Source organism: Durio zibethinus, chromosome 1 (genome assembly GCF_047325235.1).
Source record: "Durio zibethinus cultivar Kanyao isolate XHJ-2024 chromosome 1, ASM4732523v1, whole genome shotgun sequence".
NCBI lineage: Eukaryota > Viridiplantae > Streptophyta > Magnoliopsida > Malvales > Malvaceae > Durio > Durio zibethinus.
The window spans coordinates 11,109,966-11,182,054 of NC_143162.1; the positions used below are offsets into that span (position 1 = coordinate 11,109,966).

General features: G+C 30.7%; 5 protein-coding genes and 2 pseudogenes across 5 annotated transcripts; 5 read left to right on the plus strand and 2 right to left on the minus strand.

The window, feature by feature from the left end:
- Positions 1-4,678: 4,678 nt before the first annotated feature.
- On the minus strand, positions 4,679-16,286 carry LOC149520350 (uncharacterized; annotated as a pseudogene).
- Positions 16,287-19,071: 2,785 nt separating this feature from the next.
- On the plus strand, positions 19,072-22,644 carry APS2 (ADP-glucose pyrophosphorylase small subunit 2). The gene is made up of 9 exons (XM_089762109.1): positions 19,072-19,863; positions 20,059-20,349; positions 20,515-20,787; positions 20,893-21,060; positions 21,158-21,261; positions 21,383-21,494; positions 21,692-21,790; positions 21,969-22,082; positions 22,227-22,644. Exons 1-9 carry the CDS (start codon positions 19,681-19,683, stop codon positions 22,341-22,343), a joined length of 1,461 nt encoding a protein of 486 aa, XP_089618235.1. The 5' UTR covers positions 19,072-19,680; the 3' UTR covers positions 22,344-22,644.
- A 1,890-nt stretch (positions 22,645-24,534) lies between these two features.
- Positions 24,535-27,606, plus strand: LOC111310677 (RAP domain-containing protein, chloroplastic pseudogene; annotated as a pseudogene).
- Positions 27,607-28,667: 1,061 nt separating this feature from the next.
- Positions 28,668-31,877, plus strand: LOC111312123 (Late embryogenesis abundant protein, group 2). The gene is made up of 3 exons (XM_022912150.2): positions 28,668-28,818; positions 29,423-30,360; positions 31,578-31,877. The coding sequence occupies exons 2-3, from the start codon at positions 29,425-29,427 to the stop codon at positions 31,581-31,583; spliced, it is 942 nt and encodes a 313-aa protein (XP_022767885.1). The 5' UTR covers positions 28,668-28,818; positions 29,423-29,424; the 3' UTR covers positions 31,584-31,877.
- Positions 31,878-42,459: 10,582 nt separating this feature from the next.
- LOC149520351 (protein AUXIN-REGULATED GENE INVOLVED IN ORGAN SIZE-like) lies at positions 42,460-42,954 on the plus strand. Its single transcript, XM_089763333.1, has one exon. It carries the CDS (start codon positions 42,592-42,594, stop codon positions 42,889-42,891), a length of 300 nt encoding a protein of 99 aa, XP_089619459.1. The 5' UTR covers positions 42,460-42,591; the 3' UTR covers positions 42,892-42,954.
- Positions 42,955-50,090: 7,136 nt separating this feature from the next.
- Positions 50,091-55,821, minus strand: LOC111312124 (ankyrin repeat protein SKIP35-like). The gene is made up of 4 exons (XM_089763335.1): positions 55,750-55,821; positions 54,465-55,164; positions 52,725-53,157; positions 50,091-51,279 (listed from the first exon to the last, which is right to left on the minus strand). Exons 2-4 carry the CDS (start codon positions 55,085-55,087, stop codon positions 50,473-50,475), a joined length of 1,863 nt encoding a protein of 620 aa, XP_089619461.1. The 5' UTR covers positions 55,088-55,164; positions 55,750-55,821; the 3' UTR covers positions 50,091-50,472.
- Positions 55,822-59,289: 3,468 nt separating this feature from the next.
- On the plus strand, positions 59,290-66,417 carry LOC111312126 (guanosine nucleotide diphosphate dissociation inhibitor 2). The gene is made up of 13 exons (XM_022912153.2): positions 59,290-59,507; positions 60,277-60,339; positions 60,437-60,520; positions 60,609-60,716; positions 60,824-60,996; positions 61,300-61,411; positions 61,506-61,586; positions 61,677-61,739; positions 61,869-61,970; positions 62,461-62,585; positions 63,777-63,987; positions 64,094-64,168; positions 66,187-66,417. The coding sequence occupies exons 1-13, from the start codon at positions 59,421-59,423 to the stop codon at positions 66,235-66,237; spliced, it is 1,335 nt and encodes a 444-aa protein (XP_022767888.1). The 5' UTR covers positions 59,290-59,420; the 3' UTR covers positions 66,238-66,417.
- The last annotated feature ends 5,672 nt before the right edge of the window (positions 66,418-72,089 follow it).

Here is a 72,089-nt window from a genome sequence, read left to right on the forward strand (position 1 = left end):
TTCTTTGCTAGCATTATTTGAACCCGTTGAAGGGTGATTTCACAGGAATGGCGATTGCTATCATTGGTTTTCATTTCCTTCAGGTTCAACCATTGCCTTCTAAACTAGTATTATTGATCACGATGAGGGGAAGAACTTTGAAAAGTCTCTGTATAAGAAACAATCCATGGGCTTCATATAAAAAAAACCAATTGTATCAGTAATTTTCATGGTAGGAAAAAGAGCTGCTTATGCAGATGACAAAATTTTGTAACAATCTCCAATCTATAAGCAGTGACCATATTATGATCCTAGCAGTTATAGCCCCATACCCAAACTCATTAGACAGGGCTCCATACAGTTTATACTACTTTATCATACATCAAGTAATAAAACTACAATAAAAACGAAAATGACAAACTGAGAAGCAGCAGCACCACCCGCCATCATAATAATCATTTATTTTGACATTGTCCATTTCATCAAGCCAACATTTATTGTTAACCATTGATTAACATGTGAATTTAACTCCTGTTTGTATTATACACTGGATTTTAGTTTAGGTGTCTATGTCATCACAAAGCCTAGTTCTCAAAACTAATTTGATACTTTTTCAAAGCACAGTTAAAAAATAAAAAATAAAAAATAATGGGGGGAAACAGCAAAAGCACGAAGAAGAGTAAAAAAAGCAACAATAATAAAAAAAATATATCTTTAAAGAAAAAAGAAATCTTTTCATAGAAATATTCATTAGTCAATTTTATCTACAAAAGACCCATATTGACAAAATTTAGCTTTACAATCAGATATTCTCTTATCAACTTTAACTACAAAATGCCCATATTTAGAAATTATCAAAATTTAAGATTATAATCAAATAAATACAAATTATTTTACTATTACTCCAAAAAAGAAATTAGGAAAAAAATTTTGATTTTTGTTGGAGAAAATAGAAGCAGTGGTGATAGGGTCAAAGTCTTGAAGCAATTCATCCATTCTATTTCTCATAACTTCAATTTCTTTGGGGCAGCAAGAAAATCTGAGAAAAAAAAAAAAGACAATTTTGAAATTTGATCAAGTAAAGAATAGAGCAAAAAGCAGCGACTGAATTGCTTTTGTAAAAGAAATTGTTTTGTTGAAATTTGTGCTCCTTTTTTAGAGATGAAAATCCTGAAGAGGACAATTTTGAAATTTGCCTTGGACCTTTTTTTTCACTTTTTTCAGAGATGAAATCCTGAAGATTCATTAGCTAGAAGCTTCTGGAAGCTTGTGGAACAAACTTCTTCCCAAATTATACTCTCAAAAGAACAACCCAACTAAAAGTAAAATTTAAAAACAAACCACTATAAATAACAGGTGTTAATCCCCTAATCGTTGAGGGGTACTTTTTATATATACCAATAATCGAATAAACAGTTGTCATAAGACTCTCGACGATACCAAATTTGTTACGAGTGACCTATAACTCACGGATTATAAAGATAATTTTAAAAATAAAGATTAAATCACTCAAAAATAACTATCAAAAATAAACTTTAGCCAGAGATGCAAAGCAGTTAATAATGCAGTTAGCGTTGTAAATAATGTCATATTTTGGTTTGTATTCTTCTTATTAACACTCACAACAAACATGAGAGCATCTTTGTTTGGGGGTTGAGATGATTACTTTATTAACACCACCTTGATAATCAACCCTTATGAGATAAATCACATGTAAGTTTAATATAATTCAAAGTAAAGAACCGTAACCATTCAAGCTAAAGAATTCACAAATTAAATTGTCCGTTTGTATTACATAGAAACTTACTCTAAATGAGCAAACTTAAAATAAGACGGGATATTAATAAATCATAATTCAAACAAAATCATGCATCAAAAATAACATAAAACAAATAAAAAAATATAAAGACAAACAAACAAATAATAAAATACCCTCAAGTGGGCAGCAACCTTGTTTTTGCAAATAAACACTTCAATTGATTGAATTATGTATTCAACTCTATTCTCACCCCATGGGATCTCTTTTCGGTACCAAAGTTATACAAAACACAGTTCATTCAATGCAGACTCATATATAATAAATAAATAAGAGTTAAAATTAAACATTATGAGAAATTAAAGAGAAATTTACACAATATCAAAAATAGTAAATGTCTTCTCTTCAAAGAAGAACACAACTTTTAAATTAAACAAAAGTAACATGCAACTCAAAAAAAAAAAAAAATCAAACAAATTACTCCACATCTCATGCAACATAACAAAATCCCATTAACTTTAAAATACAAAAAGACAATCATGAATAATAGTACCGTTACATCATTTTAAATCAAAATAAAACAACATGCAAACCTAGCAAGAAAATTCTATATTCGAAAGAGTTTAAAAAAAAAAAAAAAAAAGGCAATCAAAGTGTAAATTTCAAAAGAAAAGAAAAATGAGTGATTATTCAGTATGTAGTAGCATTATTATATTCCTAGATAACCCACCCAAGCAAATGAAGTAAGAGGTCCAATCTTGTATAATCAAGAAAACCACGACAAATCATGCATGCTACTTGGACTCACATTGTTACTAAGTAGCAGTAACTCTCGCTCACTCAACATCGCTAGTTTCTTTTTCTCCAATTACCCTATAGCTTTGGTAGTCTCTAATCAGCTTTCCCTAGTTCAATCCTTTCTGGTATGATCCTTCATCTCTCTCTCTGTCTCTTTCCTGTACCAACTTCAAATCTTTAACACCAAAATCATCAACCATCAAAAAGATTTGAAAGAGAAGAAATAAAAAAAATTCAAAAAAAGAGAAATTAAAGTGATAAAGTTTAAACCAGAGTGTCAATGAGCTTGGTGTTTTTGCCTCGTTCTCCAATAATGATGACTTTCGGATTTGTAAAAAGAGTATGTTAAATCACTTGAGAAATAGAAAAAGACAAAAACAAAAAAGCTTCGAGTCTGGAAGGAGAGAAAGAAATTTAGGTGTGAAGTTGTAAAGAAGAAGAACATGGCAAAGGAATAGAAAAGAGAGAATAAAGAAAGTAGAGCCATTGAAACATGTCAGGCTCTTTCGTTTTTTGTTTGATAGCTCTCTTCCATCATTGAGGTTGACATATTCCTTGCAATGAAAAAAAAATGAGGGGCAGGTGTCAAGGTCAAATCCTTTAAGGGATTTTTTTATATAGGGTAGTATTGATATTGTTTTAAGCGAAAAAAAAATAAAGGATGCAAGAAATAGTTGCGATAGGGAAAAAAGAATCGTGGCACATAGGTGAAAGCTTCTTTCTTTATCAAATTCCTACAATCTTCACTCTTTACTCGACTCATTCGCTCATCGTCTATGTTCCATACTTCATGAGTAACGAGCACATCACTCGTCCAACCTAACAACGACCAGCTTTATAAGCCAACCTGCAGGTTGTAAGTTTCCATTGTTTTTATTCTCTTTGTCTAACGATTTGAGACTCTAAAAGGTTCAATCTTGAGTGGCTATTTCTAATTTCTATGAATTATAATAATTGATTTTGCTATGTATTTCTAATTTGTGTACTTTTTGTTTATAGATCTTTTTAGCTCAAGTCTTGCAATTTGAGTGAGTTCAAGTTCTATCTTGAACGACTATCTCTAATTTCTATGAAATATACTAATTGATTTTGACAAATTGTAGTCGTTTTACCATTCCAATTGGCAAATGTTCACAAACCACGTACCAAGTAGCTTTTGTAGAGGAAATGTGTCACAGACTAAGGCTATCTTTATTTTATCGTAAATAGTTTCTTGAAAATAATTTTTGAAAAAATGATTTTATTGTTTGAAAAAGTTGATTTTTTTGTTACTAAGATGATTTTGTGAAAAACATTTTTTGGTGTTTAGATGTTTTTTTGAAAAATCTACATGTCCATCAAATTAGTATTCTTCACGTAACTATTTAAATAAATTTTTTACACTTATTCAAAATAATAATAATAATAATAATAATAACAATAAATGTCATAAATATAGAAATATAAATTAATAAATTAAAAAACACAACACAATAAAATAATGATAATAAGATCTTACAAACTTAGAATATAATAAAACAGTTTATATATTGTTTTTACACAAAAGATAGTCTACAAAAGTTTTAAGGTCAATAATTAATATTGTTTATACACATTATAAACAATCCATAACCATAATTAGCCTACATAAGTAAAAGATTTCTATTATACCAACCATATAAAAATAGTTAACCAACATATAAGGCTCCATCTTTAACTCATCTAAGGTTGGCAATGGGTCAAGTCAAGACGGGTTTTTGCTCACCTCGAACCCTACCCGATTTTATAATCATAAAATCCGAACCTGACATGACCCAAAATTTTTTTTTATTTTTTTCATACCTAAACCCGATTTGACCCGATATTATATAAATCATACACAACCCGACTCTACTCGATCCGAAATTAATAAAATATTATTTTTTAAAATATAAATATATAATTATATAATTAAATAATTAAAAAATAATTTTTATATAATATCGGATTGGGTTTGGTCGGGTCGAGTTTGCTTAAAACCCAAACCCAACCCGACCCTGATTTTTTCTTAATACTACTCGACTCGACCCGATCCGAAATCTAATTTTTTTAAAAAAAAATAATCCTATGAGGTCGGGTCGGGTCGGAACCTGTCGAGGGCAGGTTAGGCTACCAACCCTAAACTTATCAAAAACTTTTAAAGCCAAAGTCTCCAAGTGTGTTACTTTTAACCATAAATGATTTAGCTTGTTTCTCATGCTCCACTAGATAATCAAAGGCTGCAATAAGGGATTCCTCATCAAATCCCTTTATCAACATCACTTGCTAATAAAAATATATATTGCTAACTTGATCCTCAATGAATTTTTAATGGCATTAGCAATCTCACCAAGTTGCTCTGCCATATTGTCAAGTTTTTCATCTTTGACACTTTCTTGAACGCTTTTCCTTTTACAATGAGATCTTGGTCGTAAAGTTTCAATTGATGAATATGTTTTTGCTCTAACCTCATCATTAATTTTAGTTTTTAAGTCTAAAGGCATCAAATCAACGTCATTAACATCTTTTAAATCAATATCAACAAATGATTTAGCAAAACTTTCAGTTGCATATCTTTGCCAATAATCAAAGCCATCTCTTCATAAATATCAAGTTTCTTGTTCAAAAATTATTCATACTTTAGATGAGCCTGTTTTAAATCATAAACACAATAAGAATAACTAATCTATTGCAATAGAAAAATATTAAAAGAGAAAATTAAAATATTATCATCACTGCTTCATCATATGTTTTTTTTATCACATGTTATCATTTTCAAATTGTCATCCCATCAAAATCCACTATCCTTCGAATTTTACATATAATCTACCATATATTTTTTACTATCCCGAGATGATTTTTTGCTTAGGCTCACATTCAACTTTGAATTTCTTAGAAATAGCAGCAGCCACTCAAGTAAGTGCATATGCTTTGAAAGTGTTTGATGGCTTATTTCTTTTTTGAGCCTCCTCCATAAGTATATCCAAAAACATACACTCCATCTATTTTGTCCACCTGAATTGCTTTGATGATTATACATTATATGACAATGAATGATACAACGTGCTAACAATATATCTATTTATGTTTGAAAATCCAAAAATGGTTCAGCATCTAACACATAAAAATATTTCTTTAAAATCCCAAATACTCATTCAACAATAGTTTGCAATAATGAATGGCGAAGATTAAACAGTTCCTTTACATATTCTTGACTATGATCATTAAACTTTTTCCAATGATATCGAACACTATTATATAGAGATATAATTCCATTCTAGATGCCATATCTAGCATCAGTAAGGTAAGATTTGCTTATAAATTTACAAATTTTAATTATTGCTAAATATATTCTAAGTATAAATAAGGTACTATTATTCATTAGTTCTAACTATTACTTTTTGGAATTTTAAATCATTTTAGGCAGGCAAGTGCACTATTTAAAATACAAAAATCATGTGTGTCGTTTTCCCAACCAGTAGATACATAGAAAAATTTTAAATCTAAAGTGATGGCAACCAATACATTTCGCATTATTCCCCATTTTCAACTACAAAATGTTCCTTTAATCCCAATTGGCACTAATGCACGAACATGATTTTAATCTAATGCTCCCATACAATCCTTAAAGTATGAGTAAAACCTTGGGTTATTTTTTCTTTCAAAAGGAGTTGAATCATCAAGTATCTAAAAAAAAACTTATTTAATTTCCAAATAGCTCTCAATATAATCCTAAAGTAACAATGAACTATCTCAATTGATCTATCTTAATCCAACCACTCGTAACCTTACATTGTAGCCAATTAAATGCAAAAGAATTATTACTTACTCCCTAACATTCACCAATCTAGTTAATTGTAACAAATTATTCCTAATGAGAATGTCACACATTAAAAAATGTAATTGATCGTATCTTTATTTAATCATTACATTTCTAGTCACCTCTATATAAAATACTATTAATATAACTCTCTCTTTCATAATCTTGATTAATACAAGGTTCATGGGCTATTTGGTTCCTTGCACCCATAACTGATGTAAGGATGGAATTATTATCCATTTATAGAAAAAAGTATTCATTTTTAAAATATTTTTTGCCAAAAAATGTATGCTAAGTTTTCAAATTGAAAGTAAACAAGAAATTGAATAAAATATACCAAACGCACAAATCTTTATATCATCTTTGTATCAAAAGTGCCAAGTTAAAAAAAAAAAAAAAAAAAAGGTAATATAAGCTAGAAAGTGCCAATAGTGCTAAGTCCATACCAAAAAAAAAGGTAAACCAAATTCTGACATGGGTCATACATTGAACAATGATAGCTGAAGCATTTGATCAATGATATATGAAATAATGATATCTAAAAGAAATGATCGGTGTATCCTAAGTACAAGAATAGTTATTGTTTATGCGAGATAGAAAGTACTATGTGCCCTAAATTAACTATTGCTTGCTTTTTCATATAAAATCTTAGAAAACATTTGAAAAAAAAATCATACTAACCATTAAACAATAATATCTGAATTGGTGTATCTCAAGTACATTACAGTTGCAACTAAAGGAATAACATACTATTAAATCCAATTCTCTGGTAATAAGAGGAATTAGCTCAAACCATTAAGCTTAACATGTTCTATTGACTTTGAAGAATTAGTTCAAATTAGTCTTCACAAACCTAAGCTACAATACATAGTTCTACCATTACAGCTAGACTAGCTTAAAATAAGCAAAATTGAAAATATAACTCTTTAGATGATTCTCAACTAGATGCCACAACAACAACATACACAATATAACAAATTTGTTTATTCTTTTTTTTTCAATGCAATTTCATACACAGCTTAAGTAAAAATCCAACAATTTTGCTTAATTTCAACCCAGTTAAAAAAGAAAGAATAATCAAACATACATTATTGGTTAAGGATGAAACAACTAAGATCTAAAAGAGATTGTTGGAGGCTTTACCTAATTTCGGGGTAAAAGGTTTTTTTTAGGTTTGGGAATTTTTTATGAATGGCTAGAAGATATAAGATAATGATGGAAGAGATGAAGATACCAATTGATCTAGTCGCTCCAGTGAGATAAACGATGGTGTCACTTGTGAAAGAAATGACAATACTAATGAAAAAAAAAATTACAACGGCACTTAGGGTTTCAGATGTGTCTATGAGTTTGGTGGGTGTTTTGTTTTATACCGAACTCTATAAAATGTCTTCCCCTTTTCAAAGAGGAAGATAATTTCCTTAGAAATGGGTTAATTTTCCATTGACTAGAAGAATAATTTTCGTTGGCTCATGTATTTTCAATGAAACAAACACCTGCAAACATATAAAACATTTTTTGTAAGTTGTTTTCAGTAAAACAAATGGACCCTATGTTTTGTCTTAATGAAACAATAGCTTATAAAGTTCCATAAAAGTCAGTCAAGATAACTCAAAATTTAAACAAATAACAAAAAATCATAAGTTAGTTTCAAAAAACACACAACAATATAGCGAGACATAATGGTGCACACAAGTTTTATCCTTAGCACACTCGGAAGAAAAAATACTTTTTTAGTATAATTAAGTTACGATGACTACAAAAGAGTATCGAGGTTCTCACCATCTTCAAGGTTATAAGGGTAATCTTATGTGGGTGGCTTATCATGTATCTTTACCAATTAGGCAACCTAACAATCTATCAATTGCTCACTCCATCTAAAGAGCAAAAAGCTTTTACCATTATGCTACCAAGAACCATTACATTGTTTGAAATGAAAAAACTTTTTCCTACATAAGATTTACCCCTTCTGGCAACTTTACTTGATCATAGACCTATACAAGATTGGCAATTGACATTCTCCCTCATTTAATCTATCGACATCTCCATTGACTTAGTGACTTGGAATTCTTTAATCTTCTTCTTAAATGGTTGGAGATCATGTTCTCTCTCATAACTAATCTCTTCTGTTCTTAAGCCCTCCTATTTCACTAAGTACTCTTTGATGCACTTCGAGACACCATGGTTAGCCTATCTGCTGGAATCTCTTCCACTCGATGTTTTAATAGTGGCTTCATATTGATGGCGGCATTGGTAGTCTTATTATGACTTACATCTATAGGATCTATTTGATAAGGCTTTAAGTTTCTCACATGAAATATCAGATGCATCTTTATCCATTTAAGTAGGTTAATCCTATAAAAAGCATTCCTTAGCTCAAGAAAGATTGTCACTGAACCTTCATATTTACACACCAACCTATGATCCCACTTTTTTAAGAACCTAAGTTGCTTGGGTACTAGCCTAACAAGCACAAGGTCACCGACCTTAAAGTGTTGTACCATTCGACCTTTATTTAACCATCTTTTCATACACTTTGATGCCTTTACTAAGTATACTTAGGTAATCTCTATATTCTATTTCCATTCCTTGGTGAGGTTGAAGGCTTGTGAACTTTTTATTTGATAGAGATCAAAAGAGAGTTTTTGTTAATTAAAGAACTCTTGTTGAAATTAGACCAATTCTTTTAAAAAGGGTCAAGAGAAAGCTTTTGTTAATTGAGGATTTATTATTGAAATTAAATAAAACTAAGCCACATCCAACAATGTAAGCCAATTCTTTTGATTTGCTTGCATAAAATGCCTCAAGTACTCCTCCAATAATCCATTTAATAGCTTGGTCTAACCATCTATTTGCATATGATAACTTGAAAAGATATTGATTTGAGATATTGGTAGCTTGAAAAGTTCTCTAAAAAATGACATAGTGAATCTTGGATCCCTGTCACTAATGATATTTTATGGAATACCTCAATACTTGACAACAATTTTAAATATAAAGTGAACCATGTCATTTCTAATATAATACTTTTGGGTATGGATGAATGTGGTACACTTTAAAAAACAATCAATCACCATCAAAATAGACCAAAAATCACCAACCCTAATGAGGCTCGATATGAAGTTAAGTGAGATACTACCCTAAGTTTTAGTGGGCACGAACAAAGGTTTAAGTATGTCTTTTGGTTTCTTCTTATTCTCTAATTTATCTTGTTGGCAAATGAGGTAAATTTTGGTATACTCCATTACATCTCGTCACATATGAGACCAGTAATAGCCATGTCACAATAAGATGATAGTGCTTTGCCAGCCAAGATAATCGACCTAAAGTGTGTCATTACATTCTCACATTAACATCTATTTTATACCCTTTGTTCTTAACACAAACAATCATGGCCCCTTTTGTCAATAATGCCCCATTTTCACCTAAAAATATTTGGACTTCTCTTCTTCTACCAACTTTATGATGAAACTAGCTTGTGGGTCACTGTTCATATTCTCTTTAACTAACTTCTAAATGTCTAGGGTGACCTTAATAACAGACAATGAAACCTCTTGATAGCTGCCAATTCTACTTATCTGTTTAATGCATCAACCACTTGGTTTGTCCTTCTTGCCTTATGTTTAAAGCAAAAATCAATTTGGCCAAAAATTCTTACCATCTTGCCTCTTTAGTCGTGAGCCTTGGTTGTGTAAAGAAATGGCTAACCGTTGTGTTATCAATCTTGACAATGAACTGAAAACCTAGCAATTAATGCTACCATGCCTTTAAATAATGAATCATTACTAAAAGTTCCTTCTCTTGAGTCATATATCTCCTTTTTGCCTCATTCAACTTTCGACTCACAAATGCAATCGAATGTCATTCTTGCAAAAGACTCCCCTAATAATAAAATATGACACATCAGTTTGTATTCCAAAAGGCTTCTTAAGGTCAGTAAAAGATAAGACATGATCTTTATCATAAATTTAAACCTTCAAATGCTTTATCAGCCAATTGGTTTGTCCTTCCCGCCTTGTATCCAAAGTAAAAATCAAATTGGTCAAAAACTCTTGCCATTTAGCCTACTTGGTCGTAAACGTTGGTTGCATAAGGAAATAACTAACCGTTGTGTTATCAATCTTGATAATGAACTAGGAATCTAGCAATTAATGCCATCATGCCCTTAAATATTAAGTCACTACTAAATGCTCATTCTTTTGAGCCATATATCTCATTTCTACCTTATTCAACTTTCAAATCCCAAATGTAATCAGGTGTCATTCTTGCAAAAGCACAACCACAATAGCAAAATATGATGCATCAGTTTGTATTTTAAAGAGCTTTTTAAGGTCAGTAAAAGCTAAGATAGGATCTTTTATCATAATTTTAAACTTTCAAATGCTTCATGACATTCACTTATCCAACACCATTTATGCTTTTTCTTAGTAACTCAGTGAGATTTGTTATCCTATGAGAATATCCTTTCATAAATCTCTTATAATAATTGGTCAACCTAAAAATTAAGCAAAGTTTAATAATATTCCTTGGCATCACCCATTCCTTGATGGCCTTAACCTTTTTCATGTCTATTTGGATGTGGCCCTATTCCACAACGTGGCCCAAGAAATAGATTAATGTCTATCCAAATGCACACTTCTATCTTTTCACATACAATTGATTTTTTCAAAGCTTTTGGAACACGAGATAAAACTACACCTAATATTCTTCCAATGTAATGCTAAAAATTAAAATGTCATCAAAGTATATGATCATAAATCTATCTAGATAGTCATGAAATACCTAATTCATTAGAGTACAAAATGTGAAAAGCACATTAGTCAGTCCAAAAGGCATAACAAGAAATTCAAATGCACTATCCCATATTACACAAGTGATTTTGGCTTATCTTCATCCATAATTCTGACCTGATGGTAACCGAACCTGAGATCAAGTTTGGAAAAATACTTGGCATGGCTTAATTGATCAAATAAGTCTATAATAAAAAAGATTAGATACTTGTTTCTCATTGTATCCATATTCAAAACCTTATAGTCTACATGTAAATAGCACTAGTGCCCTAAATAATGCTTTGGATGATTTAATAAACCTAACTTGTAATAGCTAATCTAATTGTTTTCTTAGTTCAACAACTCAAGTAGAGCCATTTGATAAGGACCTTAGTCAGAGGTTTCACTCTTGGGAGAAGTTCAATCCTATGGTCCATTAATCTTTATATGGCAAAGCCTTAGGTAATTATTCTGGCATCATATTCTTGAACTCTGTCAATACCTTTTCTACCCCATCAATCATTAATTTGGACCCTACATCATTCTTATGAATCAATATGGCCACGTAAGAAGGCTTTTTTATCTTTATCCATATCTTAAACTGTAACATTGAGATGATTTTTTTTTCACTCATGGGGAAGATAATGGCTAGCACCACACACAAGCATTTTCCCAGTAGTAGTAAGTAACTAGCAATAAGAATGGAGATCTTGAACTAGCATCATAAAGTCCAATCCTAAAACAATATCAAAGTCATCCACAGGAGCTATAAAGTTTATACCTCATTCCCATGGCCCAAGCTTGGTCATCACATTCTTGGACCTTCCACTAATTGCAAAGGTTGGTGAATTCATTGTTTTCATTTGCCCACAATAATTAGTGACCTTAAGACTATACCTTTTAGCTTTTTTTAGTGTGATGAAGGTATCAATTGCACCTGTGTTTACTATGACCTTTGTTGTCTAATGATAATTCTTTTTTTTAATAGAATTATCATAGGGTTTTATGCTAAATTATAACACTTATATACTTGATTTTTTGCTTGATTAAATCCATTGTTTACCTAAATGTGCTAATTGTCCTAAATATAGGTAAAATGAAAAATTGAGGTGATTAAAATTGGAAATAAATTTCAAGGGGTAAATTCAAGGTTAAGTGGTTGAATTAAACAACAAAATGTGGAAGCCAAATTTGATGCAAAAAGCTAGACAAAAAACTTGAAGAAAACAAAGCAACAAGTGGCATCAATTTGGAGCTTGTTTAAGGGCTATTTTGCAAGTTATTAAGAGATGAATTTGAGCTAGTTTTGGGCCACAATTGAAAACATTTATTAAATCTCAAAATAGCTATTTTATGAGCAAAGATTGAAAGCAAAAATAATAGTTGAAGAAGCAAAATAGTGGTTGTTTTCTAGGCATGCAGTTTTTGGTTTCTATGGTTGAAAATTTTGCCTATTTTGGTTGTGCATGAGCCAAGCCAAGATGAAAGCAATCTATGTTGATTTGAAGAAGCCTTAAAGGAGTTGAAAAGCTGCAAAGACAATAAAACAATGCCAGCCACATTCCTAGAGTGTCCAAGCCAAAGGAAATTCTCTCTTGGTGCATGAATGAGCTACATGAAAATGCATGTTCTGTCAAGGTTAGAAAGTCATGGTTTTGGAGGGATTTTTTTTTATGAAACGTTTAAAGCTAGCTTGAAATTGTCTTCCTCTCTCGTTAAATGACAATAAGGAACAAGAATATCCATATTTAAGACCACTGACCTCATAAAAAGAGGGAGCCAACTTGTTAATGCCAATATATTTTTCAATGCTGCTAGATTTCTTCACATCTATGTCTTCTGACTTTTTCCTATTTTTGAAAGATTTTTTGGCTATAGAAATCAAAGAGAGACATGTGCAAATAAAGGCGAAACATGTTTGAGTGGAAAGGGGATGAAAAAGGAGCGAACCTGTCTTGAATTTTTTTATGAGGAGTTTATAGTTTTTCTTTAGTTGTAACATCATTGGTGAGGTAGGCTAGCCTTGCCTTGACTTTTATGGTACTATGTTAGCTAGTTCCTTTGACATTTGGTTGTGGAAAAAAACAACATCAAGGGTAGACTATTTTTTTAGGCTCTTGCATTTCATGGGGGCTAATTGGTCTTGCAATTTTTTTCTTTCAATTTCAGTTTTTTTCTTTGTCGTTCACTCCATTTGCAAGGCAGCATTCTTGCTATCTTTGCTTTGGCTTTTAGGCTCCATTTACTTTATTTTTTACCAAGCTTACATTCAAAGACTACTCTTGTTTCTTTTAAGTTTTCCATCAATGAAAGTTTGTATTTTTTTCGTTTCTGCTTTTGCAACCTTAGTTCGTTTCATTTCTAGCATTATTTTGCTTCTTATTTGAGCTTATTTTTGCAAGAAAAGGATATTCCAAGATAACCTTAGCTTGGAAAATCTTCCATTGGGGTTCAAGAGACTTGATTCTTATGTTTTCTTTTTATTTTTTATTTTTATGTACTGATCTATCTTCTAACCAGTTTTTTTTTTTTTTATCATTTTCTAGCCGCTGTTTTTTTTTTTTTCCAGCCTTATTACATGTGTATAAAGCTCTTTGAAGATTGAGAGGGATGGATTTCGATGTTAGTTTGATGAAAACATCATAGGGCTCCAAGAGCTTAACTGATTGTGTGCTTTTATTTTCTTGTAATTTACTTTTATTGTCATTTAAATTCTGCCCATTTTATTTTCTGTTATTTAAATTTTATCATGCTATTTATTTTTTGTTTAATGTTTATTTCATGTTTTTATTTTATGTTTAAATGATATCTATATAGTTACTTTAAATGATAAATAGTATATGTTGTGCCATTTTAATTCCATTTCCATTTTCAGTTTTCAAGTAGTATTTCATGTTAGTTTCATTCGGTTTTTGCCTATGGTCACCTACACATGTTCTCTTCATTTTTAAGTCTATTTTGATGCTGTATTCATAGTTTTCATGCTGTATGTATAAATTTTCAGTTTTGGCTACATTTTGCTCATTAGGACAGTAGCTTAGGTTAGATTTCATGCTACTTTTATGCATTTTTTTTAGTCATTTTCAGTCAGTTTTAGGAAGTGCTTACTGTACTTTTTTGGCTTGTTTTCATGTCTATTTTAAGGTGGAAAAACAGTTTTTATAGATTCCTTAAGTAGGGTCACATTTGCATACAATTTTAGTTCATAGGTCTAGTGAATTTGCATTTTATATGTCATGGTTTGCACTTAAATTTTTTGTATGTTTTGGTCAGTTTTGGGGATAGTCTTCATGCATCATTTTAGGCCATTTTTATGTCCATTTTAAGGTAGTTCAATTAGTCTTTACAACACCATATAGTTTTAGAGATTTGCATGTACTATACTAGATGTTCGATAAAAAGCCCCAAAAAACATTTGTTTGATTTTTGTTCGATTTTAGCTTTGCTTTTAGGTAATCATTAGTTTCTATTTTTAGGACATTATTTTATGCATTCTCATGTCATTTTCGTGTTTAAATTTTGTTCTTTGCATTTTATGCATTTTAGGCTAAGTTAGGATTTTAATTAAGTTAATTTTCAAATTAAAATGCTAACTATCCTTTTTATATTTTGTTAGGTTTAATTTTTCATTTTAATTGCTACCTTCCAAGTTTTAATTTTTATCCCTTCTCTCCTTAATTGCAATTTCATTTTATGCTTTTAATTTTGTTTTGTTTAATTTAAGGTTTTGTAATTTTCTATTTTTAGAAACTGCCACTTTTAGTAACTTTCAGTTTAAGGCTTTAATTTATATAATTTGTAGTTGAAATTGATGTCATTTACATGGTACGTTTATTAGATTTAATTAAGTTAATTAGTTCAATTTAAAAATTTTCGCAGGACCAAATATATTTAAAGTATCAAAATTGGTACTTACCCTTGGTCTAAAACTCTCAATCCCTAAAAAGACAATATCAAAAATACTTTCAATTATTATTACTTTTGTGATCCATACACTTGTGGTACTCTTGAAAGGTAAGCAACATTTAGCCATTAAACACCATACACATACATAAAGCCTTCTCAAGCTCTTTCTACATCATATTTAATTGATATTGGAGGCCATTGAGGAATGTTTTGGAGCCATCCTTTTCGATTCATCTTCACCTAACAATTTGTTGTGCTTAGGAATACTCTTGGGAAAAAGCTTTCAAAGCATTAGGGTACCTCTGTGTGGCTATTCGACCACCCAATGTAGTCCCTAACATAGAAAACAAGTTAATGATTATTTTGGCTTAAAGTTGGATGCATTATTTGTCTTGAATTAGGAAGTTCCCCTCTATCAAAAAGTCTTATATTAATCTAGCCATTTTTTTCATTCCCAAAATTGGAGTTATTACCACCTAATTAAAGGTTCTTTAACTTGGATAAGTCATCATGGTCGTTAAGGAGTTTGGTGGCAACCATAACAGTAGCTTTATCTTACACCTTTTATCTTTAAAGCTCATCCTAACCTAAGGTTTGAGATACTCAAAGAAATAAAACATCTTATCTTTTTTAGACATGTCCTTAGTATCCAACATCAAGGTATAAAAATTTCTTACAAACTCTTGCAATGCTCTTATTTACACCAACACTCGAAGTTTTCATCAAGCCATGTACTCTACATTCTCAAGAAAAAAATTGGTTTTTCAACACTTACTTTAGATCCACTCAAATTTTGATTAGGCACTCATCATTAACAAATTTGGAATGCCACCATAGCTTAACATCTCAACAAGATACATTGCAAGCATTACAATGCTATTTTCCTCTGATTCTGTGCGCACAGGTCAAAAATATTACTCTATATCAAACAAGAAATTCTCAAGCTCTTTGACATCTTTTACACCCTTATAGCATCTTGGTTCCGGCACATTGGCCCTATTTTCCTTATTACAAGCTAGAACAAAACCTGCCTATAGCCAATTAAATCACATTGACTTGAGCCTTAAGTTTCTTAAACTCTTGTTTGAGGATTCTCATGGTGTCCATTCTTTTTATCCAAGTTATTCAAAGTATTGGACAGTTTCTGCTAGGTTGTCTTAATCACGCCCAATCGATCATGAGTAACCATGTGAGCTTTCAAGGTGACCATTACAGCCTTAAACTCCTCAACCATTTGTTGACCATTTGATCCACCACTCATCGTAACCATGTTTGCTTTCTCTCTAACACTTTTCAACTATGCTTTGATACCACGTATCACGGACTAAGCTTTGTCTTGACAAAGTAATAGCCCATGCAACACTTAAATGAACGCTTTCCACACAAGTTAGTTAAGATATCGAGCCGAGTCGAGTCTAGATAAGCATATAAACTATTAATATCAAGTATGGACTCGGTCCATCCAACCCATGAACACCTTTATTGACAGATTGCTACAAGTCAAAATATTTTTGTTTTATCTTTCCTATTTTGCTAATTTCTTTTAATTTACCAACTTAAAAAAGAAATAAAAGATGAAAGGTAAAAAAAAAAAAAAAAAACTAAATGGAGATGACACATGGATACCTTAATTGGTCTTATATTTTAACAAAATTTATTAACAAAAATTAAAAAAGGACAAAATAAAAAAAGCAAAAAATGAAAAAAAAAGTTTATAAAAGGTGTCATATGGGCACTCCCATTGAGTTTAAAATATTAATTCCCTAAATTGAGGTATCAAATATTAACTTTATTAATATAATACATATATATATATATCTAAATTAAATTAAAAATGAAATATATATTTTTATATATACCTTGAAAAATAAACCCAAATACTCTTTTGCTCCGATTTTTTTTCTCATAAGAAATTCGACCCATTTCAAATCGATCTAGATTTAAAAAATTAGCCCCTACTGGATCGAAATGGATTAAAACCCATTAGATACGGATTATTTTGAAATCTTTATTAATTGACATCTTTTGTATTAAAATTTATCTAATGAAAAAAAATTTTAAAAATGAAATTGAAAACATTTGATAAAAGTGCCACATAAATACTTGAATTGACCTCCTATTATCACAAAATATATTTAATAAAATAATATTAAATAATAAGAATTCTAAAAAATAAAAAAAGAACAAAAACAAAAAAAAAAATTAAAAAAAAAGAGTTCACAAAAGATGCCACATAAACATTCCTATTATGTTTAAAATATTAATTTTTTAAATTAAAATATCAAATAATAACTTTATTAATATAACACATATTATAAATATAAAATTAAATTAATAAAAATATATTTTTTACATATACTCCAAAATAAGTTGGATAAAATACCTAAATATGTTTTCACCCTAATATTGTATTTTATAAAAAAAAATACTCAATCATCCCAACTCAATCCTAATTTTAAAAAATCTCTCCTATCAAATTAGAACGAATCGAAAGCATCGAAGATGGATTGTTTTGGTATCTCTATTAATCGATACATTTTGTTACAAACTTTTTTTAATTAAAATAAAAAAAAAAGTGAAAGAGAAAAAAAAGCCAAATGGAGTACTATGTGGACATCTTCATAAGCCTAATTTTTCAAACAAAATTAATTTGATAAAAAAGTATAAAAAAAATTAAAAAAAATTAAAAATTAAAAGAAAGGAGAAAAAGAAAAAGGGGGCTTATAAGGATACTATGTGGACATCCCAATTAAATTTAAACTATTAATTTTTAAAATTAAGGTATTAAATAATAATTTAATTCATTTAAAACAATTAAAAAATATATATAATATCACGTGTACACATTTTTTTTAAGTGATCTTATTTTAAAATACAAAAAAAAAACCACGAAATGAAAAAAAATAAAAATAAAAAAATAAAAAAGTTAAATTGCTACGCAATAATAGCAATGATGAGTTTTTTTTTTTTAAGATTATATCATTGATTTTAGAAAAAAACAAAAAAACAAAAAACAAAAACTAACAAAAGACCCTAAAAAAATCAAATCTAGATGTAAGATCAACACCTTCACTAATATTTTTTCTTTTAAAATCATGAAATAAGAATATCAAACGGACCTTATATTAAAGAAATATGAAAAATATTTATTAAATATTAAAAAAGAAAAAATGGCAAATAGTGAAAAAAAGAAAAACGAACAAATCAATCATATGACCTCATACATGGCATATTCTCAATATTAAGTGGATATTACAAAAAAGTTAGATATAAAAAATTATTCATTAAATATATATATATATAAAAAAGAAGGAAATAGTAAAAAAAATAAAACCAAACACATGATATATCATTTGTATTAAATAGGTCCACACCGAAAAAAAAAAAAAACTAAATGTTAAAAAACATTTTTTAAATATTTTTTAAAAAGTAAAAAACGGTTGAAAAAAAAAAGAAAGTTAGTATAAGTGAATTGTACACACAAAAAATAAATAATATTTGAAAAACATATATTTTATACAATTTAATAAAATATTTGTTAAATATTAAAAAAAAACAAAAAGTAAAAACAAAATTAAAAAGCTAATTAAAGAAGAAAAAGTGAAAAAAAAAAATGTAACACCTGGTAGACCCTAGGTGTTCCTTACATGAGGAAATTTTAATAGTTAGATTGGAAATATATTCCTTTCAAGACCTTGGTCGGGACGCATTGTAGAGATTGAGGTATCAAAAGGTCCGCTCCAGCAGCATGAGATTGAGGTATCAAAAGCCACGACAATGCTTACCTTGACAACCACTTCATTCCAAAATGCTCGACATTCGCCACATCCCATCAAGCTTCCTTATTATTTTTGCACTAAATTACTATTCTGCCGATGGATTTCTCCACCCCTCCCTCCCATGCCCCATTCTGGATCTAGGTATGTTTTTTTTTTTTTTTTGACAAAAGTGAACGAAAACAAAAGTAGGAAAACCAAACTCTTTTTCACTGACTGACAACTTAAAAATCCTTGGCTTATTTTGCTCTGCTTCAAGCTTTGTACGTGTGACAGAACCTAATCCATATTTTCACGCTGATAGACTAAGCAAAGGCTTTCATCCAATATGAATTTGACCAACAAATTCCAAGCATTGTTGTCCCTTGAGGCAATCCCATCCCCGCCTTAGAAGGATGGGAGGATCTTTTGATCATTCAATGACGCTAGCTTTTCTATATATGTTGGAACCAGCCCTTTCCCTTTATTGATCATGCTGTGTATGTGACAACTATGATTCCTTTAAATTCTGGACAAACAAAATGAAAGAAATGAATCAACCCAGAGAATAAAGAAAAAAGTTGCTAGAAGCTTAGAACCTAAGTCAAAAATATTATATCAAAGATTTTTTTTATTTATGAATATTTAGCTGGCCTCCTGCCTTTAGATGTATGCATGCTGCACCGTCAAGCAATTCTTAAATAGTATAGTATGTGATCAGCAAAAACTAGCCATGCAAGGTAGATCAATCTGCGTTAGCCATGAAGAAGAAGAAAGCAAATTATTCTCTTATTGTTCTGTCTATTTAAATCACAAATGCAGGGAGGACCGAGTGGAGCAAAGGTACATTAATAATAGATTTAACTATAAATTGAAGCTGCCATTTCACAATCTTCTGTGATGATGACATTGCAGCTTTGTTCCTCTACCCCTTTAAATATCCAGGCGAAGCTCCCAATTCTTAGATTGGGTCGTTACGATCAGAAGAATTCATCAAAGCTTCCGTGTAAATTCCAGAGCACTTCCATATCTAACTCACATCCAATTCCAAATCCTATTTTGCTCCACCCTCCAGTAAATCAGGTCTATCTTTCTTACACTTTAAGTTGGAATCTTAATTCATTGAATGTAATGCTGTTAATATGGCTTTCCATGTGTTAGCTGTGGTTGCTTATCTTTCCACAATTCGTATCATCTTTATTCCAAGGTGTGTTGTTTGTCACCAACCATGTTTCTATATCGTAATTATGCCTAAAAATTAAACTCATCCAATAGCAGAGTGTTGCAGCAATATTATTTGGAGACGGATCAGAGTCAAGGCTTTACCCACTGACAAAAAGAAGATCAGAAGGGGCTATACCCATAGCTGCTAACTACAGACTCATTGATGCAGTTGTGAGCAACTGCATTAACAGCAACATAAATAAGATATATGCTCTCACACAATTCAACTCTACTTCTCTCAATTCCCACCTGTCAAGAGCCTATTCTGGAGCAGGTCTTGGGAAAGAGGGGTTTGTCCAAGTGATTGCAGCATATCAGAGCCCTGAAGATCAGGGTTGGTTTCAGGTACCACAGAGCACCATATGCATATTTTATATTGTAAATTTATAATAAATTCAATACTTTGTTTCAGGTACCTGTATGTTCATGTGAAAAAGAAGTAACGGTTCTCAACATAGGCATGATTTTGTGATTTTGTCTTTTGCTACTGCATGTCTTTTTGAACACCAGGGAACTGCGGATGCTATAAGAAGATGCCTATGGGTCCTAGAAGAGTATCCAGTGGCTGAATTTCTGATCCTTCCTGGCCACCATCTCTATAAAATGGACTACCAAAAGGTGATAGAATCCCACCGCAGCAGAAAATCGGATATAACTATTGTTGCTTCAAATGGCATTACCGTGAGAGATCGAGACCCAGGTTTTGGTGTACTGAAAATAAATGCAGAAAATCAAGTCATGCAGTATAGTTTGAAGTCAGACACAGAACCCGTAAACTATACGGTATTAAGCTGTCTTCATCAGCTTTGCTTTTCCTTAATTTTGCCTTTGGCATCATAATTACATATCAGGATTTTCTTAAGGAAAACTTGTGAAAATTCGTTTCAGGCAGAAACTTTGTCTAGATTCAATGATACCAGTTATAGCAATATTCCAAGTATGGGAATCTACCTCATCAACAGAGCTACAATGGTAAATCTTCTGAATAAACATTTCCCTAAGGCAAATGACTTTGGAAGTGAAGTGATACGAGGTGCAATATCTCTAGGAATGAAGGTCAGACTTGACTAATTATAGACAAATGCATTAAGTTCTCCATATACTTTCAAAAAAGTCAATGAATGAGGATATTGTCCTTTTGCTCAAGGGACAGGTTGAGGCATATTTGTTTGAGGGCTATTGGAAGGACATGAGGAGCATTGAAGCATTTTACCAAGCAAACATGGAATGCGTAAAGAAATCAAACATGGGATACAAGTCAGTACTTTACTTACCAGGAAAGCCTGCAAATACAATAATGCGAGTGCATCATTTTACAGAATGTTTCACTTATAACGGGCTCCCACAAACTAACACAAACTTCATCCTTTGATAGCAGCTTCTGTGATAGAGATTCCCCTGTCTACACTATGCCTCGATGTCTGCCTCCTACCCTTGTTAGTGATGCCGTGATAACAGATAGTGTCATTGGAGATGGTTGCATTCTCAATGTAAGTAGAAAAGTTTCTGGAGACCTCTTCAACTTACCTGTCAAACTTGATCGTACTCGTTTTAACCAGCGAAACATACAGAAAAATATGCATGATCAGTAAAGTAATTGAAGACACGTGATGCAGAGATCTTTTTTTTTTTATGAATTCAGTTTTCATTTGTTTTCGAATCATCCTTTTGACTCTTGTAAGCATAGAGGTGCAAGATCAAACGTTCAGTGGTGGGAATGAGGACGAAAATTGGAGATGGGGCAATCATAGAAGACTCGGTGATCATGGGATCTGACGTCTATCAGGTCTGATGAATCTTTAGTTTTTCATCCTGTAATAACTTTTTATTCTTTGGATAGCATGACTGGGGAAGAATACAAGCTTGAGAGATATTTGAAAATCACTTATGACTGAATCAACTGTGGGGTTTATTGTGGCGTTCTGAACGAGTTGTATATACCTTGACTCTGCTGTTGGTAATAGATTGAAGATGGGCATGAGAGCAGCATCGAGGGCATCCCGATGGGAATTGGTGAGAATACTCAAATTAGAAAAGCCATTATAGATAAGAACGCGAGGATCGGGAAAAATGTTAAGGTATTAAGTACTACCACTACGCCTACTCCTACTCCATTAGTTTTGCTTGCCAGTCGTGATTTCTTTTGCAGCATAATATTCAGAGTCCACTTTTATGGAAAATTATTAGTCTTTCCACCTGAAAATAAATAATTTGCTGTGCAGATCATCAACAAAGATAATGTGGAAGAAGGGGACAGGGAGGCCAATGGTTACGTAATCAGTGGGGGAATTATGGTCCTTCTTCGGAGCGCAGAAATTCCGGATGACAGCGTCTTATGAGATTTAAATATTTTATCTTGGTCGCCGTTCAAATGTTCAATTGTTTGTTTTTGCATTTGATTCGGACACAAACGAAAGAAGCAAGCACAGATAGACGGACATCTGTAGATTATCTGTACAGCGTCTCAACTCTCACAAATGACAAAACCATAACCTCCTGTAATAAATAACATTTTGAAACTCGTATTTACGTGAAAAATATAATGCTAATATGGAAGATTATTCATTCCTTTATTATGCTTGCTTTCATTCTAAATAAATCTAATCTTCATAAATATGAATCAAGTCCATCTATAATTTATTCTCAGTGGCAAAAATGTTTATAGTACCTATTGTCATAATATATAAATTCATGAACCTACCGTTAGATATGGATTAAAAGAGTCACCATCAATCTTTTTTATTTATGTGTGATTGGCCACCTGATCGAATATAATTTTCAAAACCAGATTTTAAGTCTGAGAGTACAGTTACGCGTGAAAAAAATTATAATACCCTCACAGCGCCCATCAAAAGATGGTATCAATTTGATTCCAAATTATCTAAGCCTTTAAAAATATTTATGCTTTTGCCAAAATATTAAATATTTAAAATTAATCTTAAAATTGTCCTAATAATTTGATAACAATTTAAGATAATTCTCTTACCTCAAGAGTATCATGAGAATTAATGTCTTACTCTAAAGAGATTTCACTGTCAGATTTATCAATATTTGTTTATTATTTTTTTATTCATAAAAAATCAATAAATCTCTCAATCATTTGGTATGACTTACTTTAAAGCAGATCTCCTAATAGTTTGGTGAGATTTTATTGTAAAAATATTTATAAAAATTTATTTTTTAAAAAAAAATCCATTAAGTTTCTCAATAATTTGGTAACACTTAATTTGAAAAGCAATCCTCCAATCGTTTGGAGGATGAAATGATTGAAGGATAAAATTATTTTTTTATTATTTTTTTTAAATGATTCATGAAATTTCTCAATAGTTTGTTGGATCCCATAATATTTAAATCCATAAAATCCTCCAATAATTTAGTGGGATTCATGGATTTGTTTAAAAAAAAAATTTTTTTATTTTACCATATTTTTTTATGTTTTTCATAAAGGAATTTTTATTTTGCAAAATATTTAATAAATAATAAACTACTTAAAAATAAATAAATAATAAAACCAATAAAAGATGAAAATAAAAATCAAGAAAATAAAATCGAAAAACAAAACAAAAAAGAAAAAAAAACCTGTAATTCCGTCAGGTCAATGCAGGTCAACACACAGACCAACGGGTCTAAACACAAATCTAGGTGTTCTAAAACACTGACGTTTTGGAATACTATATAAGTTAAATCTACTTATTTCTCCTTCAGGAGTCCTCTGCTCACTCTCTCTCTAAATCAAAAAACGCCTAACCTCTCTCTAAAAAGGCTCAAAACTTTAATCGAAAACTAAAAAAAAACTCATTGGTTTCTGAAAATTTTACTAAAATTTTGTCGAAAACTTCAATCTTCGTCGAAAAATTCATATTCATCCTAAAACCCAATGTTTTTCCAAAAAAATCTTAGAAACCTCAAAATTCTTCCAGATCCTTTCAGAAATCATCCAACAACATAAACCACCTTCCTCGAAACTTAAATCTAAACCTAGAAACTTCCAAATGAACTCAAATTTTCAAAATCAAAATCCCTGCAACCTAGAACTTAAACACCAAGTTCTTACACCAAATCCACTGTTCCTTCCAAAATCTACTTTGTGTTTTGTTTCATCGTTTTTGCATCCAATTTATAAGCATCTTTATGATAGATTTTAAGAAACGAACAGAATTAATTCAAGCTAGAATTTTGAAATTTGATTCTGTCCAAACAAAATTTTAGGTTTCTGATTTAATCTCAATTTAATTTAATAATTATCTTAATTAAAAACCTTTGACTATATTAATGAGATTTTGATCTCGGTCGATTTGAAATTTCTATTCCCTTATTTAATTACAAATTAGAAGAAAAAAAAGAAAAAATAAAAGATAATAATAATAATAATAATGGTATAATGATAAAAATATAATATGTTGTAATGTAGTATAATATAATATACTATCCTACTATATATTATGCTGTGGTATATTATATTATAATAAATTATAATAATATAATAATATGGTATGCTAAAAGTTAACAATTGATTTCGAATAAAGATGAATGTATACATCTGTTGAGCCGCAACATGCAAGAAGCTACTGCCAGCCATTACTTCCGTAAGTACCCATCGTCACCAACTACAAGGGAGACGATTAATTGTACCTTTTTGTTTTTAATTCCTTTTTTTTTTTTTTAAAGAAAAAATTTCAAATAGATAAATTATTTAATTTTTTATATTAAAATAAAATAAATTATATTTGATAATTTAAAACAAATAATTATAAATTTTGAAATAATTTTAATAAATAATCATGATAAAATTTAAATTTAAAATTTTTTCATCACAAAAAACAACTTTAACTTATTAAACTAACCACTTATAATTAATTCTTCTTTTGAATCTTAAATGAAGTCCTTAAAATCATATTTTCCCATTTTTTCTAAGCAGCAAAACAATATTTTCCTACTCCTCAAAAAGAATGAAAAAAAGAAAGAACGTGTCATTATATATTTGTTTTTCGTTCTATCAGAATCGGTTTATGGTTTTGTTTTTTTTTTCATCTCTGCACGCTCACTTGTCTCCACCTCTTTCATCAGTCATCCCTTACCCTTGTCTCTTATCTCTTATCTCTTATATCTTATCCCTATGGGCCATTGATTGGGGCATAGGTGACCGACTTATTCGCTCATCATCCCTCTTCCACACTCCGTGACCTGCGGCACATCACCCGTCTAACCTAACCACAGCCAGCTCTACAAGCCAGCCTCCACATTGTAATCTTCCATTGCTTTCATTCTCTTTGCCTGACGATTTTCGACTCTAAAAAGTTCAATCTTGAGTGGCTATTTCTAATTTCTACGAATTATAATAATTGATTTTGTTGCGTGTTTCTAATTTGTTTGCTTTTTCTTTATAATTTTTTAACATAATGGAAAAATATGGTAAGGGATGGAAACTTGCTAATTGAATAGTTAAATTTCATAATTATTTTTTATTTTGTAATTCACCATTAATAAGTTTTCCATTCTGATTCTTTGTATCTTTCTTATCAAGCAAAGACTAAGTCTTGCCATTTGAGTGGGTTCAACTGTTCAAGTTCAACAGTCTCCTCTTGCAATGTAAGTGCACATTCTTTAATTAAATTGTATTCTTGAGAAGTCAAAAGTGACCAAATTCATTCTAAGAGTTTTAACTTTTTTGTAAGTGATGCTTACAGAAGAAAATGAAATTAACCCAAGTGTTTCTGTCGATCAAAGGCAATTCTTGAATAATAATTCGGTTTGGTTAAAGAAAAGAGAAAATGAAATTTGGGATAATTCGGTTTCGGTTTTAACAATGAACACCCCTAGCAGTGAGCTTTCCTGAGTGCTATGTTGCATTTTTCTCTTTTTCTCCCGGATTATGGATTGTTGATTGTTCATTTCTCTTCATGAACATTAGTATTTGGTATTGTAGTTTTTCTCATTCTTGTTTGGTATTTTCACTTGTTGCTCTGTGAAAAAATAGAGAAAGGAGGCCATGGAAGGAAAAGCCCTTCCCTAGCCAAACCTACTTAAAACCCTTAATTTTCGTTCCAAAACAAGTTCATGATCTTCCATTAGTAAAATTAAGAGTTCCAAAACAATTCCAAGAAGAAACCGTGCAAGTTTGGGTAAAGATACTAGTATTAGTGCTAGGAATGCTGCTAATGATGATCTAGTAGAAGAATGGGAATTGGAGTTTTTGGAGAGCTTGATCCATTTGGTTGTCAAGCACCCAAGAAGAGGAAAAAGCAAGAGAAGTCTAGGTTGCTTGAGGATACTGAGGGGATGGACAATGAATTGGTGTTTAAAGGCTAGGAAAATGGCACTCAAATCTATTGAAGCTAAGGGGACTAACTCATAAAGTTGAGGATTTACTAGCTGCCAAAATGAAGAAGAAAAAAAAAAAGAAAAGATTCACAAACAAAGATAAGATTGATAAAGAAAGCAAGGAGATTGAAGAAGATTTTGATTTTGATTTTGGGGAAGATATTAGCTTGGAGGATTTCAATAACAGAATTGATGATAGTATCCATCAACTTCGAAAGATGGTGAGTATGATGGCAGGTGGGATGTTTTTACAGAAGAAGGAAAAGGCAATGGAAGAGTTTGATCAGAAGCTAGCCCAATTCTCTGGGCCATCTTATCATAAAACAAGAAGTTAATTTGAACAAAACTATAACACAAGCATATGCTGGGGAAGAAGAGTTGGAGATTACAGCCAGAGATGATTATGGCTGTTGGGAAAGGACTGAGTCCTTCACCTTTTTCCCCTTAAATATTGCCACAGCACTTGATAGAATTACCAAGAGTATGGAGAATGATTAGTAGTTGCAGGTTGGCATTTGCTCGACAAAAAGAAATGTCAATGCTTATAGGTATTGCAATGACAGTACTTCCGGAATGCTTCGCACAAGGTACTTCAAATATTTCATGGGCACCATCCAAGATTGGAGGGGACTTACATTTTTTTGTCAGAAATGGATAGGGTTGCAGAAGGTTAACGAGTTCAATTCTCAGAATGTTGCTAATATTGCTGGGTCTTTTGCCACAATTCGGCACTCTGCGCCCACTCTCTTTTTAGAGTAAGATCATTGGGTTCTACCTACTTATGTTGCTTATTGAAGAGGAAGAAATATCTTTGTTGTTAATGTGCCTTGGAAGTTAACATGGAGTAAGATGAAGTAGTGTGTGGGGTTTGCTACAGAATTTTGATGATATAATGGGTAGTGTTGAATCTTGAATCTTGATCGAGGAGGACCATGAGAAGGATAGAATAAGCAGAATAGAAGAATGCTTATCAATACCTTACTATTGTTTACGCTTCCTTTGTCATATGTACGCTGTAGAGGTCATATAAGTGTATTTGAAAAAAAAAGAAAACCCTACTCTTTTCATGTATCTTTTTATCTTTTTCTTTAGAAGCGCAATTTCTTTCACTTTTTTTTTAATCGTTGTAATTTTTATGTTTTACTCACCTACCGAGTATATCAAAATTTAATAATCAACGAGGCGATGTATTTTGTTCTTTTTTATGTGAACAAAACTCTTGTTGAAATTTGGTGATAAATATATTAACATTTCTCAGGTATTATACACTAAGATTAAATTAGACGGATAATTTATTCGAACTTATAAAAAGTTTAGATATGAATATTAAATTTATTGAATGGATTTGAGCAAATAAATGAGATTTAATCAAAAAATAAGGTTGGATTTGAATTCAACCATTTAAGACTCGGGTTTAACTCGATCCGATTTTGAAAATTAAAAAATACTTTTTATCATAATAAGATAAAATTTATTTGCTTTACTTGTTATGATGGATAAAATTTATTTGCTTTATTATTTATGATAAAGTTTATTTTATACAAAATAATGATTTAATTTTAAATTATATTTAATAAAATTAAATTGGATTTAAATTCAAATGACTCATAAATTTAATTAAAATTAATTAAATTGGTTAAATTAATAATTTATAAAAAAAATTTTTAATTTTAAATGCTAATAGTTTTAGTAAATTTGAATTTTATTATTACATGTAAAAAAAATTTTAAGTAGAAAATAAGAGTAAAAAAATCGAGCCGAATCAAACTTGAATTTATTTAAAATATTAAACTATTATATCATACTTAATTCAAACTCAATTCGATTTAATTTACGAGTAAATTTAGATTAAATAAAAAATTAAAATAATTTCCCTTATTTTCTTATTAACTAAATTGAGATTCAAAATCGATATTTTTGCTCTCCTTCATGCATACTTTTGATAAGATTTCATTTGACGGTCGGTGGAAGTCATATAAATGAAAGATAAATTATTAATGCTGATTATAAACTAACGGTGATTGCTGGACGCCGTGGTTCTTCCGTTGCTTGTTTGAGAATTGAGATGTGTGGTGAAAATGGTTACAGCATAAAGGATAAGCGATAGCCCATGGGCCCTAGCCGTTTCGGCTCAATGTGGGCCACATCTATTTACGCTGAGTAGCTATCATATTAGTTGTATTATTTTTATTTAAAAAATTTCAAAGGGGTGGGATTTTTTATTTTATTATTTGTCGGAAAACATGATGGGGATTTGTTTATTTATTAATTAATTTATTATAAGAAAACAAAAGGGTAGTCGAACATTCTCATTATAGTGTGCATTTGGTTTGTTTTTTTTTATTGTAAGCAATACTAATCAGAAATTAAAAGAGAGAAAAGAAATAAGGAAGAACATTTTCTTTCTCCTAATCTCTCTGTCCACTCTCTGGTAGGCTCTGTGGTCAATCACAAAACTTAGATCAAGATCAAGATCAAAATCGCTGCTTGCAGGTACATTGTCATCTTCTATTACCCTCTTCAAATTTTCAATATTGGAAAGATGTTGGATTGGATCCTCATTCCTCAACCAAAAAGATGATTGATTTGGATGTAGGATTAGGGATCGGAGTAGTAAAGTAGTACATGTATGTATATAATAGCAACATACTATATCTTTAGTACTAGTAGTATGTGAGAAAAATTATCTGGATCCTTTGGTTGATGTTTTACACACTGATAACTTTCATGTCTCAGATCTCTATCTTCTTGCAAGTTTCAACTGTTACGAAGCTGTTCCCTTTTTCTCTCAATCTTTTTCCTTTTCTTTTGTCTGCTCTGCCTGCTTGTCTGGTGTTTAGACAAAATCCTGTCCGGCTGTCCCTGCTTCTAGCTTTCACTTCTTCATTCACACATGCACATAAAAAACCCTCTCTGGTTTTCGATCTTTCTTCACTTGACAGTTGCAGAAGAATTGAGGTCTATGTTGCTAATTTATGTAGTATTTACGGTTTCCTGTATTTTCTTTCATCAAAAGAAAATATATACATATATTTCCCATATTTTCTAGATTCATATTTTGATTAAATACTTTGAATCTTTGCTTTTAACTTTTAAGGTATGTCATCATCTGATAAGCCAGAAATAGTTGAAAGGGATGTTAAGGACAAGGCAGATGACAAAGAAGACAAAGGTGGATTTATAGAAAAGGTCAAGGATTTCATTCATGACATTGGTGAGAAGATTGAGGAAGCTATCGGCTTTGGTAAGCCCACTGCAGATGTAACTGGGATTCACATTCCTTCCATCAATCTTGAGAAAGCAGACATTGTCGTTGATGTCCTCGTAAAGAATCCAAATCCTGTTCCAATCCCCCTCATTGACATTAACTACCTCATCGAGAGTGATGGAAGGAAACTTGTTTCAGGCTTGATTCCAGATGCTGGAACCATCCATGCACATGGTGAGGAGACTGTCAAGATACCAGTTACTTTGATATATGATGATATCAAAAGTACATATGATGACATTAAGCCTGGGAGCATCATTCCCTATAGGATAAAAGTAGATCTCATTGTTGATGTTCCTGTTTTTGGAAGGTTAACTTTACCACTTGAGAAAACTGGAGAGATCCCTATACCTTACAAGCCTGATATTGATCTGGAGAAGATACACTTCGAGAGATTCTCTTGGGAGGAAACTATTGCAGTTCTTCATTTGAAATTGGAAAATAAGAATGACTTTGACTTGGGACTCAATGCACTGGACTATGAGGTATGGCTATCTGAGGTCAGTATTGGAGCTGCAGAACTCCAAAAGTCCACCAAGATCGACAAAAATGGAATCAGTTACATTGAGATTCCTATGTCTTTCAGGCCAAAGGATTTTGGATCTGCCCTTTGGGACATGATTAGAGGAAAAGGAACAGGTTACTCTATGAAAGGTCATATCAATGTTGACACTCCTTTTGGAGCAATGAAATTACCCATCAGCAAGGAGGGTGGCACAACCCGCCTTAAGAAGAACAAGGAAGATGGTGGGGACGATGATGATGAGGTGTGTTAATTCTTTTATTTGCTTGTTAAGTTTACTGTTCAACATTAATTGGATTGTGTTTACATTGCTGTTTTAGAATACCTGTTACATTTGTTCATTTTCTTTTACACTGTTTGGTAGGAAAAGAAAGGGAGGGAAGGGAAAAAGGTGAGGAAAGAAAAACAGATGGGGTTCATTGTGTTTGGTATGAAAGATGGAAAATCCAGAGTAAAAAAAAAAAGAGATTAGGGGTAAAGTCGTAAATAAATTGTCAATTTAAGTGAAATGAGTGTTTCCTCAACATCTGGAAGGACTAGATTTTGAGGGAAGGGGGAGATGCAAATCCACTTATTTTGCTTCCCTTTTCCTACTTCCTTCCTACCAAAAGATAAAAAGGATAGAAAGAAAGTGAATTTTCGTTTCACCTTCTTTCCTTTCTTCCTCTTACCAAACACAATGTTAGTGTATTGGATAAATATTTTAATGAGGTGTAAATCTTACTCACTTCTTATAGCTTTCATTTTCGGTAGTTTGAAGGTCGCAATATTGATAGAATTATATGTTACCTTATTTTATAAGTTTATCCTTCTTTTGGGTTTTGTATTTTACTCTCATAAAGTTTGATCTGCACTCTTCTTGCCGTAAATACAAGAGGAGGGATCTTATGTCTCCTTACAAACTTTTGCTATTTTCTTTTGAAAGCAAAAAAGCAAGAAACATGTTTTGGATGTAAAAGCAAGTTATGTTTGTGAAGAATTAGAAGTGGAATTGTAAGTTTTTGGAGAAGAAGATACATGATTTACTTGACTGTAAAGTAATCATGTTAGGAATAGTGCTGCATTATAAGTAATTGTTTATTTTTAAATTTATGATTTTGCTTTTATCCTTTGATTTTTAGTTTAGCACCTTTTAGGAAGCGGAAAGCAAATACCACTTGTAAAAACCAAACAGAGACCAAGTAATTTTTCAACATTCTTGATGATTGAGAAAACTCTAATTGGTATGACAATTTCTTAAAAATAGGTAAGAGACAATTGTTGCTGTAGCCGCACATGAAAATAATGAAATGCCTGCCCTTCAAGATATTTACAGAACATATCAATACATCATTGTCGTATTAATGAATATCAGAGTAGATATGTGACTACTGACTCTTTTCTTTTCCTTTCTTTTATTAGTTATCAGGTTTATGCATTTTTTTGGTTATGTAACTCCATATTTAAATATTTTGCTTGCAGGATTAGAGCAAGATTGACAGGGATGGTTATCTTGATCATCTTTTGTTTCATTACAGATAAGAGTTCATCACAATAATATTCTAATAGAGTGTTGAATTTATTTAAGTTTTAGATTGTGATGGTAACATGCAGAATAATTATGGAAGAGATGGTACCTATAAATTATGCGTATATGTATTATGTATGCCTGGGATACGGAGGCTTGGTTTTTATTTTGCGCAGCTACTGTGAATCTGTGTTTGAATTTACTGTTGTGACTGTTATTTTCTTTTGATATGATTCCATGTGTTTTATCTATAATATTTGGCTACAGGAGGGAGGGACGCTTATAACTTATTTCCATGGGTTTCATCCTTGTTTGTGGTCTTTGGAGAACATTATTGAGCCAGTGATGGTAGAGTTAATGTATAAAACTAATTTACGAGAATCTCCGAGTGCTAAAGTAAAGCTTCTCTTCAAAGCTCACCACTTCTTTCTCTCTCTCTCTTCGTCGTCTTTAAAACTAACAACTCTCCTTTATTATATTGCCACTACTCTTCTATTCTATTGCCACTCCTCTCATTTTCCCAAAATACTTGTTTTTGATGTTCTTTATATCTTCCGAATTATATGTTACAGGTATTTCATCCCAGTTTATTATATCTCATTCTATTAATTTTAAAACAATAAAATTTTCCAAAACTATTTTCCTCACTTTCCTATATCTTTCAATACATCTTCAAGGAAAAGAAAATTCCCAAAATAGTTGGATTTTGTTTGAAAGAACTCGAGGGCGTATAGAGAGGAGAAAACTCGAAATTCATTGACCATCGACAGCGTAATTTAGCCACTTGTCATAAAACCAATCCTAATGATGATTTGTTTTAAAGGTCAAACTGTTTTAAACATGGACAAGTCTCTCCAAAGCTTGGGCTTTGTAAGACCAGTCTTGTTTAGGGCTCATTTAGTTGCCCATTTAGCATCAGTCCCGCGCAATTAGCGCAATTCGCACCGCAAGCAAAGTGTTTGGATGAGCGGTTGAAAATTTTCAACTGGACCGTATCTCCAGTTTGGGGCTCAATCGCCATTGGAGGCCAGTGGAGATTTTCAACTTGCAATCGTGGATAAAAATTCTCAAATACCCTTATTGTATACATTTTAATTGAATTCAACTCTTTTCAATTTATTTAATTTAAAAACTTTAAACTGAAAAGGCCATTTGGTGAGATCTCAAATATTTTATATCGGTTCCAATCCTCATTTATTTTTTTAATTTATTTCTTTTCTTCTTATTATTCTTTGCTTTTTTTTTTTATCGATGTTTATAAAAAGTTTTAACATTTTTATCACTCGTGTAATAAAGTAAATTATTTAAAAATAAATCATATAACGTTATCATTTTTATTAGTAATTTTTAATTACTTATTAACTTCAAATTTACCAACTATATAATAAATTTTATTATATAAAAATTTTAATTTGATATATATAGCTTTCAGTAATTTTTAATTATTTATTAGCTTCTCAAATATATATTATAAATTTTATTATACACAAATTTTATTCTAATGTCTTTAATGATTAATTTTTTTTTACTATAATTAATCTCATCATTAGCACTATTTTTTATCCAAATATATATCATGTCATTGATTTTAATTTTATCATATAACATCTAATATTACCACTATAATAAGTAATCTAACATTCATTGTTATTTTTAATTTCATCAAAATCAATCTCATTGACTGTCAATCTCACTATCTATCTAAATGGATCTTTTGAGTACGAGAGTTTCATCTTTCAAGTTGTTCATTTTTCGAGTGTTGTTTCGGGATTGAGTTTGGAGTTTCTTGTTTTTAGCATAGTTGTTGTACTGTCTCTTTTTCTATTACAGGGTGGAGGGATGGCTTTTTATGAGCAAATGGCAGACGATGTAGAAGGGGCATGGAAAAACCTGACATTCACGGAGGAGGAGATGGAGAGTATTTTGACGTTAGATCTGGTGCATGAAACAGAATCTGAGGAGGGGGAGAAACATGGTTGGTAGGTCAGTTACTGATCAAGTGGAATGAGGCAGTTATCTAAGAGCGAGGATAGAAATGGATTTATCCAAACCATTGAGGAGATTTGTTTCCTTGATAAATGTGCAAGGTTGAAGTATGAGCTGCTATCGATTTTTTGTTATGAATGTGGGAGAGTAGGGCATCTCGACTAAAACTGGAGAAGCCATAGCAAAAGACGAAAGGCGGTATAAGGACTGGTTACGCATTTCACCGGTGAAAAAGGGTTACATGGTGTACTCTGGAACACAAAGGAGGATTGTTTCAAAGGCTCAGCAAGAAGGTCCGATGTCTTTACAGTGAAGAACAGAGAGCAATGAAAAGGATTCAGAACCTAACTCAGTGAAAGCGAAGGCGGCGACGAGTAACTCAGAGAATGGAACAGTGACAGTGGCAATGGCGAAGACAGAGATTCGAAAATTGTCCATGGTAGGTGGCGAGAATCAGGGAGCTAACCATGGATCAGACAAGGAAACAAGGGAGGCAAATGTGGTCATGGAAAGGAGATAGAGAGGGCATAGAGCAGCAGAAAAAGGACCGAACCCAGATTCGTGTTTAAATGCTGATGGAAAGGTAATCAGGCTAAATGGGAGAGTGTCCAAATCCAGTTGAAACAAGGAATCACAGAGGTATAAATAAAGCAAAACAGATTTGGGAAGGAGGGTGTATTGAATTAGGAACGGTCATATTGGCTCTTATTGTCTGGAGCTCCATTTGGTTTAAACTGCACTTCCACTTGGGTGCAGTTGCCAAAAAAAGTTTGTATCCAATGCATTTGGATGTCAAAGCAGTATCACGTTTGACTACTTTTTCTTATTGATGATTTTAGTTTTAGTGAGTAAATATTGGCTTCCATTTTTTTTTCCTTTTTTGTCCTTTATTTTATATTACAAAAACAAAAATATCCTTATGGTTTAATTTTTTATTTTTTATTTAAAAATTATAAAATAATTTTATTAATTTATTATAATAAAAAATTTTATTTATTATATAATAAATAAATAAATAAATAAAATTCTAATTAATTTTATAAATGTTAAATAATTTAAAATTTTTATTAATATAATTTTTACTCTAATATTTTTAATAATCATTTTCTCTTTTCACTACAATTCATCTCATCATCACCATTATTTTTGCATCCAAATATATATCTCACGAGTGATTTTAATCTCACTGTTATAGTATTCAATCATATTGCTATAATAACTAATCTTATATTCATCATTATTTTTAACTTCATCCAAGTCAATTTCACCATGAATCCAAATGAGCCTTTATTGAAAATAATATTGTCAACTATTGTAACTATAAGATTAAAATTAGTAATGAAATATATATTTTAATATAAAAATAATAATGATAATGAAAAGAAAATTGTTCATTAAGGGTATTAGATTAATATTTGTGTATAATAAAATTTTTAAATTATTAATTATTTATTATTTATGAAGTTAATAAATTACTAAAATTATTTTTATGTCAAATAAAAGTTTTATTTAATAAAAATATTGACATATTATTTTATATTAAAATAATAATTAAGATTTTAAATATTAAAAATTATAAAATACATTAAAATATTTAATGTTTAAAAAATATATACTTATAAAAATTATAAATAAATATTTAACAAAATAAAATTAAACATATAAAATATAATATATAAAAAATTAAATTAGTTTAAATATAAATACAAAATAAATATAAAAAACAAAAAAAAAATAGAAACTAAAATTAATGGACAATATGGTAAAAGGTCCAGTGCACCGGCTTACTAGACCCTTTTAAGTACCATCCAAAAAGTGTTTTTTTGTCTCGAGACTCTTTAATTTTCGAAATTTTGATTAATTTAAAGTGGAATCAAGTTACATCTTACGAGAATAAATTTTTTAAAATTTATTATTTTTATTCACTAAATTTGAAATTAAAATTTTATTTAAAATGGATCGAACTCTTTTGCTTTTTATATCAATAGACATTAGTCCTATCCAAAAAGTACTGGTCAGTGGAGTTGGATACTTCACTGCACTGTCTGATGTCCAAACGATTTCAACTATCGCACTTGCACCAAAAAAAGGTACCGGATGACGCCATATTGAGGGTTCATTTGGATTCAATCACACTCGCGTTACAGTGCGATAGAGTAATTTTTTTGTGTAATTGCACTTAATTGATTGTTTGAATTACACAACTGTATTGCAGTTGTGCTAATGTGGCACCAGTGAGGTGATAATTTTTCACCAATGAAGTGAAAAATTTTCGCTGGTGGGGAAAGTGACAGTGAGCCACCGTAGCTCACCTTGGATACTTTTGTTTTCATTAATATTTTTTAATTCAATTTTATTCGTATATATAATTTTATGAAAATTAAAAAAATTATGAATGAATTTAAAAGTAATATTTTATTTTTATTCATTATATTTTTTATCTATTTATATCCTTAAGTAATTAATTTTTTAATGTTTTAAATGTTAAATAAAATTAAAATATGTATTAAAATAAAATTTTAATTTACTTTTTAATTAATATTTTTAATTATCATTATCATTTTTATGTTATTATCACTGTTATATTTACATTTAAACATATATATCATTACTAATTTTAATTTTATTATTATAATAATTAATCTCATCATTATTATTATTTTTAATCTCATTAAAATCAATCTTTATCGTCCATTCAAGTATACCACTTCTCAATTCAAATGTAACCTCAGTCATCCAGAACCAAAATCAGGGGAGTAAGCTGAGCTGGAAAAAAAACACGTTGCACAGAACAAGTTAGCCAACAAACAAGGAAAGAACTGGGAAAGAGGAAGGCAGGCGAGACTAACATTGGAATGGACAATATGAAAGTTGACGAATCAGTGCAGAAGTAACAAGAAGAAAAGGACAGACGCAGTAAATGTCGAAGCGGCGATGACTAGTTACCAGTCCTACCGCGAGCAAAGAGACTCATGACATGAAACTATCATGTGCTTGGGAACCGCGTGTAATTAAAACATTAGCATATGCTGAGGAAAAAAGCTCCTCATATAGTTTTTCTCAGCAAGACAAAACCACATACAAATAAATTAGAAAGAATAAAAAGGAATAAAAAAAGTGTGGGATGAAAAAAAGTTGCAGAAGCAGTGCAAAGGAAAACGGTGGTGGGTTAGCCTTGATGTGGAAAGAAGAAATCAATCTCAATCTACCTAGCTTTCAAAGTACTACATAAACATGGAGGCAGTTGACAATATGGGGACAATTGTATAGAGAATTACTGGTTTCAATGGTGACCCTGTTACCAGCAAAACGAGTATATCTTGGAACTTAATTAAACAGTTGGCTCAACAGTCATCTAAACCATGTCTTTGTTTTGGAGATTTCAATGAATTGTGTGGACACATTAGAAACTAAGAGATAGGTTGAGACCGAAAAGCCAAATGGAAGCATTCTGCGACGCTTTAAAGGTGATTGGGTTGGAGGATTTAGGCTTCACGGGACCACGGTATACATGGGAATGTGGACAAAGAAGTGATAATAATATTATTCGGGTAAGACTGGATAGAGTGGTGTCAAAAAAAGAATGGTGTGATTTATTTTCAAACTACAAGGTATACAATTTAACTACTTCTATATCTGACCATTCGCCAATTTTAATTCAGACTGAGTGTAACCAAAATAACTAGAAGAGAAGGAAAGTAAATAGAAAGTTTCTTAAAACTGTGTAGGTAAAAGAAGGTGATTGCGAAGAGGAAATTAAACATGAGTGGTGGAATAATGGTGGCTGTCTACAAGGGAAAATACAAAAGGTTGGTGAGAGGTTAAAAGGGTGGCATAAGTAGAAGTTCATGGCAGGAAGGATGAAAATTGTATAACTTTCGGCGTTAGGACAGCTCAAAAATCAAATACTAGATGATACAACTTATCTCATATGCATAATGTGAAAGAGAAGTTAAACCAAGAGCTAGAGAAATAAAAAGTGTTCTAGATGCAGAGATCGAAAGTAAATTGGCTGCATTAAGAAGACAAAAACAGTGTTTTTCCATGCAAAGGCAACTCAAAGGAGGAATTGTAATTTGATCGAGGGTCTCAAGGATGACCAAGTCACATGATGTGAAAAGGAGAGAAAAATTCAAGAGCAAATGCAGCCCACCAAAGCTCCAGGTCCTGATAATATGCCAAAACTTTTTTATAAACATATTTGGCATGTTATTGGAACTAATGTTATGGATTTTTGTCTTTCTATTTGGAACAGGAAGGGAGATATATCAGCTATTAACCATACTCATATTGACCTTATCCCTAAAATTAGAAAGCCAAAGAGTGTCACACATTTCTGGTCGATTAGTTTGTGCAATGTCCTTTACAAATTAATTGCCAAAGTTCTAGTAAAACATTTCAAACTTGCCTTGCCTTCTTGCATTAGTTTGAGTGCTTTTGTCTCGGTCATATTAACAACATACAATTTCCTTGTAGTCTACGAACTTTTGTATTTTTTATAATCTAAAAGAAAGAGGAAAGAGGGTTATTTTGCATGTAAACTAGATACGAACAAAGCATATAATCAGGTAGAATGGAACTTTGTGAGAGCCATGATGGAGACATTAGTTTTTCATATAAATTTGCGATTTGTGTTTTCATATCATATAAAATATTAAAATTCATATATTTATGTTGTGTTTTATATGAAAATTATACGTCACAAATCATTCAACACGAAAACATAAAATATATTTTTTATTAAATTCATATATAATTATTATTAAAATTTTAAATTATATCATTTTTGTAATTTTTTCATATTATATTTATATCATGTTACCAAATCTTGTATTAGATTACCGGACTAGTTTCACCCCATTGGATTGCTCTCTTAACGAGATGTGTTACTTCTGTTTTTTATTCAATTATGTATCACTAATAAGTTCTAGCTACAAAGGGAACTTCACCAAGACAACCCTTTTTATCTCCTTAATTTTTGACATACAGTGTAGGCCTATCAGCCTTTTTGCCAAGCATCAAAGGAACAATTTGTTGCATGAAGCTCAAGCTAGTCGATATGGATCCAGGACCACACATCTTTTTTTCGCATATGATAGCTTGCTTTTTGCTAAGGCAAACAAAAATGAAAACAAAACGAAATGATGCGAAACTTGTTAAGGCACTAAGAATATGGCTCGGGTCAGAGAATTAATTTTGATAAATCTAATTTGTTTTCCAGTAGTAATACGAACGAAAGACAAAAAAAAGCAGATAAAGGAGCAGTTTGAGGTCCAACAACAACAAATCCTGAGAAATATTTAAGACTTCCAACTATGATTGGGAAAGGATGAAGAATGGCTTTAGAGAATTAACAAAAAGATTGAAAATGAAATTAAAAGGTTGGATTAACAGATGCCTGTCTTAGGAGGAAAGAGATCTTCATCAAAGCAGTCCTGCAAGTAGTACCATCTTATGCAATGAGCTGTTTCTTGCTTCCATCGTGATCAAAGTATATAAATGCGCTGATCTGCAAATATTGGTGGCGACACGAAGAAAAAGAAAAAGGGGTACACTGGTTTAAATGGCAAAAAAACGTGTCTATCAAAGTTTGATGGAGGCATGGGTTTTCGAGAAATGGAAAATTTTAACAAAGCTGTGCTGGTTAAGCAAGGTTGGAAGTTGATAAAAGAGACCAACACGCTAGCATATAATGTGCTCAAGGCAAAGTATTTTCCAGCAACCTCTTTTTTGGAGGCTCAAATTGGGACAAACTCGTCTCTAACAAGGAGAAGCATATGAGGTGTGAAAGATATTGGATCATATATGGCATGCAACGGCGAGTTGGTAACGGGCATAGCATCAAATTTTGGAAAGATAAATGGTTGCCTTTCTCAAACACCCTCCTGCAGCATCCGACTCCAGGCACCATGAATCCTACTAGCTTGGTTATGGAGCTTTTGGATGAAGACACAAGACAATGGATTCGAGAACTTGTTTACTCTTTGTTCAGGGAAGAGGAGACCAAAGTAATATGTTCAATTCCAGTCAGTCGTAACGAAAATCCAGATATTTTAGTTTGGCACTATGATGAAGGAGGTACGTATACGGTGAAGAGTGGATATAATCTGCTATGCAATATTAAAAACAATATAGACTTAGCTGACAATAGTAATACTGCAACGTGGAAAAAGCTTTGGTCTACTGACGCTCTAAACAAGATAAAAAACCTAATTTGGAGACTCTACCATGAGGTTGTGCCAGTAATGATAAATCTTTAGAAGAGGAAAATGAACCTTGATAAGATCTGCTTCAGATGTGAGGAAGAAAAGGAAACAGAGCTACATGCGATATCTAGGTGCCCTTGTGCTATAATTATGTGGCACCAAATGGTTGTTCTTAGTGATACTTACAATGATGTTGACATAACAGTGCCTGAATGGATCAAACAGAATATACTGAGGTTGAGCTAGAACAACATGCAAACTTTCTCAATAATAGTGTGGGCAATATGGACAGCCAGAAATGGAGAGTTGTACGGGGAAGTAAGGAGAAGTCTGCAAGAATCAAGCAGCTATACGAAGGGGTATCAAACAGAGTATGCTCAAGCTCAACAAATAAGTGGAAGGCAGATGAGGCGACTTGATAATAAGTGGGCACCATCTTCGACGGGTTACTATAAAGTAAACTTTGATGGCTCCTTAAACATACATGGAAACAAGGGGCGTGGGAGTTTTTGTAAGAGATTATGAGGGGGAGGTGATAGGGGCAACTGCTTTTAAAGTCGAATGCTGGCAATGGCAACGATTAGAGCAATGGGTCTTGCTCATGACCTGGGACTAAACAAAGTTATAATGGAGGGAGATGATCTTATCATGATTAAAAGATTACAGTATAGACAACCAAGCTTATCCCCTACATGAGTGATTATTGGTGATTATTGATGACGCTAGAAGGCATAAGGAGCTGTTTCAAGATTGTAGGTGTGCGCACATAACAACAGGAGGGGACGCGGCAACACGTAGACTAGTTAAGGAATCTAATCTATCTGTATCTTGAGGATAGAACATAGTCCGTATCATTAACGCTGAGTGTATTCAAGTATTTTTTTTTTTTTTTTGCTTGAAGATGGATCATCAGGGGATCGGTGGAGATAAGAAAGTGAGAGTTGGGAGAGGAAGCGTTTTGTATTCCGCGTTTTTGAAAATTTTCGGTGGACGACGTGGTTTTAATACGGGAAAATTAATGATGTGTGACGTGAATTATTTGTATAAAATGAATTGTATGGATTTTTAAACGGTGGATCTAATGGAATAATTTATAAAATTATGGTTAAAAGAATTGTAAAGTGGTGGTGCGGACAGAGCAGACAAAAGAGTAGAGGAGAGAGACGTAATTGACGAGGTTGAGTTCCAGGTCCAGGGGTGAAGAACCTTGGGAGACACGCTTCCCTCCTTTTTCAAAACCGGCAACTTGCGTGTCAGCAATTAAATTAAACCCCACTGGTGGCATCTTATTCACTGAACCCGTTCATACCAACATTTTCTCTCTCTAATATTCAAACTTAAACTTTCTTCTTACCATATACATCAACAAAGAAAGAATATAATTCTAACTTGTAAAGCAAGGGAGAGAGAAAGATCCATCAGAATTCACTCCATTTCCATATTCACCCATTCTTCTCAAACGTAACAAAAAACAAAGCTCATTTTTCTTGCTTTGTATCTCTCTCTTATGTGTAGATCCTTCAGATGGTTACCCATACTGCTGCTAGAGATTGAGAAGAGGCTGGAATGCTAAAAGTGCATGACCTTGTTCCCTCTTTTGGAAATGTATCCTCTGACCATTCTCACCCTCACCTTCAGCATCAAAGGTATTTCCCTCTCCCCACCTCCTATCGACCTTCTCCCTTAATTGCCTTGTACATGTATTATTCCTTTCTGTTTAATATGCTATGTATATGAAATCAACTCTCCTAGTAGCTAGATCTTATTTATGGGTACTTTATTCTTCTCTAGATCGCATTCAATTCTCAGCTTTTTTGACAAAATCAACAAACCCTCACCTATCAAGGCTTGTGGTTTATTTGCTTAACATATTTAAGTGAATTTCCACCTGTAGAGATGATTGCTTTTATGATACTTTTTTTTGTAATCTCTAAGGGGTATTACTGATGTAGAGTGGTTCAATTACCATAATGTTCTTCATATCCGTAGCTTTTGATGTTGTGGCTGATGGCTTGTCTAATTTGTCCTGGTTGTGAATTGATTGAAATTTTGGGATGCAGCTTTATCCTTGGGGATGACGTGTAATGGCACATAATTTGAAGACAGGTGAAAGATAGATACGTAATTTTGCATTTGTAGTTGCTTCAAATTTGCAGATGATGAGTTGCTAAAAAGTTAATTACTCGAGGCTGTCGATCCAACCGAAACTTCTGTCGTTCCAGTCGAATCCAATATTTTAAGAAGTTGCAGAATCTGAAAAGTGCTTGAATCACATTGTGCAATAAAGCTTCCTCCCTTGGTTTGGTTTGGCAAATTTTGGTTCTCACAATTTTAAAACTTACCGCATTTAATAATCTGGGTTTAGCTTCAACTACAGCAATTACGGAGCATTTTTCTTTGGTGTGAAAGAACTAGGCGTCCACTGCTTAGGCTTGGCTATACATATCAGAGTCTCCGTCACTGAGCTTCAATTCTTGCATTGAAGACTACTTTGTGCTAATAATTGCCCAAATTTGGTCACATTTTGCCATTCTCGGTTGACTTGCTATATCATTGAATCTCAAGCAGAGTATCCTGGGTTTCGCTCAATGGAATTTATCTGTATTACCATCTGCACTCTGCTTATATATATATAAATCATTAATTCGGCTGTGATTTGAAACTCGTTAGCTGAAAAAAGATTTGATCTGATCAGAGGAGTCAACCAGGCAAGTAAGGGAATTTTGAATGAGATTTCCTGGAGGTGTTATTGATCGATACACAAATATATAGCAATATGAATACGAGTGCAGGGAAAGTTCCAATTTCGGTGGTTGAGAGAAAGAAGGTTGAATATCATCGTTCCTTCTCACAAGAAGGTGCCAGAAGATTATTACCAGCGAGCTACTTCAGCTTGGAATCGCTGCTTCTGCTTGTGTGTCTAACGGCATCCTTGCTTATCCTTCCCTTGATACTTCCGCCGTTGCCTCCCCCACCTTTCTTGCTATTACTGCTTCCAATAGGCATTTTAGCCGTGCTAATGATATTGGCTTTCATGCCATCTAATGTAAGGGATATAACCTATACATATATGTAAATGTTGTTTTATCATACAATTTTTTTTTTTCAAGGATGAAAGAATTTTATCATTTTGCCGACACTCTGGAAGTTACAATATGCTTGGTGCACGTTGATAGTAAGAATTTTCTTGATTGTAGGCTGAGATTTAGTTGATTTTATTCATAACAACTCTCTAGTTCTGTAAGACACCATTAGGTTAAGTTTGGATTCGACAAACTGCAATTACATAATGTTTGTTGCATATATATCTAACTATATTTATATATAAATGGCTTAGGACATTGCTGCATATTTCACTTATTTCAAGTAAATCATAAATTTCATTGTCACATTCGCTTAGGGTGAGTTTGAACCAGAGATTTCAATGAGATATTATATTTATATATATTTTTTAATTTTAACTAAAAACCTCATTATAAAATTTATTTTTTTAATTTATATTTTTAGTAATATCGACACTTTTACAAATCTAATGACATTCATGTAACATATATTTTTTATATATTTTTCTTTTTATCTCAAATGTCATTATTTATTTATTATAATTATTTTTATCTTATAAAATTTTAATATTTAAAATTTCTTTTTAAAAAGTAATTATCCAAATAATGCAATTATAAATTATATTATTTTAGATTAATGCATTTCAAAATTTCCCGTCCGCAGCGTCCTGAAAGGTTATGAATTTGTACGGCTCCTCATTTTTTATGTATGTTAATTCTTGAATCGTTAGTACGTTAATCGTGAATCGATGTGAGCCTGTATGTTACTACGGTGAAAAGTTGTTTTTTAAGTCAAAAGCTTTTTGACAAAAGACCAATCTAAACATTAAATTTCACTCATGTAAATGCGCACCGTTCATCCCCTTGGTTATGTCACGTGATGCAACCTCCTTCTTCTTCTTCTGTTTATTTTCTTCTTTTTTTTTCAAACTTTTTTTTTTAGATTTTTTAAATTTATAAATATTTTTTAAGATTTAAAATTTTTTTAAGGTGGCACCCATTTTACAATTTTTTTTTCCTTTTTTTCTTCTTTTTACCATTTTCGCTTTACATTTTTAAAATCCATTAGATAAATTTGCTAACAGGTGCCATGTGGCACCCTATAATTTTCCTTTTTTGTTTTTTAAACTTTTTATTTTTAAAAACTTATTTATTGCTTTTTTTTTACTTTTATATTTGATAAATATTTTTATTTAAAATTCCCAAGATGAGACTCATTTTATATCAATTTTTCTTTTTTAGCTTTTTTTCTTTTTAAAATTTTTAATAAATTATTTTTGTATAAGACCCATATGTGTATGCCACGTATTAGCTATTTTTTTAATTTTTATTTTATTTTTTTATATATTTAATAAATATTTTAAAGATTGAAGTTCTTTTTTTATGTGAGATACTTGATACCAAGGATATGTCTCCAGTTATTTTTATTTTTTTTTATTTACTTATTCTTTTTTTTTTTCTTTTTTAATATTTAATAAATATTTTTTAATATTTTAAATTTTTTAAGTGAGGCCCATTTGGAATTAGTTATTAAAAAAAAATTTATTTGATTATTTTTAAAAAATATATTATGCAAGTGTTGTCGTCACATCAAAACTTGAATTTTGTTTTTTTTTTTTGACTTTTTTATTTTTATTTTTTCAAAATTCATGATACAAATATGTTTTATTATTTATTTAATTTTATATTTTATATATGTGTATTATATAAATAAAATTATTATTTAATACTTTGATTTAATAAATTTATGTGCCATTATCATTTGGCTTCTTTTTCTTTTCTTTTTTAATTATATTTTGTCTATACATTAAATCTTGCATGTGTAAAGAGATTCAATGAAGTGCAACATGCCACTCCAATGCATTTTTTTCTTTTTTTTTCCTTTCTTATTTATTTATTTATTTCCTTTTTAATATTTAATCAATATTTTATATTCTTAAAATTCTTGTGTGAAATCCATTTGATATTATTACTTAAAAATGTATATTTTTCTCTTTTTCATTCTTTTTTCTTTTTATGTGTTAGGTTTGTATTTCATAAGTTTCGATTCGTCTAGATCTAATAAGTGTATTTTTTTAATATGAAACCAATCAAGGGTTTTTTCAAAAATTGAAATCAGGTTGAAAGCAATTTTAGAGTATTTTGTCCCATTCTAGCATATATAATTATATATTTTATTATTAATTTTAATTTTATATTGATATATGCGTTATATTAATAAAACAATTATTTAGTATTTTAATTTAATAAATCCACCTTACATCCCCATTTGTTTTCATTTTCTTTTCTTTTTTTTGTCATTTCTTTTTTTTTTTTAGTTTTCGTTTTTTAACTAGATAATTTTTGCAAGAAAAAAGCTAATGGATGTGAAAATAACAAAATAACTCATATCTCATTAATTTTGATTTGTCCTTATCCAATATGTACAAGTTCTTAAAAATTCATAATAGGGTCGAGGTTTTTTTTTTTTTCTCTAAAATCGAAGCCAGTTGAAAGTGGGTTTAAAGTGTTTCATCTTTTTTCATGTGTGTGTGTATATATATATATATATATATATATATAATATTTTTAAGTGTTTATTTAATTTTATATTTATAAAATATATTATATTACTAAAAATATTATTTGATTTTTTATTTAATAAAAAGAGCATTTGATACACTTTCAATGTAAAATTTTAATTCCACTAGCAATTCTAAAAGATTAACATGTCACATTTCTATTTTTAATTAATTTTTTTATTTTTTAAATATATCTTAAGGAGTATATGTTACCTTCTTAATTTCACTTGTGAAATCTAAAAACTCCATTATCAATGTTATTTGATAATTTATCTAATAAAAATATTATATTTATACATAATTAAAATGTAATTCATCATTAATCTATTATATAAATTTTGCTCATTTTGACTATTGTTTGATCTTTATTCAAGTTTTATTTTTTTGCTTTTTTTCAACTTTTTTTTATTTTTTTGTTTTTAATTTAGATAAATTTGGTAAAAAAAATCATTGAAGTTGTCCACTTAACACCCTTATTTGGTTTTTCTTTCTTTTTTGGGGTTTTTTTTTTTTTAATTTGATAAGCTTTAAAACAAAAGGAATTGATTGATTGGGATGACAAAAAAATTAGTATTTGATGGATTTCAATTCAACCTAATCCGATAGCAAGATAATTTTTTCTTTATTAAATTAATTTTGTAAGATAATAATGTTAGTATAGGCATTCACATAACACCCACATTTGTTTATTTACTTTAAAAGAGTGGTTGGTTCTCAGAATTTTAGATTTTGAAAGGAAAAGTGATCCTAGAAAAAATGATATTAAAGAGAATTTGTGATTCCTAGATTTTGTTGATCTAAAGAATGTAAAAGTTTTTTGTTTGGTTTAAAAGAATTTAATATTACCTAATAAAGTATTATACTACATTGTTCTTGATGACACATGAATAAAATGTTAGATGTAAATAACACGCGAATAATACGCATCACTCATAACATGTAACATGTGAATAACAAGTTATCTTCGTAGAAACTAAATAATTCTAAAAATTAATTTTTTATATTTTCAATAAAAATCATATTTTTTTCTTAAAAATATTATTTTTTTTATTTTGAAAAAAATGTTTTCATATTTTCAACAAAAGTGCATTGTTCATCTTTAAAATGTTGTATTTGTTGAATTCTGAAAAAAAAAATTCATATTTTTAACAAAAATCGCATTTTTAATCATAACTTTTGGTAGGGATTTCAATAGCACTGTGACTTTGTTTAAAATATAAAAATGATTAAACTTCTTACATAAGAACATAGTGTTTACTAACAAAGACTATGTTTTTATTTAAAAACGTAATGTTTGTTGAAACTATAAAAAAATTTTAAAAAAATTCTCATAATATATCAACAAGCAAAATATAAACAACAAAATATAATTTGTTTCATAATATATTTTCAACAAATATCACATTTTTAATCTAAAACCATGACCTTTATTTAAAATATATTAAGAAAAAAATATTTTGATAATTTTTTTAAAAAAAAAAGATATCACATTTCTAAGGTAAATAATGTTGTTTATGTAATTTGAAAATGTAATTAAATGAGGGCAAATAGAAAAGATTTTCACTTTTCCTTTGGAATCTAAAAAACTTCAAAAAGAAAATAGTTTTTTTTTTTCCTACTTTCCCCTTTTTGATACTGATGGAAATCTTAGAAAAACTAAAGGGACGTTTGGTCTAGGAAAAGTAAGATTCCTAACCAAAATCTTAGTTTTCGTAATTCAATTCTTTAGTTTGGTTCATGAAATATGATTTTTGAGACTTTTTAAAATTTTCAGCAATGCCAAAAAATGGGATAATAGGGTAAAAAAAATAAAAACTCTTATCTCCTTAAAGTTGATCTACATATTTTCTCTACGTAGGAACAATCAACGTAAAGATAGTAATTAGAATTGTAAAATTATATTTGTAGAAAATATGAAAAAAAAAATCTTTAATTTTAATAACAACGTATTATGAATGTCACATATTATTCATGTTTCTCAAGAATAATATAGTAAAAGATTTTGTTAGGTAATCTTACATTTCTCTAAACCAAAAACAAAAATCTTACATTCCCTAGGCCAATAAAACTGAAGAATTACATATTCTCATTCAATATCACTTTCTTCCAAAATTACTCTTTCTTCCGGAACTTAAGAATCTATGAACCAAACATTCCTTAAAAAATCACATTACATAAACCAAACTAAGAGATCAAATTATGAAAAATAAGATTCCAACCAAGAATCTTACTTTCACCTAAATCAAACACCTCTTAGTTTTTTTTTTCTTTTTTATGTTTTTTAATTTAATAAATTTTGTAACAAAATAAAATCAGTTCATAGGAATGACAAAATAATCAGTATCTGATAGGTTTTCATCTACCATGATTCAATATGGCGTTTTTGAAAAATTGGTATTGAGTCAAGCTGGATTGATTTTTTTGTTTAAAAAAGTGAATAAGGGTAGTAAGAAATGAATTTATCTCATAATATATATAAAAGCATATATTTTATTATTTATTCAATTACATATGTATTATATTAATAAACTTATTATTTTATACCTTAATTTAAAACATTACCATTTTAAACTAAATTTAAATGTCCAAATGACACCCGATAATCTCTCTTTTGGCTTTTTTTTTTCCTTTTTCTTTGTTATTTTTTGTTTTTTGTGTTTATTGTTTTTTGACTTTTTATGATTTTTTTAATTAATAAAACTATTATTTAATATTTTAATTTAATATATTAATATTTTAAACTCAACCGGGATGTCGTGTTGTACCTAATGAGATTTCTTTTTCCTTTTTTGTTTTTATTTTTATTTTTTATAATTTTTTTAATTAAATTAATTTTGTGAAAAAAAAAGACCAATTAAAGTGTCTATATGATACTCTATTTGACTTTTTTCTTTTTTTTTTTAATTTTTAATTAGATAAATTTTACAACAAAAAATATCAATTAATAGAAATGTCAAAACAATTAGTATTTAACATGTTTTTATCCATTTCAATCCTTTAAGAGACGATTTTTTAAAATCGAGATTGAGCTATGACACATTGAGTTTTTTTAGAAAAATGAGATTGAGATGAAAATGTAGTTAGGACGTTCTATCTAGTTAGGATGTTCTATCCTAACCCATCTTGGGTTATATATAAAGTATATATTTTATTATAATATTATATTTATAAAATTATAATTTGATATCTTAATTTAAAAAATGAATAGTTTAAACTCAAAGGTGTTCATATTGCACTTCTTATGAGCTATTTTCATTTTGTCATTTTTATTTTTTAAAATTTTTTTTAATTAGATAAATTTTACAAGAAAAAAAAACAAATTGAAATATCCACATGCCACATCTTTAACCTTTCGCTTTTTTTAATTAAATAAATTTTATAATAAAAATTAATAAAAATAATTAACCACAAAATATTTATGCTACTTATTAAAGTACAAATAGCATTATCATCGAGGTTTATGTTTGAATAGACTTGATAATTTCAAACACGATTATATGATAAAAAAATGATACAAAAAAAATTATGTGTTTTAAAAAAATATATTTTATATTTATTCGTATCAACACAAATTTTGACGTGATACAATTCATATCTTATACATGTTGACACATCTAAATATATGACACGTCATGAATAATACGTTTAATTTAATTTTATCATACAAATACATGTTTAACATACTTAATAATTTAAGATGCTTAACATATTTAACATATTTTTTACATTTATTTAAATTTAATATAAACATATAAAGATTATTTTAATTTTTAATCTTTTAATTATAATACTTAATTAATTATTTAATATCATATAAAAATTATTTGACATTTAATTATGATACTCATTTAATAATTATTATAAAATTATTTTTTATATTAATAATATAAATACAATATAAATATTAATATTAGTCCTATATATTATTATTTTATTTTTTTAATCATTAATAGTTCATCATTTTGAATTTGATACTAAAAATTAATATAATTATGTAATATATATTAAAAATTAAATATATATTAAAATACATATTAAATGAGTATTAATTTTTTTTTATTTTTTAATATATAAGTATTTTTTTATATTATTAATATGTCAAATTTATTAAATTGTAAATGATAGATAATTTATAATTATTTATTAGTTTAGTCATATTTTTGTATATATTCATTTTAATTAGATCTATTCATGTATATATGTGTTAATCATATCTATTTATATATATTTATATTAGTCATATAATATTTAAATGAATTAATTATACATATATCTATTATATTATGTCACATGTAACACTTATAATAAATATATCGTATTTGTGTTTAAAATTTAAACACATTTTATAATTCATATTATGTTTATATTTTAATAATTTATATTATTATATGCATCAAATACGAGACAAAACACGAAACCAAAATATACGTTGTCAAATCTATGTTTCAGGATGGAAGATAATATTATATTTTTCACAGAGCCGGCAGACATTTAAGCTCATTTCGATAGGCTTTTTATTATTTTTTCTATTCACTAATCCATATTATATATGTTCTTTCCAAAGAAACAAACACACGTATGTGTATATATATATATATATATATATATATATATATATATATATATATATATATATAAAGCACGAAACCAACTTTCAAGAATCCAACAGAAATGAATGTTTATATATACCCACGAGCAATTATAGTAAAAGGCAGAATTTCAGATTGTAATCAACAGGGACCAGTAGATATACATTCCCATCATATATCAACCCTTTTAGAAAAACAGTTGCTCTCTGTCTTACGCTATAATAGATGAACATAACATACGCATCCATTAGATTATGATATGTGCCATAGAAGAAGTGCAGAGGACCTATATATTAAACCAAACCACATGATGTAAGGAAACTTGACAAACTTTGAAGCTTTGTCACCTACCAACGGCTAAAATGATATTTATTACCTATGACACATGAGATGTAGGTGTAAAAGACAAGTGAAAATCCCAAAGATCCAGCTGATAAAAATTTTGCTAACCAAGACTGGGAGAGCGAACCAAAAATGGAGGAAGATGTTGCTCCAAAATAGCTAAAAGCTCTCTGCCTTGGCTTACCTCTTCTAATGCCCCACCTCCAAGCATTCGAACAGCTTCAACAAGCTGCCCCCTCAGCCTTTGCGATAACAGACGACCACTCACCTCAACACACTCCCTGTAGAGTGGCATGTATGCAATTGCCACCCTCAAAGGAGCTGGGAGATCCCTTAAGCAAATTGGAGATTCCCCCCTCTTCAAAATCCTCATTAGGTTCATATAATGTTCTTGGCCTTGCTTTAATCCATCCAAGAAAGCTGCCTCTGACCAGTGCTCTTGAACAAATGCCTTCAGCTCAGGAGCAACAGCTTCATCATCAGACCTAGCAATGCTGTCTGCAACAGCATAAGTAGCAGCAACATCACCTAAGAAGTCAGAGTGGAGGAGAAATGCCACACCATCCAGAGATCCACCACTTCGTTCACCCGCAGCCTTGAGAATTTCGATGCTGAGGGCTGCAAGCACATGCTGAGGAACATGAGGGAGGAGATATGCAGCCACATCAACTTGGCTGCTGGAAGTAGCTGCAGTGAGGGCTAGACAGAGCTCCATGTCTCGACAACTCCTTTTAACAAACCACTGGACAACCTGCATGGAGCCTCTTTCAGCTGCTCTCATTAAAGGTCCCAAGAACGCCATGGCATTACCTTCTTCCACTAGACACTCCATAGTTCCAATCTTGCAGTAATGTGAGGCAAAACCCAAGGCAAGATCAACATCAACATCCAAGCTGTTCCGTTGGGCAATCTATAGACCAGACAAATGCCACATAACCAAACAAAGATAATTAAGGAAATGTCAGTAAACAGTAAAATACTAATAAAACTCCTTTCTCTTATCAATTAAAAAAGCCTTCTCTCGTCACAAAAGAAGTGACAGCACGCCTGACTTCCCATGGTTAACAACAAAGAGTATAAATCTTATACGGGCATGATTCTTGCTTGGGTTTTTAATTTGGGTTTTCTGTGGAATCTTTAAGGCATCATCATGTCTAAACAGGAACAAGTCAGTACATTTTCCCACAGGAGCATTCCCATTCACTTCTATGTTTTTCCAATCTATTTGGTTATGGCTCCCTCACCACATTTAAGAGAGAGAGAGAGAATAGCAAACTTACACAGTATAGGAATAAAATGGAATGCTCCCACATAACTAGTTCAGACTATATTTAACTCCGCAAAACTTCTGCTTATGTAGGGATTTAAACTACTATCTATAAATACCTTTCATTATCCCTGTTATCTCCAAATTGAAATTAGCATACATGCATGAACCCCGAATAATTCCATGACTACAAGTAACTAAATCTAAAGCGTGTACAGTGAGATTTTGTTCAAAAGGAACTAAGAATCTTGTACTGTCCAAGGACAAGATAAATCGTGAGAATCAATTTTCAAACATATTAATGCTCCCTATATAGCATATACACAGTAGCACTAATCTTTTCACCCTACTTTAATAAAAGCAAATCTGATTCAGATTGGTTACAGGTTCAATTGGAAAGAGCATCAAATTAACCTTCACGACCATACAATCACTCACAGGACAACACCTTGGTCAATGTCAATGCATATTCAACAAAGAACGAAGAAATTTGAAAAAAGTAGCACGAAAATGTTGGGATTGCAAATCTCTCCCCCAAAAGAAGGAACATATGGATGCATGTGATCAACAGGACATTAAAGTAGGTGCAGAATGTCACTAGTACACAGAAAGCACTCACACAAGCATCCCTGTATCTTTGAATTTTGAACTCTACTACCATATAATTCTTCACAAATACTATATCGAGAGAAATCTTTGCATGTTTAATATTTCATTCCCTATACTAATTATGACAACAGAACAAGAATATTTTTGCTCATTATAATAATAACACATACAGGGAAAGCATGCAGGCAGTGTGAACCCACCTGATTGATTTAATTACCCTTAACAATATTGCAGCATTAAACAGAATGCTGGGGAGCACATTATCAAAACAAAATGGACTAGACTTGCCAATTTGTAGTTCAATTTTTGACACAGTCAAAAGGTTATACACCTCCTTTTCCCAATTAATTTGAAGCATAAGTTTCAACTCGTTCCTTTGATCCAAAGTAAAACCTTGGACTCTGGAAAATACTTGAAGAACATGCACAGAAACAAATAAGACAAAAATTCAAATCTCATCCTGAAAAATAAATACACACCTGCAATAATATGCGGACAAGTTCTGTACTTCCAAACCGAGAGGCTTCAAGGAAACACTGGTTAACATTATCAGCACCCCCCTCCACCAACATATCCAACAATCCTTGGATCACAGTAGCCGAGATCCCAGAAGCCCAACCAGCATCAAACGAACTAGAGAAGAGAGTAAGAGGAAAGCAAGCTGCATCAAATGCCTCTGTAAAATCCTTCCCTGTAAGTTGGTTGCCAGCAAGATCTAGGAATGTCTTGAATGCAGTTAACTGGAGTTGAATTTCAATAGCTGAGCAATGATTCACTCTATCGTTGTTACCCTGGCAACGAGAATGGGAACCTATACATTTCAAAGCCCATTCAGTGAACTTTTGGACTTTGGCACCAGCTTCTGCCTTCAAGACCTCATCCCCATGGCACTCTTGGAGGCGCTCATGTAACCTAATCAGAAGCGAAATGGAAATTTGGCACATACACCATGAATAACCAGTTAGGTAGGGTCTTCTACAAATATGAGGAAAAAGCAAATGCAAACTCCATTTTGTATCATGCAGTTTCTATAGATGAAGTTGTGTCTTCCTTATGGTTACGAAATGAAATACATTTCTTTACCAGTTGCAGGGCTGATACAAATACACAACAATGGTTCTATAAATATCTAGATGTAAGTTTGTTTGCATATAAAAAGACACCCATAAAGAGCATCAACTGGCATGAGGAAAACATTAAAGCAGCGACTATTTTGAAGTTCATTTCAGATTCTTTTTTTCCAGCAAATGTGAAATCAATGACATAGGATGGACTGTGTATGGGATGTGCATCTTTCTTTAGACCTACCTTAAATAAGCCATCTCTCTAGCTTACAATAAGCCACACATAAACACTCCAAATTAGCATCAACTGGCAGGAGGAAAACATTAAAGCAGTAACTTTTTTGAAGTTCATTTCAGATTCCTCTTTTCCAGCAAATGTGAAATCAAGAACATAAGATGGACTGTGCACAGGATGTGCATCTTTCTTTAGACCTACCTTAAATAAGCCCTCTGTCTAACTTACAATAAGCAACACATAAACACTTCAAATTCAAATAACTGATTCAAAGCCAATTTTGTTAGTTGAATTCAAAGCTTACTTCCTTCAGGGAAAAAAAGGTTAGATGGTTCATTCAATCAGATTTACAGAAAAGGAAAATAACTTTTAATTCAGTTCTCAAAAACTAACTAGGCCAGAAGCAGTAAGAAATGCACAATAGTAAGCAATCCTTGTACGAAGAACAAAAATGCAGTGAATATAATTCAACAAAAATTATAGTTTCATGATTGTAAAGCGTAATTAAACCGAATACAGTCTCATGAGTGTTGGCAATCCATATGCATGAAAACATTAATAAAACTAATGCCTTAGCAATGGGTATTCCAACATTTAAAATATAGCACAAGCACCATAAAAACATATCCATCAGAAGCAAATACTTAACAAGAAACAATTTTGCATCTAATACATAAACACATAAATGATGGCAAGAAAAATTGAAGTTAAAATTTGCAGATAGGCATATCTGATCGCTATTAGTGGAGCATATAAAAACTTGGAATGAAACTTGTGTTTGCCTATAAAGAAATCAAAGAAATGCATGATAACTCAACGCCAACATGTGTTTGCCTTGTTACAACATTAATGCTTTTTCAAGATATCTTTAAAGAAGCATCTATTATCGATGTACTAGTCAAAAGAATCAGCTCATTTACCTTTGGGCCATGACAGTTACAGTGTCCGCAAGACTCATTGTGCGACTCTGGCAAGCAGAGACACAAGAAGCAAGAAATGAAGTCCGGAGAGCAGCTCTAGTAAAGTCATAAGCACCATTAGCAATGATCTTCTTAATCAACCCCGTAATCCCATAGAGCTCCTGCTGGGTGCTCAAAAACCAGATAGCATCCAATGTGACACACAATGCATCATTTAGAGTCTGTGGATCAGCCAACAAGATTAAACTCTCAGCAAGTTCCCAATCATGGGAACTCACAGCCCCCAGAAATAATTGCCCCAACTCAACCCTGTCTTGTCTGCTGAGTTTCTTGTCATGCCCAGATTTTGCCTTCTGGCAGAACTCAGACTCTTTTGCAGTCACCCTAGATTTGAGTTTCTTAAGACTACAGCTACAAGTACCAGATGTTGTTGACTCTTTGCTTACAAGGGGTGCCTCTCTTGAGAAAACCACATTGCTTGCCTCACCATTTTCCAATGGAAAGCCTTGAATTTCACTGTTGGGTCGTCCCATTTCAGTCTCCTCAGTATCCATTCCATTGAACCAGGGCTCCTCTAAGTGCATGTTTTCACTCCCCACAACAAATTCGATCCCTTTTTCCATTACCTCCACTATACAATTGGGCCAATCCTCGGCAACCAACAAAAGTGACAAAGAAAGCCAACACTTAACTCTCAACCCTCCAGAACAAAAAAAGAAAAAGAAAAAGAAAAAAAAGATCAAATCCTCAAAAGGCACGAAACTGTAAGAAAAAGATGAAGAGAAAATGTGTCCTCAAAAACCTAGATGCATGCCTCTAGCACCAAATCCAACTGAAATCCAAAAAGTTCTGTATGCTTAATTATAATTTTCTAAAGTCCAAAAATACCAGCAAAATTCAAAGATTAAACCTCAATTCCCAAAAAATAAAATAAGATAAAAATAAAGGAAACCCATAAGGCATAAAAAGTAGAGAATGCCCAGAGCAATAGTAACTCTTCCCAAAACGATCTAACTGATTTGATACCAATAGAAAGAAAACTATTATACGTAGCAAAGACGATAGGGACGAGAAAATCTAGCGCAGATGCCCGTTAAAAGCATGAAATGGGTATCCGTATAAAACCCTAAAAGACCTGTTCCTCTCAAAACTATCCCACCCAAATAAAACAAGAAATCCAGTTTGATCAAGGAAGAATCATGATGAAAAGGATTGAGAGACAAAAGGCGTGAATTTGGTAGTAAAAAAAGTGCAATAAAAATGGTGAGAAATTAAGATAGGAAACCTGAGTATTGGAATGGAGATTGAATGGGAGATAGGGAGAAAGAGAAGGAGAGACAGACAAAACCCCTCCGCCGCTGTTGTATGGCTTTCAGGGATACTTTTTTGTTAGATAGATACGTACCAAAACAAACTAAAATTGCTGCCTCTTGTTTTCTTCCATTTTCCGTTTTATATTTTCCTTTTTTTTCAGCTTTCCTTTTGGCTTTTAATCTCACTTCTAGCCACTTGAATGTCCCCAAAAATATAGTTAAATCCAATTAATTACTTCCTTTTATACTTCTTATTAATTAATTTTTTTAGAAATAAAAGGTAGGATCTTTATTCATTCATAAAATTATTTTTCCTGAAATTATGAATCGTTTTTACTTTTTTCGTATATTATAATGTTTTCCTATATCTTTTTTTCTTTTGATATTTTTGGATTTAAACATAATTATGACTTTGGGTATTTTCTTTTTTTTTTAATTTTTTTAATATCATTTGCCATGGAATTATGGTTTTGAATTATTTAAAGAAAAAGTATTAAGTTTTTTTTAATCAATTTTTTTTTTCAGAAAAGAGGAAATAAAGAGATAAAGAAATAAATTGTGAATAAAAAGGTTTAAAAGAAATAAAAAAAATTAATTAAAGTATAATTTGCATAGCTGAAAGAAAAATAAAAAATAAAATAAAGTATAATTAACAACACGAGAATCCTAGATAAATCATTTAAGTTGATGTTTTATAAGATTTTCAAAATCATCGTCATAATTTAATCATCAATGTAATTTTATTATTAAAATAATTTTATCATATGTGATCTAAAATAATTTTGTTTGATTAATAATCATTCATTTTTAAGGTCAAATTGTTTTGTTAATATGATGTATTAAATAGATAAAATTAATTATTAAATTATGTAAATAATTTTTATACATACATAAAATTTAAAATTTAATACATCTAATATTATTTCATAAAATTCTCGTCCATGTACAAGTTCAATTTAATAATACTAATCTAATTACTAATAAGATTCTTTTTTTTAACTTAAAAAATCATATTTTAATAATTTTAACTATTTTAATTTTTTATCATATTTTTTAAATTTATTTTTTAAAAAATTTCTAGGTTTTTTTAAAATATTAATTTATCTTTTTTACTATTTTAATTTTTTAAAATAAGATTCATTTTTTGAAATTTTAACATTTTATTTAATCAAAATATTTAATTTTGTTTTTAAAATTTTTGGAATTTTTATAAAATTTTCTAAAATTTTTAATCTTTTGTGTTTTTAGAAAATTTTCATATTTTTTAATATTTAAATGAATAAATAAATTATAAGGAAGATACATATATTTAAAATTTATTCTGTTTTAATATATTTGAGGTCGAAAAACATAAAAATCTAAAGTAAAATAAAGTAATAACGAAGCATGAAATTTTTAATTCCGATTTATTCCTTGCTAAATAACATAGAAAATGTGTAAAAATTTTTTAAAACTTATAAACGTTTTTTCTTAATTTAAAAAAATAAAAAATTATGAAAACATAAAAATTTAAAATATAAAAAATTCTTAAAATTTCTTTAAAATTATTAAAAATTAAAAATATTAAAATTAAATATTTCATTTAAATAAAATGTTAAAATTTGAAAAAATACAAAAGCTTTCAAATTTTGAAATTTTAAAAATGAAATATTTAAATTTAATATTTTAAAAAAATTTAGAAAATTTTTAAAACTGCAAAATATTGATTTTAAAAAAAATAAAATCAGATTTTATAGAATCCAAAAATATGATTTTTAATAAACCAAAACATTGATTTTTAAAGAATTAAAATATGAATTTTTAAAAAACAAAAAATATAATTTTTATTAATAATTAAACCGATATTATTAAATTTAACTTATACAAAATAAAATTTTTATAAAATTATATTAGAGAAATTAAAATTAAAATTTATTAAGTGCACTAATTATTTGTGTAATTTAATAATTGATTTAATCAATGTAAGTTGTTATGTTAACAAACCTAACCTCATATCATTAAGTTAATGATTTTGTTAGTATTTTTAATAGTAAAAAATTAACGAAATTATTGATTTGATTAAAATTATCAAATCAAAATAGTTTGAGAATTAAATTTATCAATAATTATTTATTGAGATCATTTCAAATAAATATAATTTATAATTATTTATTTTAAATTATTAGGTACGATATATCTTATTGTAATTTAAGAGATTAAAAATTTTATCTCTCCTCAATTTTTTCTTAAAAAAAAATATAATAAAATCATTATAAGTGTCTACGAGAGAAATGAGAATGAGAATGAGAATCATCTTTTTCTCTCTCCGTGTCTGTTTTCTTCTAATTTCTTCTTCTATCTTCTTTTTGTTTTTATTCTGAAATTATTCTATTTTTCTTGTGGAATCAAATTTTCTAAGCAGTTCACTTTAGTTTTGGCTAAAGAGTTGCTCAAATTCGACAGTGAAGACAGTAAGATTTACCCTGTGTGTGAGTATTATTATTCGATTTTTTTTTTTATCTATTTGGCTGCTTGGACAAATGAGGAAAATTAGCTTGTAAAGTGTGTGTAGATAATCATAATATTTCTTGTGATAGCATTGTCTAAAATCAAACCGATAAAATATTATGCTTAAATTTAGCTTAATCCAGTGAAAGATAATGAAGTATTAAAATTCAAATATGATATTTAGTGCAATATTTTTTTATTGATTAAAAAAAAAAAAGAAATTGATGTGGTTCCTTTTCTTTTTTTTTCCTTTGTTTCAAGTAATACTAGGGAAAAAAGCATCAGTAAATATATTACCCACAATTTCATCCGATTTTCTTGTTTTGTTTCTTCTTTAATTTTTTGCATATTCAAATAATTATACGAGAAATTCTTATCACAAATATTTTGAAAGTAAAATATCTTTTTGTTTTGATTGGGAGATTAAATTAAAGATAAATTTTTTTAATCCAGTTGGTAAAATAAAAGTCATTTTATAAGTAAAATTATAACATATCATTGTATTAAAGGTCATGCCATCTGATCAATTATCATTTCATACAATTTAATAAATGAAATTTAATATTTTTTATTATTAAATTAAAATTCAAAATCTCAAAAAATAAAAATACTTTTAATATTAAAATTAATGTAAAGAGATTAAATTTATATTTTGTCACAAGTATATAGGTTTATAATATAATTTTACCTTTTGAAAAATAAATTTTGTTCATATGATAATACGCTACATGATATCTAACAATTAATGTATTATTGTCAATTTAGTATATTATTAAAAATTAATGATTGAATAATAATAAAATATTTATTCAAATTTTAATAAGTAAATTAAAATTTTTAATATTTTAATAATCATTTTAAAAATATTATTTTAATAGAGTAATTAATGATATAATTTACGCAAATAATAATAGCTATAACCATTTATTAGGACATATTTGATGTATACGATAATTAACCGCTTGCCATTCACAATTAATTATCCATTTCTCCTTAAATAAGCAAAGCATATCTCATCTCTCGTCAATATCAGTCAATCAACTAACAAAGAGAAATACTATAATAAAATCTAAACTGACTGACCATATCCGAAAACCTAACCCCTCGCACTGTCTTTGCTAATAATTGGGAGCAGCACGAAAGGCAGCCCATAGCCATGGATGAAGAGTACGATGTCATAGTGCTGGGAACTGGTCTCAAGGAATGCATCCTCAGCGGTCTTCTCTCTGTTGACGGACTCAAGGTCTTCTTTTTCTTCGTCTTCTGTATTTTGCAATCAAATATTTTCAATCTTCTTTCGTTAGTTTTATTTACTTTATTAAAAAAATTGATTTCTGATCCTAGATCTTGATGGGTGGATGTTAGATTTGTGTACCGATCTCTTGGATCTTGGTGCCTTTGATTAAGTCAAAGACCAGGGCTATCTTTGTTTTTGTCTTTCTGGTCCTTTGCCTACACCGTTACTTATCATCGCGGTTCACCAATTAGGATTTTTCCTCTAAAATTTCCAATCTTCTAATAGACAGTAGCTGCAATAATGCAATTACTGAAATAAACCAATATATGATTTAATCATGGGATGCCAATTATTAACATGTTCCAGCCAAATTGGAAAATTGGTTAGATCCTGCTTGTTAATGGATAATCGGAACTCATATTTTAAAAGATGATCACCACAAGTTCTTCAGCAATCGGATATTTTAGAATTGGAGTAAAATCTCAGTATCATCTTACCATCCCAATTGCATGCATGACTAACCATACCCAGCTTTTTAATATAATTCTAAAAATGGTTGTTCTAAGGTAAATCAAATCTTCTATATAAGCTTGGTTTTGGTTAATGCTCTTTTCTTGTGAAAGGAATATGCAACTTGTTTCTTGTATAAAATTGATTCAGAAGTAGAAAAAGTTATTGTTTCGCTCTTTTTGAAACATACCTTACATTTCTATATAGTTACTACATTATTGCATTTTTTTACTGTTTTCATTTGGTACTATTCATCTTGCATTAGGTTCTCCACATGGATAGGAATGACTACTATGGAGGAGAGTCTACATCACTCAACCTCATTCAGGTTCCACTTTCTGCAAAATCAAAACTCTTAGCCAATCTGTTGATTTGTTTTGCATTTTCTTTTTATTGATTTAGTTCTTTAAATTAATTGTTGGTAGCTCTGGAAGAAGTTTAGGGGAAATGATAAGCCTCCAACTCATTTGGGCTCTAGTAGAGATTATAATGTGGACATGATCCCTAAGGTGATTTTCCCTTTTAATGCCTTGCACTTTTTGTAGCTTTTATTCTTTTGCATCCAATATGCTAACATTTTGTTATTCTTTGAACTAGTTTATGATGGCAAATGGTACCCTTGTGCGGGTGCTCATTCATACAGATGTTACAAAGTATCTGTACTTCAAAGCTGTGGATGGTAGCTATGTTTTTAATAAAGGAAAGGTAGAATATCTTCTTTGAACATTTCAATTTGCCTCTGCTTGGGCGTCATATATATATATATGTTTTGTTATTTATCCTCTATTTTTGTTTTCTACCCATTTTAATAGGTTCATAAGGTGCCAGCAACTGACATGGAGGCACTCAAATCTCCACTTATGGGAATATTTGAAAAACGTCGTGCACGGAAGTTCTTCATATATGTTCAAGATTATGATGAAAAGGATCCTAAAACCCATGAGGGAATGGACTTGACAAGGGTGACAACTAGGGAGTTAATTGCGTAAGGGCCTTGTTTCCCTTTATCCTACTTCTTTTGTCTGAGCATGTGTTTGTGTGTAGCCTAATATGCACTCACAAATACTAAAATTTTTCTTTATACTTCTCTCCTTTCGATTGGGGCATACCTTTGCATTTGGTTTGGAGTAAAGATATTCTTTTGGTATTTTTTCTCCCTCATTTTTTTTCTTTTGGACCTGCATCTCTTCAATGAAATACTGCTGGCCTTTTCTGTTTGGCAATGACTTTTAGATAATAGAGCAACCTAGGTCATTTTGCATATCATAGAGTTTACTGTTTTTTCCAGGAAATATGGTCTTGATGGTAACACTGTGGACTTCATTGGTCATGCATTGGCGCTTCACAGAGATGATCGCTATCTGGATGAACCTGCATTGGATACTGTAAAGAGGATGAAGGTGATTGATGCTTTGAGTTCGTAGTTTATATTTGGTTGAAAGTTCAGCATTATTATTGATAGCCTGAATTCATTCTCTCTTTTTTATTTGATAGCTCTATGCGGAGTCTATTTCTCGTTTTCAAGGTGGATCTCCATACATTTATCCGCTGTATGGATTAGGCGAGCTGCCCCAGGTTCTCCTCACTCTCTTTCTCAATTTTGTTTCGACTGTTAGGTGGTGCTGTATGATAAATTTCTTATATTTCTCCTTTGGAATAACTCAGGCTTTTGCACGGCTTAGTGCTGTATATGGTGGAACATATATGTTGAATAAACCTGAGTGCAAGGTCTGTGGTGGTGTTTGTTATATTTCTAATCTCTCTTCCTTTATATTATTGCTGGTCCAAGTTTTCATGAAATTTCTGTGGCCGGAATGAGATACATTACCTTATATTTGTGTCATGCTGTATTGCAAGGTGGAGTTTGATGATGAAGGCAAAGTTAGTGGTGTCACATCTGAAGGTGAAACTGCTAGGTGTAAGAAAGTTGTTTGTGACCCTTCCTACTTGCCGGACAAGGTAGTATTGTGCTACTTTTCTTTTTCTTTACTTTAGCATTTCCGTCATTGGAAAGCCACATAACTCATATCTTGTGGAGTTCTTCACCTTCAGTCATTTTAAGGAATGTGGAAGAAAGAACTCTTCCTTTCTCAACAGGTTCACTTGCCTGCATTCAAACATTTTATTTTCCTGCTGAACCTCTTCTTAGTTATGGTTGAACCTTGATACCCTTTTCCAATGAGAAGGATGAGATTTCCCTGCATTTAAAACTTGGCCCAGACAAATGAAATTGGCTTGCAATCACCATTTTACAAAAGTACTTTTAACAAGAAAAACTTCTGCCTTTCTCAAATCTTTATTTAGAAACAAATGGAACCTAAGAGATGCTATACATTTACAGAAAAGATTGTGGAATGTAATTCCATAGTGGCTTATTTTTGAACTAGTGAATTTGAAGTAAGAAGTTGATTATTTCATGATTCTCATGAACTTCTGTCTGCTCAAACAGGTTAGAAAGATTGGTAAGGTTGCAAGGGCAATTGCTATTATGAGTCACCCAATTCCAAACACCAATGGTTCTCATTCAGTGCAGATCATCCTGCCACAAAAGCAGTTGGGTCGCAAATCAGACATGTAAGTAAACATTGGATTTTTTTTTTCCTTCAGATGAAGTTTTGATTAAGTAAAATATGGTTGACTCTCAGTGATTTGAACATCTATGAATTTTGCTGTTTGATTGAATATAACTATATCTGGCCCCTTTACTGGCCCTGGCATCCTTGATTCTGAGACAGAGTTCCTTCTGCAGGTTTTTGGAACTGCTAAAGAGAATACTTGATTCTATTCTTTAGTGTTTGGGTTTTGGTTTATTTCCTAGGACGGGACTCGGAAAACAAATTTTATTGTTAAATATTTTAATTAGCTAGGATTTGTACCTGTTCTTTCTCCCTTTTTTGCTTTGCCAACTGTTCTTTGGGTTTAATATTCCTAGGAGCAAGTCAAGAATAATCCAACCTTTGGGTTGTAGTCTTCAAGCTGAGCTTCTCGTAATTTTGACTCTAGAAGGATAATTTTCTGATGAAACAAATTTGGTTTCAAGTCTTTGGAAAATTGGAAAATGTCTTCTTCTTGATAAGCTAGATTCCCTAGCCTAGATGTCTGTATGCTACTTTTTGTGGAAAAGAAAAAAGTTTCCAGAGGATGTATTACATGTAGAGGTTTGCTAATTGAAGCATTGTGAAATTGCTTACTTTAGTTTATAACTGATGCTGCCATACATCCAACCATTTGACGTGCTCCCCCTTGTTTGCTTTGCCAACTGTTCTTTGGGTTTAATATTCCAAGGAGCGAGTCAAGAATAATTCAGCCTTAGGGTTGTAGTCTTCAAGCTGAGCTTCTCGTAATTTTGACTCTAGATGGATAATTTTAGGATGAAACAAATTTGGTTTCAAGTCTATGACAAATTGGAAAATGTCTTCTTCTTGATAAGGTAGATTGCCTAGCCTAGATGTCTGTATGCTACTTTTTGTGGAAAAGAAAAAAGTTTCCAGAGCATATATTACATGTAGAGGTTTGCTAATCGAAACATTGTGAAATTGGTTACTTTATTTATAAATGATGCTGCCATACATCCAACCGTTTGACGTGCACCCTCTTAAACTAAACCTTGAAAAAATGGAAGGCTCATATTTTATAAACTTAAGCTGAGGCAACTTGAGGGACAACCTGGAGAAATTGGAAGGAACACATTACTGATTATGATAGTTTTTGCTGCTTTTCTTTTGTTTTTGACCTAAATTTTAGGATTGTTGTGTGTCTGAGCAGGTATGTCTTCTGTTGTTCATATTCTCACAATGTTGCTCCAAAAGGCAAATTCATTGCATTTGTTTCAACAGAGGCTGAGACAGATCACCCTGCGACTGAACTAAAGCCTGGAATTGACCTTCTAGGTCCTGTTGACGAGATATTCTTTGATATCTATGACAGATATGAACCAGTCAATGAACCTTCTCTAGACAATTGTTTCATATCAACAGTGAGAATCTTTAGTCGCACTAGTTTGTTTAAGTGGTCTATTTGTTGGCTTTCTGCTGAGAATAATTGTGGCTGCATGCTAATTACTATGTGCTTATCTTTGACAGAGTTATGATGCTACAACACACTTTGAATCAACTGTCATGGATGTACTTAACTTGTATACCATGATAACTGGAAAGGTAAGCTTTTCTTTTTTGTGGTTATCATTGGTTCCACTCTATGATCAATTCATGTACTCATATGTAAAAAGTTATTGGTTAAATTTCAATTGTTCTGATGGACAATAGTTTCTAGACTTCGAGTTTTTAGTAAAAGCTTCTTGACTTAAGAACCAAGATTGATTACTAAACAGTTTAAGGCTTTAAGCATTTTTAATCAGTGCCTTTATGTGGTATTGCTGTTGCACATAAATTAATTAGAAAGGAAAAGAAATAAGTAGAGAAGTTAGCAGAGTTCTGAAACCTGTAAGTTCCTTTGGAAGTTGTCCCAGCTACTTTAGAAAACAAGAAATTTGCATAAATAATCTCTGAACTACTGTTCATTAACTGAAATCTCCTCATTCCTTCAATTTGAAAATGTAAAAAAGTTGGTGGCCACACATTTAACAATTAACAGTTAAGACCCTATCTTTGTCTATCATTAGAAAATTTGTTAAATCACCACATCAGATTCCAAGTAAAGCCTATGTGTTATGTGCTTTTATATCATTTGCCATTTTTTTGGCCTTTTTTTTTGTCTTTTTGTTGTTTCTCTTTACACTTTTATCACTGCACTTTTCTTGCTTCTCCTTACCTTGCTCTCTCTATCTCTTTCCTTGATTTCTGCTTCCTACTGGCATTCACTCCTACACCTAGACTTACATAAGACTTGTTTCCACTGATGTAGCCTGAAAATTCGTGCTGTGGCTACTTCCTACGCATACCACACCACCCTTTATCTCTATCACGTTCTTTCTTTTTTTTTCCCCTGATTTCTGTCTCTATGTTCATCTTGCTACTAACATGGTTTTGCATCATTGAATTTAATTTCTGTTGTTTGAGTTGAAATCTGTTGCCAAATTTGATTGAATATTATTGTTGCCAAAAGGATGGGCTTTGATCTATGTTTTTGGTGTGACATCTTGTGTTACAGTGCTTTATGTTTTGGGTTTAGTTGTACAGAGGAAATTAGTGAGAGCAGTGAAGATGAAATAGATAACACTGTGAAAGGAGGGAGATAAACAGAAAAGAAAAAAATGGAGGGTTTTAGTTTCACTTGGGAGAGCAGCATGGGAGAACACAGTGAGGGAGTGCAGTTTAAAGGGAGTGGTGGACGGATAGAGAAGCCCGGAAATTTGATGAAGATAAGACAATTAAAAAAGAATAAGAAAAAGAAAAATAAACAAACCACTGGCGACACTTTGCAAATGGGCTGCATTGTCTGGATTGCCACCATTTTATGGAGTAGCATAGGGCTTTAGGGAGACAAGTAGACTTGCAGAAAGGAGTGGAGAAAGAAAAAAGAGTTAACAGTGTGATTGATTGGAAGGAGACGAGCATAAAAGAAAACACGGAAAAAGAGAGTTTCTGATGCAGTTGTCTGAGCAGCATGGGGGAACTCTGAGGGAGCGCAGTGGATAGAGAGAGGGAAGCCTGGAAATTCGAAGAATTTAAGAGAATAAAAAAAAAAAAAAAAATAAATAAAAGAAACTGAAACCATTGGTAGCAACTTTTCAGATGGGCTGCACTGCCTTGATTCCCACCATTTGATGGAGTAGCATACAACTTTAGGGAGTAAACTTGAAAGAGGAAGGAGAAAGAAAAAAGAGAAATATTAAAGAATAGAAATGAAAATGTAAGATAAAATAAGAGAAAAGATAAAATTTAGTCTTTTGTAATAGAATTTATTTCAACTTCATATGGCAGTCCAAATTTTGGAACGTGACATGATGTGGCAATTACATAGACAAATAGCTTGTTACATGGCAATTGCTGTGGTGGCCTATGTGGCATATTTAACGTCTTTTTATGGAAGGACTTAAATGTTCACATTGACAGAATGGAGCTATTAGTTAAATGAGTCAAAGTTCAGGGATGATTTATGTAATTTGCCCTCAGGAAATTGTTGTTTAGCACTAAGTAATAAAGAGCTTGATTATATGTTGCTGTTTTTATTACTCTACGCTAATGCCACGTTAAAATTGACTATTTTTGAGCAGGTGCTTGACCTCAGTGTGGATTTAAGTGCTGCCAGTGCTGCAGAAGAATAATGACCCTAAACCATAGTGTTTGCCAATGTTTGTGCTTGTTTAAGTTTCCTACAGTGTTGAATGTCGCTGGTGGGATTTATTTGTCTACCTGAAGTTGGGTTGAACATTTCAGTTTTCTTTTATAGTACTTATCACACTATATTTAATAGTATGATATATTTAAATGTTTGTTGGAGCTCAGTGCGTAGATTAAATACATATATGGTATGGCTCTGCATGTGTTAAAGGCTTGGATAAGCATGACATGAAGCCTTTGTTGCATTGCATTGATGATGGATTTTTCTTCTTTTTTCTTTTATAGAAACAGCTGTGTGCCTTTCAGGTAGAGGTTAAAAAAGAAAAAAAAAAGAAAAGAAAATGAGAAAGAAGGGTATTTTAAAAAAAATTGGGTTGCTGTAACTAAAGTCAATCAGAGAAGAATTATTTCAGACTTCTAGTGCAGTAGCCTCATGTTGACAGTGATTTGGAAGATGATCAGTCATCGTTCTCGATGTCAAAAGCTTCCAGATCTGGCATGGATGGGTTCGATAGATTCGTCAGATTGTTTTTTTGTTATTCTCAATAACAATAGGCTCTTCTCAAGTTTCTTGGCATTGCGAAGGGTTAAGAAGAGATCTATTTATAATTTTTCTTCCATTTTCATTTTTATATTTAAGGACATGACTTTTACGGTCTTAGCAATTTAGTCCTGTACGCTATAATTCTTTTATTTCATTTTTTTAAAAGTAAGTTTAACTTAATTGATGAACATCATATTAATTTGGTAATGTTAGCTTATATGTGTGATTCATAAGACTTCTAATATGTTGGCAATGGATATAATATCAAATGGATCAAGACTAATCACCGTATATTTATATATCATGAATGATATCTAGTAATATATTATGATTACTCAAATATTAGAAAGTTAAGAAAGTTTTGATTTAACAAGTCATAGTTCAATTTATCAATGTAATTGGGTATTTTCATCATATATCTCAAAAGGTTATTAGCATGGTGCAATGTCTACTTATAAAGTGTTTGATATTAGTTTTTGTAACTTCTAGTCAAGATGTATGAATTTAGTATGAAACTATTTTCATTAAATTTATCATCATGCTTTGGTCGAAGATTTTTATGTTAACTAAAGCCAAGAACAAATTATTTATGTCCCCTCATATCACTTGTGGTAATGGATCTTTATTGCTCACTTGTCTAGCTTCATATGCTTCAGATCTTACTCAAAAATATTTTTTTAGACATCAAACACTTTGACCTATAGAGGTGAAGTCAAAGCAAGATGAGTCACATATAAAATGATATGGTATCTCTAGTTTAAAGATTAGTTACACTAATAACATGTGAGAACACTTTTATAGATATTGAGTGAGATACTAAATGAAGTTCTCATAATGAGTCAGGTTTAATGAATTTGTTCTCTAACTTCTTTGACAAGCATACATATGTTATCTTTAAGTATATCCATACTTACGAGATCGATTACTTACTCCAAATACAAGGAGGCTTAACATGTACCAGTCTTTAAGCATTGTTGATGTCTTATCTCAACAATACATTGATCAAGAATAATTAGTTACACAGTTTTGATGTATAAGGATCTCATAATTGTAATTTTTTACAATTCCTTTATAAGACTATTTTGTTTCATGGGTTTCATCCAATTAGCACCTTGTTAACTTTTTACTCATGACTATTAATGGAGAAAAATCTTTTAATCCCTAGAACATAATGATTGATGTAACTTAGTTTTATGTCTTTCAACCAATTGATTGGTTTTAGGGTACACACTTACAATCTCATATTTGTACTTTAGACAATCGTTAACGTATTCAATATCGAACTCTTTCACTTATCAATTGTGTCTTTACTAGGACAATTTTTGTGCAGTCTTTAGGATTATGTTTAGTTATTTCTTTGATAATTTTGTTATTTGATCATAATACTTATTTGAATCATAATGAGACTCATATTCCTTATGGTTTTGTTGTTATTTTAACAATTATAGAATCCATTCTTAGCTCAATGCCTAATGATCCAAATATGTATCCTTTTATAACCTTGAAACAAAAGGTTGTATTTAATCATGGATAAAAACATACAACCCAATTCCTTTGGAATTATTCCAAACTGATTACATATTATTCATCATGGCATAGTTGTCACTTTGCCAGTTAAGCTCATTTAACATACTCTTGTTGTGATCCATTTTAGTTTTTATAGTAATTGGCCCAATTTTTCAGCCTATGCATCTCGCATGCATGACTTCTAGTCTATTTATCTCATATACATCTACTTCTATGAGTTAGTCTTACCATTCCCACTTGGTTTCTATATGCACAAATGATATCTTAATTCTTTTGATAAATTCAATTTATTTACATTTTCAATCAAAAGTTAGATATCAAATTTCAATTGTTTTATTTAGTATACTCATCTCAAATAAGTAATGCATCCTAATAAATCTTTGAATCCTTATGCATTCATGCATTTTATACATTCGGATTTCAGATATACACACTTTAATCTTTAAAGTATTATCAAGTCTTGCACTGTTTTCAACATCCATGTGAACCTTTTACTTTGTTAGAGAATTTATTCAGAATTTCTTTTGAATGTTCAAAGTGTGATCTTGAAATTTGCTATCACACATCCAATGTGAATACTAGTTTTATTATCAAAATTTGAAATCCTTTTGAAATTAAGTGGTATTTAGGTTTTACCATTGGAATCTCTAATTTGATGAATCTATGATAATTATACATCTTTAGTTACAAACTCTTAATCTTTATCAAAAGGTTTAACTAACTATGTATTTCATAATTTCATTATGAAACCTTAGTTTATGTTTGCATCATTGTATTGTTATTTCTTTTGAATAAGATATCATCTTTTAATTTATAATAAAAAAAGTATCTATATATTGGATCCTTATTAAATTGACTATGCATCAATGCATAAACATATTATCATAGTTAAACTCATCAAAACTGATTATGATTAATGATTGGACCAATATTATATTTATTTGATTTATGATTTAGAGGATAAAATTTAAACTAAACATCCAATGCTAGCAAAATAGCATTTATATCAAATATAAATTTCAAGCATATATTCCCAACATATCCAAAATCATTCAATTATAGGGTCGAAAATAATATCCTTAAAAATCATCCTAAACGGCATATAAGACAAAATAAACATCTAATGTTTAAACCAAATCAAATAAATGTTTAAAAATTAAATATAGAAATTGGCAACAAAGTCTCGCTTCTTGCCGCAATTTTCTTGGCCAATCATTTTCATTGCTCCTTTGCATTGGTTTTTGAACATGTGATACATATATGAGAACAATCAAAGAATAATGTATCATATATCAAATTTAGCAAAATAGTAATCTTATAATCATACCTGAAGTAAAAGCTTTTTGCCTTTTATAGTTTGGAGATATTCCTTGTAATTACACCTCTAATGGCCCGATTTCACACAATGATGGCATGTCTTTTTCTTTTCTTTCTTTACCCCACCATTTGGCTTGAGTATTTTGGAATAAGATCCCTTATCCTTCTTTTCTTTTTTAAAGGATTTTTTTTTATTTTTACCTTTTATATAAGCAATAAGATGGATTAATATATTTTCCTTGTCAATGGTCTTCTTAGCCTGGGTGAGCATATTTAACAATCTTAACAAAGTTGTTTCAATGTATTTCATGGTGAAGTTCAACATGAACTGTGAATAGCTCAAATAAAAAAAGTATTAAATTAATAGAATCATGATCCATAGTCCAACTAAACTGTATTGCCAAATGATATACCAAATTATCTTAAGCACATCAAGCTTTACAAGGCTATCTGCAGACATCTTTAATCAAAATAATTTCTTGAAGATGTTGAATCTTTTAGTTTGATTTTTCTTGTTGAACAATTCTCGAATGTTAAATAGCATATCTTGAGTATTTATGGTTTTATGATACTTTTGAAGCTCGTGAAACATGCCCACGAACTGATAACTTTATTTTTTTTTAGAATTATAATGGATTTATTTGATTAATTATGACATCTACTTAGTTAATTTTACTTGATTCTTAGCAAACAAATTAAATTATCCACCTAATTAATTTAATTTTCTCATGTTGTAAATAAATTAAATGGTGAAAGAATAAGGGGAAATGCAAGTGAATGGATGCCATGTTGGTTGTGTGCACATGTTTTTTTAGTTGACATGGCAAAAAAGTGTAAGTTGGTCTCTTAATTTGCGAGAATTAACGTCAATTTGAAGGATGCATCGGGCTGACTTTATTGGTGCAAGAAAGAGTTCAACTTTAAATTGAATTCATAATTCTAGTGCTACCAACAAGGATGAAGGAAGCCAAGTTGTCAAGCTCTCAAGTCTTTAAAATGTTGCCAAGCTAAATAGATTGTATGACACATGATATGGAGGACGATTGGTATAAACAAACAAGAATACTATTTTGGCTACTGCTACCTATCATAGGTTTGCTAAAATTAAGCTGTCATGAATTATCACTGAGCTAGTCAGTTACTTACTATAAGGTTGGAAGGCTATTGGTTGAAGATTGTTAAACATTCCTTGCATAAAGACTACTTATTGCCTTCCCCAATGCTACTTGAAGTAGCACCCAGGTAGTTATAGATGCTGCCTTCTTCTCATTGGTTATGATTTGTAGTAAAATTATAGAAAGAAGAAGACTTGATTGATTCATCTTTTAGTTGAATGCCTTATCATTAAACTTTAGTGTCTTCCTTAAAACACCCTATCCAAACCAACTTCACTAGTAATGAGAAATGGGAGAACTGGCTCAAAACTAACATCACTTATAAAACATGGTTGTCTAATAAATAGGCTTATTAGAATACTACTTTTGTGTTCATGTTATGAGAGATTTGGAAGACTAGAAACATAAGGATTTTTAAGGAAAACCCATCAATAACAATGTGGTTAAGAAAGCTATAGACCACGCCATTGAATATTTTTCCTTAACAGGTCAAGTCAAAAGGATTCCCACCCCTTCCACCATTACAGTTCAATGGAGACCACCAGCTTTAGGCTAGTACAAACTCAACACTGATGGCTCTTAAAAGGGGAATCCAAGCAAAGCAGAGGGTAATGCAATCTCAAGGAAACATGAACAAAAATGGATTAAGAGGCTGGCTAGATATATCCCTAGAGCCACGAGTGTAAAACCGGAGTTGTGGGCTTTTTGAGATGGTTTCAACTTTGCCAATAACAAAAGAATAAGAAAATTGGAAGTTGAACTGAACGCTAAGGCAACTTGATTAATAATACTAGTACTGTTAACTTATGGCTTAACACCTTAGTTTCTGATTACAAGATTCTGTTGAGGAACTTTCAATAGACATCGATGAAGCATACCTATCGCGAAAAGAATTGGTATGCTAATGCACTAGCAGGATATGGTAGCAAGGAAGTGAACTTCACCCTTTGTTCTATGTCTAAGGACTCTTTTGCTATTTTGTTTAATGACATTCTTGGTTTTATTGTCACTTTTATCTTAACTGAGGCTTGTAGGGCTATTGTGCACCAAACTATGTTTTAATCTACGCATGATTTCTTTTCAAATAAAAAAAAAGACTTGATGAGCTAGAGGATGACTTGGCATAAAAATAAGAAGGCATTGGTCCATCTAATTTAGCATCACATGGGCTAAAAGAAAAGAAACTATAGCTAGCAGTGTACAAGCACCATAGTTTTCAAAATGACGCTAAATTGAAAAGCCAAAAGGTTGCTACTATTTTTGCTGCTGACCTAGTTTTTTAAGACCATCATTTGATTGGCCTCTAAAACCCTATGAAAGAACATTAAATAGA

Excerpts from the sequence above, each read along its gene's own strand:
- LOC111312124 (XM_089763335.1), bottom strand. The coding sequence starts at position 55,087 with ATGGAAAAAGGGATCGAATTTGTTGTGGGGAGTGAAAACATGCACTTA. Across the intron at positions 53,158-54,464 it reads GTAACTGTCATGGCCCAAAG|GTTACATGAGCGCCTCCAAG; the intron begins GTAAATGAGCTG and ends GCTTCTGATTAG. Across the intron at positions 51,280-52,724 it reads TTGTCCGCATATTATTGCAG|ATTGCCCAACGGAACAGCTT; the intron begins GTGTGTATTTAT and ends TCTGGTCTATAG.
- LOC111312126 (XM_022912153.2), top strand. The coding sequence starts at position 59,421 with ATGGATGAAGAGTACGATGTCATAGTGCTGGGAACTGGTCTCAAGGAA. Across the intron at positions 60,997-61,299 it reads ACAACTAGGGAGTTAATTGC|GAAATATGGTCTTGATGGTA; the intron begins GTAAGGGCCTTG and ends TGTTTTTTCCAG. Across the intron at positions 61,587-61,676 it reads GATTAGGCGAGCTGCCCCAG|GCTTTTGCACGGCTTAGTGC; the intron begins GTTCTCCTCACT and ends GGAATAACTCAG.
- LOC149520351 (XM_089763333.1), top strand. The coding sequence starts at position 42,592 with ATGAATACGAGTGCAGGGAAAGTTCCAATTTCGGTGGTTGAGAGAAAG.
- APS2 (XM_089762109.1), top strand. The coding sequence starts at position 19,681 with ATGATGACATTGCAGCTTTGTTCCTCTACCCCTTTAAATATCCAGGCG. Across the intron at positions 20,788-20,892 it reads CAGAACCCGTAAACTATACG|GCAGAAACTTTGTCTAGATT; the intron begins GTATTAAGCTGT and ends AATTCGTTTCAG. Across the intron at positions 21,791-21,968 it reads TGGGATCTGACGTCTATCAG|ATTGAAGATGGGCATGAGAG; the intron begins GTCTGATGAATC and ends TGTTGGTAATAG.
- LOC111312123 (XM_022912150.2), top strand. The coding sequence starts at position 29,425 with ATGTCATCATCTGATAAGCCAGAAATAGTTGAAAGGGATGTTAAGGAC.